Here is a 72,089-nt window from a genome sequence, read left to right on the forward strand (position 1 = left end):
AGACACTTGCACACACAAAGAAAGGTAAAGAAAGAAAATAAACAGGATTATATGAGTGAGATTCCTTAGGAAAGCAAGCTAACAGAAAAAAATAGCAGTCACATGATAATCACTCTAATTTAATTTTTTACCGACAGGTCATAAAAGCTCTCTAAAACCAGAAAAGTTGGGGGGGTTTTAGGGTGCATGTAAAAATAATAGTAAATATGATACTAATATATTGTATTTCCTTCAAATACATAGATCAAACTGTCTGCAGACATTGAATAACTTAAGCCTTGTCTGTGAGGCAAAAGAGTAACGACACTCATAAAATGGCGTATTCCAAAGGTTTAGAGTCTCGCACGAGATCAGAGAGAGAAAGAGTTGTGGGGCTGACAACAGTACGTGAGCTTTAATGCCTAAAACTACTACAGAGTAAAAATATATCTTTATTCTATTGCTCTTTCAATAACAGTGCAAGAAGAGAGATAACAACAGAGGTATCACTTTATCACATTTGACAAAACAGGAGAATGGCCAGCTATTTTATTAAATTTTAATGTATTATGGAAGATACAAGTGATTCCTCTACTTTTTTTATGTGGTATTTGCTAATAAAAGAATCATATGAAAGATCAAAATCTTGGGATATTTCTTCATGTTTCTCTCCAAACTGTAACAGTCCTTTCTGTCACTACTTGTTCTGAAGCATATTATAGAAAATATGGCTGGAAGCATCCTCAAAAATCAACCTAGTTCCTCCTTTCAACCCATATCCAGCCATACCTGAGAAATACCTGCTTGAAGCCATGGCAGTATAACTCAGTTCTAGAGTACCTTTTAGTATTTTTTCCCTTGATTTGGCCATGAATCTCCTTTACTGCAGTTTAGACCCATTATCTGTTGTCATGCATTGTGACTGCTCTAAGTACAAACTATTCCTTTCCAGCAACCACTTGCTTACCTAAGGAATATTTCTCCTGTCTTCCTTTGGAGTTCACTTTTTCAGGCTAAATAAATTCTACTGTTGTAGAGTTTTCCTTGCTGCTGACAGTTTCCAGCTAGTCTTAGTTAGTACATCCATTTGGCCAAGATATTTTTCGGAAGCATGGTGCCCAAAACATATGAAACAATCTGGCTGAGACTTCCATTCGTCCACATTTTGACATCTCCAGATGTTTTCTTTTGGTTTGATTTAGTCTTGTGCAAGCTCTGTCAGTGTGTAAGGACATGCATTTTTGGAAAAAACAACAAGAATAAAAACAAAGGCACCCAATTTAGAATTGAAGGGTTAAAACATAGTATGAGAGTTTGTGAGACACAAACTGTCAGAGGTGAAACATTTGCACTGACAAAAGGGGGTTTTATTAGGAATAACTGCAAGTTCACAAAGCAAACATATAACCTCATTTCCTCCTGACTAGTGTCCTACATTCCTGCAAGCATTATAGACGGCCATAAACTCCATTAGAATTAGACTTAGCAGGTATCTTCTCATAGCCTCGTATCCAGTTCCTTGCAGAAGACAATCCCAGCGTGACAATACTTGCAAATTCCCTTCAAGTGCAAGGTCCTCAGGTGAATCCGTGAAGTCTGTTTCTCAAACCTGGTTTGCAAAGCTCACTGGGCCCTGCAAACCAGTCCAGTGTGACCTTTTAAGGGGCAGAACAGTTATGAAAGTCCCATATAGTCATTTCAGCTGGATCAAGCAATAGATACTGGACAGTAAAGAGCTATCTCTGCAAATAAGAGGATTAAGACTGAATACCTTGATAGCATTTTCCCAAATGTAGTTTCAGTGAGTGTCTAAAAAATTGGGGGAAATTATTACTTCTTGACAAGGCAGTCATCTATTCTACTTCAGTACAAGCTGGGGATGTTCTAGATGAAATGTGTTACACAGTAAAGTCATGATTCCCGAAACTCCAGTTCACGTTACTCTGCAACCTAACTGAAAGTTACTGTTCGTGAACAATTGCAGACAAGGATTCTGACCAGCTACATAAAGTGGAGCTAAAAAGACAGGATTTTCTACTAGCAAGAACATTTTTTAAGGCACATTAAGCCATATCAGTGTATTCTGGGACGACCTGGTTGGTATAGTCACCACCGAATATGTACTAATCTTGTTTTAACACAAAATCTACATTGGCAGGCCACTTTCTATAGGCACTGGACAGCTATTGTGATTCACAGTTCTGTGACAAGGTCATCATACAGAATGTGCTCCAGCTTACAGACCCTGGAAGCCTACTCCAGCACTTCTAAAATCTAGATCTTAGCTCCATAATGGGTAAGTTTGCAGCTTTCAGAGCCTCCTCTGCCCCAGAGCTCTGAAGACCTACAGTGCTGGGAAACCTCAGGCTCTGCACATGCTTGGGAACCCAGTTTGTCAATCTGCCTTTTGGGTCTGTCCTGAAACACAGTTAGGAAATAGCTGCTTTGCCAGCAATCCAGCAGCTCAGACAGGAATTTTACAGGACACCTGTGTTATAAAGTAATGAAAAATACTTGTAAACTCCTCAGCCTCGACAAAAGCTTCATTGCTCAAAACCTAATTCATTGAGTAATTTCTGTCTGACTTTTAAATGGAACAAAAGAGTACATATACGGTTCCTTTTCAGAGGTGGTCTTTATCCACCAGCCAGGTGTTCTCTTTGCCTCATTTCAGTGCTGGAGGGATGCTGGGGTGGGAGGAGAATGACAGATATTCATAATTGCATTCTGCTAATGCATAGTGGCCCTAATTTTTGATGTTTTCAAACATTGCATAAAACATGATTTAATGAATGTTAATACATTTATGGCTATATTGAGCTTTCTCCCTATGTGATGTCCTTCTGTTCAAAGTAGTATAACCTCCATACATTGTCTATAGTGGTTTTGAGCCAAGATAAAACAAGCTATTGATCTTCCAATGTCTTGTGTAGCATGTCTCTCACTGTCTTCTAAAATCTCTGTCCCTGGCTCCAGATTTTTTCCCTGACTGAGGATTAGACCCCTTAACCATATTTGTATTAAATATAAAACAGCCTCTGGTGAGCTATAGCCCTAATTAGAAAGAAAATTAACAGGTATTAGATCAGCAGAGTCCCTGCCAGTAAAGAACATAGGGGATATCATTATAGACAGACTTTTGGTCTGTGCTTTATGTTCCTCTGAAGTTGATCCCCTTTTTAATTACTTCTGCCATTATGAGAAAGCTGGCTGGATTCTTTCACTGAAAAGACCAGGACAGAGCCACAGAGAGGTTCATAAATCATCATGGGTGACAGCCGGAGAGCAGGGGAGTTTTCTACCAAACACTTTCTCTTCTCCTGGAAGTGTTGTGCTGAAGCGGTTTGCATCCCTCCTGTGCTGTCCCCCACCTCCCAAATGGTCAGTGAAGGTAGTGCCATCACTGGCAGCACTGTCACTGTCCTCCTTACACATGGGCACGCAGTTTTCCCTGCTGTTAGAGCTTTCTGTGAAATGAGCTCACACCCAGCCTCAGCCCAGGTCTTTGGAGCTGAGTGCTGCTTTGTTTTTTAATCCTCCCCGTGGCAAATTCAGTTATGAAAATCAGTCTGATCCTTTACTGAATTTGATTTGAGGAACTGTAATGTTTCATGGCTTCTGGGCTCTCAGACTTTCCCCTCAAATGATTCTTGAAGAGCTTCAAGGCCCAAGTGGAGTGAGACACTGAATTCCACAGTTTGATTCCTGTAGACAGTATCTCTGTTTTTTTTTGTCCTTTTTTTTTCTCTCCATCTGATAAACAGAAGCCACAAAAGACAGCAAGTTGCACTGGGGAATTCATCAGCAAATGAAAAGGTTATTTCCTATACAGTACTTGCCATTTAAAGGCCTTTTAGGCTCTTTTGGCATTTTGCTGTGTGAAGCAGCTCCTCAAACTTCACTGCTATTTTATATGTACTCTCCAAAATACCTACTCAGAGCATCTTTTGATCCTGTTTTCACCAATACTACAAAAGCATATGTCCATGTATACATGATCTTCTAATCATGAGTTCCTGTCAGAGAACCAGCCTAGAAAGAGTCAGCACATCTAAATTATTAAGTTAAGCACACTGAAATATATATCACCTGGACCTACAAGCCCTTGACCTAGTGAAGTCATTACAGCCTTTATCATTGATTTTAAACTTGCTCTACTTATAAGTAACGAACGCTTACTTGTGCAAGGATAGTGTTCTCAAAGTGCTAAGGCTAAAATAATTCTCCAAGAAACTGAGAATCATCACAAATCTCATTACCTTCTTGTACAAGGCACTTTGAGTTTACCTTCAGTAACATGAACAGCAATATATATTTAAAACACAAAATATATTTGAACATCATAAACATTAAAAAAAAAGTTAAGGTAGGGGGGCTTACAAGGATGCTGGAGAGGGACTCTTCAACAAGGACTGTGGCAACAGGACAAGTGGTAATGGGTTCAAATTTAAACAGGGGAAGTTTAGATTGGATATAAGGAAGAAGTTCTTTACTGTAAGGGTGGTGAGACACTGGAATGGGTTGCCCAAGGAAGTTGTGAATGCTCCATCCCTGGTGGTGTTCAAGGCCAGGTTGGACAGAGCCATGGGTGGCATGGTTTAGTGTGAGGTGTCCCTGCCCATGGCAAGGGGGTTGGAACTTGATGATCTTAAGGTCCTCTCCAACCCAAACCATTCTATGATTGTATGAATCTATGAAGCCTTAGTAAAGACAATGGTAATACCAGATGGTACTACAGCAAACCTCTTAATTCAAAACCCAGTGTATAAAGGTCAACCTTTTATTTTGGAAAGGCTTTTCATCTTAAATAAAATTTATCTAGCAGAGACTTTACAGCTGACAAAGACTTTGAAGCAGCAAAACCCTGTTCCATGTGGAGCATGTGGAGGGACAAAATGGTGATGCAAAAGTAGCAGGATAAATATAACTAAATGCGCAGCGCGGAACACAGAAAGCTGGGGCAGGTGTTGTCGTAACTGTCAACATACATGTTCCTTATTTCTTCAGATTTTCCAAATCACATTTTGATTCTTCATTAAAAAACATGGAGTCCCAAATAAGGACCAAATATGAGATTTCGGGTTCAAATCCGTAATTCCAAGTCTTTTGAAAACCAGTCTAAAACTGCTGCATAGAGGTTTTAAAAAAAAAAAAAAGTTGTCTTGATTCCCTTTTCTACAGTTCAGAGCTTTGCTTCTGAGAGATGAGGAGAGACAAGGGTTTCTGGAGAAGACGATAACAGTCTTAAAATATGAAAGCCTCAGATAGAACACATAAAAATACAATTAAATATTTCATAGAAATGGATTTAAAACACTTCCCACTTGTAAACATGTAATCTAGAAGAAATTTTAGCACGAAAACACAGAGTTTGAACTTCATAGTGAATTCTCAGAGGCAAAACTATCCTATATTGTGTCATTTCTGTAAGGACTGAAATGAGAAAATCCTCACCATTGCAAAAATAGCCAGCACTGGCAAAGGACAGTCAACTGACCTCAGTAAATGAGAGAAACACTGGCAAGCATGTATCTTGACCTCTAGCAGTGATGTTCTCATTTCAAGACTTAGAGATCTACACATATAACCACCTATTTCTGTCAGAGTCTACTCTTGCTGCAATCCATCCCTGGGAAGGCAGCCAGTGCAAAATCTCTCCAGCACAGAAGCCCCACTTAAGCCATGGGTTTTATAGGAACATAAATGAAGGGACTGCTTGAAAATAACCTACCCTTACAAGGCAATCACATTTCAGGATTCCCAGGCTATAGGGAAAAGTCATCTGTAAACAGCAGTCTCTATGTTCTGCCTTTCCACACCACCTTCTCCTTGGAAAAGAAAACTGAGTAATTCCTGTGAAAGGAGCAGCCAAAACACAGGAAAGAGAACTTTCAGCATTGGGTTTTTTTCCCCTTAAACTGCCTCTCCGTGGCTATACTAACAGCAGCTGAGCAGTGGAGCACACTTTTTCCCAGTTCTGTACAATGCAAGAGCAGAGGAATGTGTGCTCCTGGAACCTGCTTGCAGATGGTAAGGTTTCTTTCTTTATGCCTTCGTCTTTTCTGCTAGCTCATAATCTGCCCACTAGCTTCCCTGGGGCCAAGGAGAAGAGGATGATCTTTATATAGCTCTCCTCGGGGACTGGGTGAATCAGAGAGTAACATCTAATCCCTCTTGTGCTCCGCAACTGTATAATATCCCAGCTGAATATCAAGCCACAGAAAATAAGTTGCAGTTTTAAATACAAAAATCAAGCAGAAAGATTACAAGCACAGTTAGAGCAGTTATCAGTTTCCACCAGAAAACTCAAACTAAAAAATTAAACAAAGAAAAGGTGAAAAGAGGAAACAACCAGAGAACAAGAAGGTGCAGAAAACCCCTAGAAAGGCCAAGATACCATGTTCTTTACTTTAGCACTCAATTTTTCTTAAGTTGTTGAACAATTATATTCAATGGTCATTGGGTGAATATATTTCATGATTTGTTATTTTTTTACTGGACAGGGCAAGGAGCCATGCTTTTTTAAATGCTTGGCCACCATGTTTGGTATCTGAGCTGTATCTCATGCACTGTTTGTCATTTCATGCCACTTAGAACAAATCCCAGCTGGCTGGAATCCTAGTCCTGAGGACTGTGAGTCATGGATATTAAATGACCATCATGTGAGCTCCTGCATGCTGCTGTGGTTAGTGTATGACACTGTAAAGTTGTACAGTATCTTATCACAGAAGATCATCAGTGTGAATACACAGTTTGAGTGGGAGCATTTTCATAACAACATGAAATAAATTACTTGTTTTAGCAAGCAGTAAGTAAAGGGTAGGCATGTGTGAAGCTGAAGCAAAGGTACAGTGTTCCCATGTTTGTCAGACGACCAGTAAACCACAGAATATCAGCTGCTGGTTCAGTTATAGTAGAACTGGGAGAAGAATGGAAAAATAGTACTACCTGTAATGGAAGGGTTTACAAGAAACTGAATTGCAAGGAAATCCTGTAGCAGTCTTTTTGATGGGTAATTATAATCCAGCCCAGTCCCTACCAGGACAAGGAACTGAACACAAGCATTGAGGAATCTGGCTGTTAGGAACCAAAATTAGTTTTGGGACTGACTAAAATACCTGTCCCATTTCAGAATTTTAATTGAGTAATGAGATCTTTTTCACTGGCATGATACAGACAATCCTTGAAGCGGATGGTTTTAGTCTAGCAGAAGCCCAAAGAGAAGCCCAACATCTACTGAACAATCCATTTCATGCTAATTAACATCATGCAGGAAATTTGTACTACAAATCAAATTGGAAAAAAACTTGGGGCAAGAAGGAACCATTGTTTTCAAAGAGTAATATTTCATACCTGGTTTAGGGAGTTTTATTCCATCCTGGTTACAAGCTGGGTAAGTTCTTGTCATCGATGATAAAATGAAAATCCATTTTAGACAAGATACAGAGAAATCCTTTAAGAGTCAGACGTGAAAGCCCATTTCCATCTTCATTAGTGTGGGTAAGTTACACCGGCTAGAAATTGTTATTATCCAGTCTGGACTGTTATCCAGTTATGTTCTGCAGGTTACTATGAAATCACATGATGCTGTCAAAGGTTCTTATGCGTCTATGTTTCAGTCTTCAGTCACGGCTCCAACAAAATGACTTCTCTAGCTGCCAGTTCCAGCTTAGAACCGTTTTTCTGACTTGTCTCTTTTTCTTCTTCATAAACAGCTACCAGCTTCTTCCTACTGCCCCAGCAGTTTCTGCTACCTTTGCTCATGTTTCCATCACATCATAGCAGTGTAGCAAGCCCTCCTTAGGTCAGCAGAGCCAGGCATTCATAGCTTGCACTTTCTAGCACTGAGGCATTCAAAATGCATTATATTTCTTGAGTGAAGCATCAAAAACTTTGCATCTGAAGTCTGTTTATGGAGCAACAGAGACAGGTATAACTCCTTACTGTTGTTTTTTTTAGCAGTCCAGCGTTTAAAAGAGATAAATACGACTTGAATCAGGTGGGAAAAATGTATTCAACTTGATCCAGAATTAATCAAAACCACCATTATAAAGACACCAGCCAGTCATATCAGAGGAAGACCGAAGCTGTTAATGCACTGTATTCAAGTTACCGTGACTGTCAGAGAAATGTCAAACACTATGTTGGGTAGCATTAATAAAACCAGCATGTTAAAAACACAACTATGTCACTACAGATAGCTGTAATCTTACATTTTATTTTGTTAAATATAGGGATAAATTTTTAAATTATATAGAATTTGAGAGCTTAAGAGAGACAATCTTCAACTACAGAGATGATTTCATGGAACAAAAAGACCAAGGGGAAGCAGGATTATCCACAGACGTATGAATAGACATTAGAGATAAATCAGTCTCATTAACCAATTGGGAAGACCAGGAAGTAATAAGATAAATATTAACATGAAAAAATGCTGATTAAAAATTAGGGAAATTTTCATAACTATGTGAAGGCAGAATAAAAGCAGCGGCAAATGCAGAAACAAAGTGCCAGGAAAAGCTGTGATATTTGCTTCACCAAGGATATTCAAGACACCTGTCTGTGGGGAGTCACTTCTGCATAGTAAAATCAGAGCTTCCAAGATGCAAAGACATGTAGTGGTGAATACACTCAATGCCTTCTAACCCAAATGATCAGAAATGGCTTTGGTTAGATAAATGTTGTCACAAGCTATCCCCATTTGTTACAACACAGTTTGCTTGAAATACATGGAACAGATCAACAAATAAGCTGGCAACAGCCTTGTAACCCGAATGTTACAGCAAGGCCAGGCAGATAGACTGGCACATCTGACTGGTATTTTCCAGGTCAAATCTTTCTTTTTAATTTATCCCACTTTAGTGAAAACATTTTAGAACTGTTTCTTGAAAACATACTGACATAAATCCTCAAAGGGCTTTTTATGAATAGATGTTCTTTGTTTCTAGCACAGATTAATGCTTTTGCATAAGGGTTGGAAAGCAGTTGTACAGTCAAAGGAAAACAGAAGTCACTGCTGATCCCTCAGAGAGAGCGCAGAGACCTGCCAGTCTGATTTGGGTGCTTGGGAATAGAAATATTTTCTTCTTTCTTTCTGCAACTGTGATAACAATCTGTAAGCCAAAGTACAACTAAAGTGTCTCCAAAAAGTACAGTGCTTGCAAGAAATGCATTTTAAAATTATTATAATAGTGTACTAAAGAGCTTGAAATTTCCATGCCCACAGGGCAACATAGCACTACATTTGTAATTTGATGTCACGAATATGTAGACTTTGTTAGTTTGATAAATACTATTCAAGGAAATATTTAATTTTTCTCTCTGGGGAAAACATTAAACCCTACCTCAGAAAACTCTACAGGAGAAAGGATTGCCATTTTGGCTTCCAGACACCAAAAATCAAATCCTCTCCCCCTATGTATTCCAGCTTCAGGTTCATAGCCCTACCTCTCTGAACTAAAATAATAAACCTAGGACATATTTTACCTTTTATGTTATCTATCTCCTTGCAACATTCCAGAGAGTTTTTCTTGTTGTCCAGGACTCTGGAGAGCCATGATTACTTTGGGTTTCTAAGGAAATGAAGTTACATGATCACAGTCTGTCCACCCATACATCTCTTTCTCTTTCCTCCATTCTTTAGAAAGAATGGAATAATTTTATTTGCACTTGGCATATGGATGAAGATGCCAAAGACAAAGCATTTCTACAAGTTTTGTGTAGAGGAAAAAGAACCAAGCTGGTGCTGCCAAAGGGAACCAGCCACTATGCATGGCCAGAGATGGCAGGCAGGTGGCCAGTTGGCATGTGTGTATTGGCAGGGCAACCAGTACCTCACATGGTTCTGCCCCTGCAACACCACGTGCTGCTGTTCACCCAGACAGTCAGGTAAAACCCCTATAACAAAGCCAGGATGTCAGAAATGATCCACAGAAAACCTACTTTTGTTTTTGGAGAGCTGTGTGGATTCCAGCCTCCGGAAGTACACAGCAGCACAAGACAAAACAAATCCCAGCACTGCCAAAGCCACGTAAGCGATGAGCCCTTAGGATTGCCAAAACAGAGGCAGATATCCATAATTACCTAATATTCAGCATCACTGAGGTTCTGCAACAAACACTCACTCACCCAGACCACATGCAGGGGTATGGCTTCAGATCTCTGTTTCTACGCCAGAATTCATCCTGGCGTGCTCAGTAAGGCACTGTTCAGCTTCAACTACAAGCTAAAGGTATTAGTACCCGCAGAAGCATCCTGCCCAGTGCTGGGAACTTCAGCACAGTTGGCAAACTACCTTGTGTACTGGGTAGCTGCGTTGACATACAGTCCAAACTGCAGCTTTGCTGCCATAGCTGTCATACGTTGTTTAAAGGTAGTTCAGTTATGAACTCCATCTGCTTCAAATGCATCTAGGTCATGATAGGAATCAACGCATACAGAAAAATTAGCTGTACTCCTTTCTCATCAACCTTGCTGGACAGGGGAAGGAAAGTCTTTAAGGAGCTGGGATCTAGAAAGCTTGAAACTAGTTGAGCAAATACAAACTGGAGAGAGAATTTACAGAACAGAATGTCAAAAATCTCAAACATACTATCTAGTTAATAGTCTAATTATACTAACATGGTATTTATCTTCACATTTTCCCTGTTAGGCTGCAAACCACTACAGTTCTCATGTTTTACACACACACCGCTGAAACAATATCTGTAGTGTAGACACCTATGCATAAACCCCTCATATATCTATCACCTTGACACCCTTCAAATTCAAAGGAGGAAAGTGGGCACTTAGAGGGCAAGAGCTACCAGAGCAATTGCAGCAGTCTGTTGTATAATGGGATCAAGTCCTTTCTGGGAAACTGGCAGCACGTTAATACTACGCAGTGGGTCCAGGGCTGGCCCTGGCATCAGCAGTGGAAGCACAGCCTCAGTCACAGGGATGAGAGCTGAGACTGACAGCTGTGTTACAGGGAGCTGAAGTGAGAAAGGCTAAGGATGAGGGTCAAATTGCTGCAGGAGGCAAATGCCACAGTGTCTGGTTTCAACCAAGAGCCAGAAATTATCTACCTGCACTTATGTCCTTTACACATTTATATACAGTATTTTGTTAACATACTGATTTCTATAAGATGTGAAGTCCATATAGCGATGCTTCACATGGAAAAATGCCTGAAAATCACCAGTCAGAGGGTAGGAATGAATTTTATCTCTCATTCAGCGGAGTTGTGAAGGAAATCATACTTAGCTTAACAGAGAGTAATTTTCAGATCCCAAGCAAGAGAAATAATAAATATTTAATTAAGAAGAGTGGCCAGGACAAAATCTGGAATGGGTCTGGGGGTGAAAGAAATAATTTACCAAGAACTTCTTCAAGAAACTTGCTCTAAAAGTTATCATGCTCCCCTAAGGTAGACACTATATGAAGGACTGAATGGGATAACCCTTCAGTGGGAACAGAAAGTTATATGGGCAAGGACTTGATGGACCTTTTGGACTTGATGTTCTTAATGGTCTTTTTCAACCTTGTTGATTCTAAGGGGAAGAAAGAGAAAGAGCAACCATTCTGATGTCATTTTCTTCCCCATGTCTTTTAAAAATTATTATGTGAATTATGTACATTGCTTATATAAATGTATGCCTCATGTAATCCTAACCTGATTTGATATTAGTGCATTATGATTTTACATTCCTAACCAACAAATGTGGCAGATCCCAAAGCAGGGCCACAAGGCACGTTATCATGCACACTCAATGCTCAACACACCTTCCAGGGTACCCAAAGAGCAGCAGAATGGATCATGTCATCAGCTAGTTCAGGTAGATAACATAGGAAACAGATCTAAGTGTATTCTACTGGCTGGCAACAACCAGGAAAACACTCTGACATGCAGCAGGATGCTAGGGAGCCACAGAAGAGCATTCATGTCATCAGAACATCCTTTCACTGCCTGTGTAGACTACTAAAAGCCAGTTGCAGGCCACTCAAAGACTATTTACAAATTTTCCACCTTTGTGATTCCTGAGGAGCTTGAATGAAAAAGTACCCTGTGGGGTCCAATTTAACACTGCAGCCTCAAATACCACATGGGAGATGGTGATAGAGTGAAGCCTGAACAGTCAAAATAAGCACACCAATTTGTTGGTGTTTCAATCTGCAGAACCTAGCTTGCAAAAAAATGGATTGTCCCCAGTGGAAGCTGTTGACGTATCAGCAGATTTCCAGTCACTGAGTTTCAGTGCAAAGGCAGAAGAGGAGCCTGAACTCAGAAAGATGTTGTACCACATACTCCTGAGGCCACCCCAGATAAATTAAAGGTAATCCAGCTTGAGATACCGAGCTGAATTTCAATTCACATATCAAGAGCAGTGAAAGGAGACCAAATGCACAGACGGCAAGAGAGCTCCTGGGGCACAATCTGATTGCAGGAGGGATTAAAACAACTAGCAATGAGGAGAAAGGAGGCCAACCACAATGGAAGGTAATACCAACACATCTGCCTTATATGTTTTATGAAAGATGTAATTCCATTAAGGCTTATGGCTCTTTTTAGCGCTCTAGAAATGTGTATCCGATGCAGGTGCCTGGCCACTGGCAGTGGAGGGCTACAGGGTGGCCTCTGTAAGGAGAGGCCAGGGCTGCCCCATGCCAGACACAGATACAAGTTCCAGATGGTAAAAAAGACCCGCCACAGGGCACAGCTAAGCCCTGTAGCCAAGGTGATGGCACCTTGGGGAAAAAGGATTTTTAAAACAGCAAACATTGTGCAGGAAGTGAGTAGTGAGAAAAAGAATGTGTGAGCAAGAGCCCTGTAAGAGTAAGGTAGAGGAGGTAGACCAGACACCCAAAGCAGAGGTCCCCCTGCAGGCTCTGGAGACACCATGATGGAGCAGGTATCCACACTGCAGCCCAGGAAAAACACAGGGCTGGAGCAGGCGCATGTTTCCTGAAGGAGCTGCATCCCATAGAGTCCATGAAGGAGCAGATTTATCCTGAAAGAACTGCATCCTGTGGAGGGACCCAACTGGAGCAGGAGTATAGTATGAAGAGAAAGGAGCAGCAGAGAGGAGCTGTTATGCACTGACCATAACATCTCATTTTCCTCATCTCCCTGTGCCACTCAGGGCAAAAGGAGGTAGTTATGAATGAAGAAGTGATGTTGAGTCTGGAAAAAAGGGATGGTGAGGGGATAGGTGCTTTATTTTTTGTTATTGTTTCTCACTATCTAACCCAAATTTTGCTGGCCAATTTCCCCAAGTCACCTCTATTATGTCCACAATGGTAACTGGTAATTTATCTCTCTGTATCTGTATTAATTCATGAGCTTTTTCATCTTATTTTCTTCCTTCTGCCTTGATGAGGAGGTGGAGTAAGAGAGATGGACATCTAGCAGCCAGCCAAGGTCAAATGCAGCAAAATGATATTAACATTGATTCATGAGACTGGAATGACTGTCAATAAATCATAAAGATGAGTACCTGTTCGATCAAATAATGGAAATGTGCAAAAGCAGGAGACAAGGAATTTCTGTCATAATGCATTTGTTTCATGATGTTTCATTAAACATCATGCATTTAAGTCTGCCAAGGCAAAAATGTTTTCATTGTGTCCGAGACGTAAGAATTGATGCGAGAACTATGAAGTACATGCTGGTGAAATTCAGATGTGTTTCATTCTGGACAGTTATTTCAGTTTCATATCAATATCTTTTCAGAATTGTATTTTTTAATATGTAAGGATATTGATTTTATTGATAATTCTTTGTTAAAGCAGACTTACTTAAAACAATAGGGGCATCTGTAATTAATTTCAAAGAAAGGCAGTGTATTAAAATGTGTCCACATACAAAAAAATTATCTTTAAATCTGGAGTTCTAGAATTTGAATAGGATCGGGACAAGTGGTAAGTTGTCAATTACCACTTGAGATGGTTAAATGATGTAAACACTAAGAAGTACTCTTTGTGTGGCTAGTCTATAGAAATCCCTTTGAAATGCATACACCTTATAGAAGGAATGGAGTACAGTAAGTGTCTGTCTTAATCCTAAGGACTGACCTTGTGAGATGATTGTAATATCAGTTATACACTATAGTAGCCTTTGAAGAAAAGAGAGAAATGGGCTGACATGTGAATTCAGGAGTCATATGAGTTCCTTTTGGCCACAAAAGCTCCCATGCATCAGGAGAAAGAAATGGTCCTGAGCAATCTAGCCAGGTAGGGAATTCCTTTCAAGGCCATGTGTGACCATCTCTAAGTCACACGTTCAGTGCAGACTAGCAAACTGCTAGAAACAAAGATAACCACACAGCTTTCCACAGAATATTTTATTTTATTCTTAATAGATTTTATGTAGTCTCAGGGTCAAACTGGGTATCATAACCTACCTGTTTTTCAAATTCCCTTTCATATTCCACACAGATATTGATGTTTGTGGCTTGGTAAAAGAACACATGGATCTAAGGATGATTCTTAAGGTAACTTAAGTAGCTTCTTACATCCAATTGCAGACATATTTTAGGCAAAATTTGAAACAGAACTACATAAAAATATTTCTGAGGTATAGGAAAGCTTTCAAACTGTAAGATATTTACTGCACTCAGGTGGGAAGTGAGACTTTTAAAACAGAGTAACTCATGGAGAATGCAACCCAGCTGTGACACATTGGTACAGAGGTGGGCACCAAACACAGTTGGGCTGCAAATAAAATTCCAGTTGTTGAGTTAGGATCACTTGAGCGAGTATCACCTGTGAGGCCCTCTTCCAAGCCAAACAACAGCATCTGAAAGACATTCTTTCCATTCTGTTGGAAAAGAAAGATCATCATATAGAGAATGAGAAGTTCCAAGAAGAATGGGAAGAGAATAAAATGGATTTGCAGTGATGAGCTGAAAAGTTGTGATAGGTAGAATACTATATAAATAGGTAAACATTTGTTCTTACTGTGTTAATTTGCTCCCCTGACTTCATGTATGTTTGGCACTGGATGTCTTGGGAATCATGCCATGGCCTCAGGCTTCATAGTGGTAGGCTGGATTTAAGAAGTATGGCTGATGGACAGCATTAGAAGAGGCAATAAATGTCTGCTGGTCTTCTACCAATGTAGTTGTTTAACTTAAAGGTGCAAATTTACCCAAATACAGTAAAATCAGTACTACCACAATTGTATCGGTTCTGCGTGGCATCAGCTGTTAGCCATATAATTACACCCTACAGGAATACCTGCACTGGCAGCAAGGATGTTGTTTGTCTTTGCTTCCTTTGATTTCTTATCTAACAAATTCAACATAACATAGTATAAAGAGGCACTAGGCTTAAGATAAAACAAATAGAACAGACGTAACAACTAACTACCCCGATGGTCATCATTGGTATTGTAAAAGTAATGACATCAAGCTAACGGAACCTTCAGCTGACCTGGTAGGAAAGGGAGGTGGCTCAATAGTCATTCAGGATCAGGAATATGACATCTTCCTGGTGCCTTCTGTGTCCTGAGATACTACAACTCATACTACTGCAAAGCAGAATCCTTTCTAACTGGCCAGCCCAAAGCCATGGCTCCACCCAGACTTAAGAGGTTTTCTGAGATTCTGGACTCAGGAACATCTAACAAGGTTGGGAATGAGGAAAGCAGTTAAATGTCAACGGATGAAGGAATTGAGGCAGAAAGAGACAGATGTTTCTCTGGCACATGGCTGAACTGTCTGGTGGAAGGCTTTGGCAAAAGCTTGTGATCTTTGTGTTCCTATTGCTGTTGAGAGGAACTGGGCTTTGTGTACAATTCTGTAAACACACAGATGATCTCAAAACTATCCCTGCTTCAAACCCATTTTTCATCCAGATGCACCTATTCTCCTGCAAAGCCTCGGTATTCAGTCTGCCATGAAACCAAAAGGGCAATGAGGCTATCATCCCCTGGTTCACATAGTGAAGTAGCCCAGCAACAAGCAATGCAAAACTGAACTACAAATTGCCCCATCCAACAAGCTGCACTCTTCCTTTTCCCTTTCAACAGTGATGAGCCACAGGGAAAACAAAGGGCTGCTGTCATCAGATTTTGGACTAAGCCTTTTCTCTTTTAATCACAAGAAAAAAATGATTGTAATCAATGGGATTTATATTTTCATATGATTTGGGAGATGCTTAAAAATGACATTTCTTGCAATATTTTAGCAGTTCCTGGGCACAGCACAGAAGAATGGAAAATGAAAATAACAATAATTGACTTAACATTTTAAATTGAAAGATATAATTCATTAGGAACCTGAAAGAAGCCCGGGACTGCTGGAGCCGTGTTTTATTTTACATAAACTGGAAAGGGTGGGAAATTCAAGCAGATTAAAAATCTTCTGCTAAAGTTTGCAAAAAACTGTCCTGCAGAAAGGGTTTACATAGGCAAACACATTTTCTTGATTTACTTTCCATCCAACAGTGCTCTAAGACTGTGGTGAATAACAGCAAAAGAGAGTGACTTGCAATAGAAATACTTAATGATCCTACAGGGTACGTGATAACTACGTAGTAGGAGCTTTCATGAGCTGCCTGACAAAAAATGTGATGCTCTGCTACATTAATCTAATTGAACCTTTTCCTTGCAGCTTCAATTGACAGTTTGGAAACCTGTAAACTTCTCTAAACATAGACAGCTTTCCATTTGCTGCAGTTCAAGAGAGGACCCTCTTCTTGAACTCCTCCCTTGAACTGTTTCCATGGAATGCTGTCCATATTCAGAAAAATGTACAGGTTGCCAAACTGTCAACTAAAGCTGTAATGAATGGCTCTAATTACATTCAAGTAGGAGAGAGCATTGCCATTTTAATCAAATCTGAGCCTTGTGAGATATTTGGCAGAAATACAAGAGAAAGCCTGAGGAAAACACTGCCAAAATGTTAGTAACCTTTTATTCTAAATTCTGCCTGTCAGAGAACTGAATACCAACTGCTTAGCAAAGGTTTTTGTTTTGTGGGGCTTTTTTATTGTAGCCTATATGGTTTCATCATGAATTATTATGCCGTTCTCTAACAACAAAGCAAAACAAAACTGAAAACACAGCCCCACAATTTCAAGGCTAAAAATGATGAACAGCAATTTCACTAATCAGTCAGTTACAGTCACACTGTCAGTCACAGAGGAAAGAGGGACCTGATAACATCCTTTCACTGACAGAGTTTCTGCCAGTGCTTAGCTTCGTGTCATGTACAGCAAGAGACATACAAGCAAACTGCTTTGTCAGATACCCCATCAGACGCTGCCCCAGCTCCTTTCCAAACAGCATAATTTTATGTTCCTCATTGCTTTCTTACCCTAATAGTGTGAAAGAGTTATTCTTACCAGTGTTTGGTAATACCGATATTCCAACCCTCTTTACCTGTCAAAAATTTGAAACTAACCCAAGAATTATAGCTAGCTATTCATTTATTTACCACAGCTTCAAGACCTCACTGTGATTTAAATGTAAAGTATGAAAATTACCCAGTGACAGGAAAGAAAAAGAGAGTAAGTTATCCACTGATCCTGTAAGTTTAATGGATAACATGAATAACAAAATATCCAGAATTTTACAAAATCTGTTCTGGAGAGTGGAGGAAGGCAACAAAGGAATTCCTTCTCCTTCCAAAGGAATTAATTTGGTAACAAGACTTTCAATGACATTTTAACCACCTGTTATGAAAGCATCTGCACCAAGAGCATTACAGGTGAAACAAGACAAAAGAGAAAGGATTCACCTCCCAGATATTTCAGGTGCAGCACAATAGATCTCCATCCACCACCTCTCTTCAGTTTCATGAGATGGATTTCATTTATTTCAGTAGGCATTGTGCTAGTCTTATCCTGCCAGCTGTCGTGCAGAAGTCCTGCTGCTTCATGTCCCAGCAGAAGGCCAAATGCCAACCAAGTCTTACTGCTCACTATTGCATTATTGGAGTGCTGTTTCTCCAGCTCCATTCCCAGCAACAAAAGCCCTCAGTAGAAGTGCTCTTCCAAAGTTCCAAAAAGTTTCCTTATTCATATTTTTTCAATTACATGTTCTAAGTTCGCTCTATATGTTTTAAATTGTACAAAACCTAAAAGAGGGGCAACACAGACCCTTTGCAACCATCTGTTTAAAAACCAGTTTTGAAGTTGCCTTCACTACATCATTACTTCGCTTCCTGAATAGTGTCAGGGGTTGTAGAGAAGCATTGCCTACCTATAGACAGCCCTTCCATGGTCCCCCTCAGTGACAAACCTTAGAAGCCCTCAAGAAATAGCCTCTCGATTTTAAATCCTAAGCTCTTTACCTCACACAGAACTGCATGATTAGAGTAGCAGTCTAAACCATTGCATTTTCTTTCCATTTTGGTGAGGCTGTTTCCAAAGAAGGTTTCTCTATTTTTCTTGAAGCTTTTTTTATTCTTTTTTCCCCCTTGGTAAGACTTTTGCAGACTACTGATGGGTTCTTTGGGCTAAAGATAATCTTGCCATTACATTTTTCTGGAATCCGCATGTTTTGAAGCCCCTGGTGAATTTGCTTTTTGGTACAGTGGTGGTCAGCATGGGATATGTCACTGGCAACTTCACCTTTGATGCAACTAAAATATCTGATTACCTAATAGAAAAAGGGTGGTTTTTTTTTAATTCTAGTTGCATTCTCCATTCCTTAAGTGTATTCTTTAAATACATGCATAGGTCTTTCTGGCTTCAGCTAATAACAGATGTTTTATACATGATGTAAAAGCTCCACACAGAAGGATATTTCTCTCCTATCAACTTCAGTTTCAAACATGAAATATAATTATCCTTATATCATTATCTTAGCCTGCATAGTTCAAAGAAATAAGACACAATCTGGAAGTGTTTCTGTGCCAAAAAATGTGCTAGCCTTTTCTTTTTCTAAAATTTGAGTAGCAGTTTGGAGGGAGAGAATCCTTTTTCTTTTATACTGGGTTAGTAAAAATTGAGTTTTTTCTTCACTTTACATTCCGACACAAAGCCCAGTATCACAAGCACCCTTCTTCTGGGTAAGGCCTGAGATAAGAGCATTCAAAATGCATGGAAGACACCTAAGTTGAAATAGTTTGCTTTTCAGGCATGCTTAGTGCTTTCTGCAGATGATGCACCACTGGTGCCTAAGGAAAGCACAGCCTTGGGCAACGAGAACTGAGGTCTATTTTAATGGGAGAAGTAATGTGCCCTGTTCCAACCCGGGTGCCCAAGTGCCTTAATGCATCTTTCATGTTACTCCAATGAAGAATAGTAAGGGCAGCTGTGTGAGAAGCAAAACAGGTTAGAAGCAGAAACGCCAAAGAAAATAACAGCTCTTTTACATAAATCTTTGCAATCTATAAGTTTCCTCTATGACCTTGATAAATTAAGTGCAGTCAGCTACCCCATGGACTAGGAACACCATTTGCCTGATGGTTGAAATGTACAATGCGGACATTTAGACAGGAGCTAATCACCATAAATTGTTCTTAGAATCAATGGGCATCTAGTCAGTTTAATTAACACAAACTATGGAGCTACTTACCTGCCTTAAGCAGATTTTTAAGATAGGTCAAGGGAATCCCATGCTAATGGTTCTCTTTGCTTTCCACTGCCCTTGAAGGCAGTGTGGATGACAAAGGCATCTGTAGTGAGGTGAGAGGAACCTGATTCCAGGTAATAAAATGTAAAATGTAACAGATCTTCAACTTCCCCTTGAGAAGTGAAACCTTGGGTCACTGCTAATGGGACCTTGCTAATGGGATCTTGCTACTTTACACCAGGTAAGAAATCAACTCACTTCTGTTTGCTTTGTTACTGATGAGACTCAAAAGAGCTAGTAGTGTTTCCACATACTAACCCAATTATTTCAGCTACAACTTAGGATATTAAACTTCATGTTACCAGACTTCATACAATACAATATTATGTGTAGTGTCTGTAACATCAGTCACCTTCAGCTGTCTTGCAGTCCCTGAAGTGAAACAGTCCTCTGCAAATGAGGGTTCACCGACCTACCTCATACACAACATATTTTAGGATTAGATGGCTCACTTTCCAGGAGTGCTTTTTTCTCTTCATCAGGAGTACAGCAACTAGATACCCAACACAAGCATGGACATCTGATTTTGGTGAACATAAGGGCAGGGCAGGCTGACTTCACCCACACTCTCACTTGCCCAAGATTTGTGGTGACCATTCCAGACCTGACTCAGCATAGTGTTTTCATAGAATCATTGAAGAGTTTGGGTTGGAAGGAATCTTTAAAGGGCATGTAGTCCAACCCATCTGCAGATAGATCATGTTACTCATTTTACTTGAAGTACTTAGTCTCAGACAGTATCTAGGTTATACTCTTCCCCTCTGTACTCTTCTATTTTCTTGTTGTCTTTGTTGTGAGAACAGATTTTAGTAACGGAAAAGACATTCTTGATTACCTGTGATGTTACTTTCCCAAGGACAGCAAGAATTACATACTGAAGCTGAGATAAATTTCTGAGTGTTGTGGAGATGAGAGATTTAATGATAAGAAATTTACTGCACTGGACATAATTTCTTGCACCAAAGAATCATTCCACAGATGAAACCAGTCACATTTGTGTATTTTTTTTCTGTTTGGAGGAAGGGGAGTATTGTTTTTAATGAAAATTAAATCCTGGGAAATTGTAAGAAGTAGATTAGTAATCCTTTCTTTGGTTATAAAGAATTTCTGCTACTCAAGATCTCTTAAGGAGACGAACCACTCCTTGGGAAAGACAGTGACAGTCAGGAAGAAAGAGAAGAAACAAAAAGCTTGTGTGTAGATTAAGCAATAGAGCATAATGCAAAGATCCAAATGCTACAGAAGTTTATTTACTCTAACAGGCCACTGCTTTCCCATAGTTTTATTGCTAGAAGATCTGAGCTAGTGTATCTTAAAGGTTGTCATGCAATGTAGTGATACCAGCACACTTCATTGCATAGCATATGCATACTTCATGACAGCTCAAATTAGAACTGCTACAGTGCCTGGACAAAATGGGGATGAGTCCATGGTGAAGCAACCCAAGTGCTGTGGAATGGCTGTGGAGATTTAAGGGTCCAAAGGGTTTGCTGAAAGGATTGGTAGTGAAGCCGTGTTTCTCACTATCTTTCCTGGAAGTCATTGCAAATGACTACTCCCAGAAACAAAAGCCAAGAAGGCATAAATCCTGTTCCATGTCAGGTCATTTTTAAATTGAAGGTGGAGATGGAGCATATTTAATGTGCCACCATTCTCAGGTCAGTGCCAGGTTTTATTTCTTTTTGTTTGTTTGTTTCGTTTTGTTTTACCAATGTTTGGAGGCAATACAGCCTGCCACTCCAGATTTTCCAACATATTTGAACATCCAAGGAGAGATAAAAGGGTATACAGTACTCACTGCAAAGCCTTTCAGATATGTATTTCTACCTTTTGGTACCTTAACATAACTAACTATGATACCTAGCAGAAGCACCGTGTCTCTGGAGCAGCAAGTTGTCTTGAACCAGCATCAGGGTATATGTGACTCAGCTGTCAAAAGATGATACTAAGTTTAGAATCATAGAATCATAGAATGGTTTGGGTTGGAAAGGACTTTAAGATCATGAAGTTTCAACCCCCCTGCCATGGGCAGGGACAACTCATACTAAACCATGCCACCCAAGGCTTCGTCCAACCTGGCCTTGAACACTGCCAGGGATGGAGCATTCACAACTTCCCTGGGCAACACATTCCAGTGCCTCACCACCCTTACAGTTCTTCCTTAGATCCAATCTAAACTTCCCCTGTTTAAGTTTTCGCCCATTACCCCTTGTCCTTTCACTACAGTCCCTAATGAAGAGTCCATCCCCAGCATCCCCATAGGGCCCCTTCAGACACTGGAAGGCTGCTATGAGGTCTCCACGCAGCCTCCTCTTCTCCAGGCTGAACAGCCCCAACTTTCTCAGCCTATCTTCATATGGGAGGTGCTCCAGTCCCTGATCATCCTCCTGTCCCTCCTCTGGACTTGTTCCAACAGTTCCATGTCCTTTTTATGTTGAGGACACCAGAACTGTACACAATACTCCAAGTGAGGTCTCCAGAGAGCAGAATAAAAGGGCAGGATCACCTCCTTTTGATGCAGCCCAGGATACAGTTGGCTTTTGGGCTGCGAGTGCACACTGAAACTGGCTCATGTTCAGTTTCTCCTCAACCAACACCCCCAAGTCCTTCTCCACAGGGCTGCTCTGAATCTCTTCTCTGCCCAACCTGTAGCTGTGCCTGGGACCTTGCACTTGGCATGGTTAAACTTCATGAGGTTGGCATCAGCCCACCTCACAAGCGTGTCAAGGTCCCTCTGGATGGCATTCCTTCCCTCCAGCGTATCAACCAAACCACACAGCTTGGTATCATCAGCAAACTTGCTGAGGGCGCACTCAATCCCACTGTCCATGTCAGTGACGAAGATGTTGAACAAGACCAGTCCCAACACTGATCCCTGAGAGACACCACTCATTACAGGTCTCCAGCTGGACATTGAGCCATTGACCACAACTCTTTGTGTGTGGCCATCCAGCCAGTTCTTTATCCACCGAGTGGTCCATCGATCAAATTGATGTCTCTCCAATTTAGAGACAAGGATGTCGTGTGGGACAGTGTCGAACGCTTTGCACAAGTTCAGGTAGATGACATCAACTGCTCTACCCCGTCCATCAGTTCCATAGCCCCATCATAGAAGGCCACCAAATTGGTCAGGCAGGATTTCCCCTTAGTGAAGCCATGCTGGCTGTCACCAAGCACCTTGTTGTTTTTCATGTGCCTTAGCATGCCTTCCAGGAGAATCTGCTCCAAGATTTTGCCAGGCACAGAGGTGAGACTGACTGGTCTGTAATTCCCCGGGTCATCCATTTTCCCCTTCTTGAAAATGGGGGTTATATTTCCCTTTTTCCAGCCATTGGGAACTTCACCTGACTGCCATGATTTTTCAAATATGATGGCCAGTGGCTTAGCAACTTCATTTGCCAGCTCCTTCAGGACCCGTGGATGGATTTCGTCAGGTCCCATGGTTTCATGTAGAGCTTATCACCACGTTGCTGCCCACTGCTGTATGAAGATCATGGGACTGTATTATACTTTGAATTCCATATGGCGTAGGCTGGGATTCCCATCAGATTTCAAGCAGCAGATTTTACCTGAATATTTCAGGAGTGAACTGTAGCTTGAGGATAATTATCACAGCTTCCTCAGTTAACCGCAAGTCTTGATAAGTTTGATGAACCACCTTCTCTTATCTTTCTCGTAACACACTAAATGGTTATGACAATAAAGGTATAGGATAGTTCATTTTTACTTGATACAGTGTTTTAATGTGTGTTTAGTCGGCATACAAAAGGACACAAATCTCCTGGCTAGGATGAAATTTTTTAGTTAAACCACTCAAATGATGGCAAGAGCCCGATGATCACCAGTCAACCATGGTATACAGGAAATGAAATACTTACAGGTGTGGCACAGTCCTTACTGCTGAAGAAGTGAAAGTAATAGCAAGGTACCAGCTACAGGCAGGTTTTCTGTATCATTTCATAATCTGTTATTTCATTTTGGAGCCCAACTAAGCAATCAGGACAAATCATGCTGCAACACTGTGAACATAAGAAATTATAGGCAAAACTAGGAAATACAAGATCTTTTACATGAAGATTCTCCTATGTTAAAAACTGATATTTTTGGAGATATCTGAAATTCTGACCTAAAGGTTTGTTTTTAAGAAATTATGGGGAGAGAGCCTATAGCTGTCTACAGATTAAACCAGCAAAGAACCTTGCAGGCTGATACATGGAAAGTAGTCTGAGTCAGCAGGATTTAGACTGGCTATTCCTGCAGATATTCAGTCCTGATTGCATTAAGATGTCTTTTGCAAACTGGTCTAGTCTGAGATTTGTTTGCCTTATCTTAACATATCCTAACATATCTTACATAAATTCAAGTAGAAGTCAGTGTTTTCACATGAAGATTTATGGTCACAAAGTCCTGGGAACCAGGACCACAGGCAACAACGAACAATTGAAAAAATTCAAATGTTACAAAGGAGATGACTTGTTTCCACATTGCATGATAACCAGCGATCCACTTACATACATTCAAAGCTTTCTCAAAAGTATTTGTTCCCTTTTGACTGCCCCACACAACTCACCAAAAACTGTACAAAATGAGCTTTTTGTTGCTTGTCACTTCACTTCCTGAAGTTGAAAGATCCCCAGAAAAGAGACAGAGAAAGTGACTGCTTCATGCACTGACAGGCCTTAGTGCCTTAGTCTTAATTAAGGCCTTCATCATACAAATCAATGATATGATGCAGAGGCTAGTCAAGTGATTAAATCAGTAATTCCCCCTTGAAGAAACCTAGGAAGACCAGTTTCTATAGCCTGAGCTGTTCTTATATCAAAGTTATTCTGAAAGGCACCACAGACAGCTCATCAGTTGCTGTAGGGAAGTCTCCAGCCGCAGGCTCTCCTTTGGTCCCCAGGATGATTACAGTTCTTACTAAGTAACTCTGTCAATCATGTGCTTTACCATTGTAGCTACCATGTGAAATGCTGGCCTCATCTGTGCACAGAGCCCTCTTGTCACAGCACTTAGAATACAAACTACCTGGATGGACCTTCACTTTGCCTTAGCCCAATCACATCAAGTGTGAGGCTGAGCTAAAGGACGTACCTGCATGCCATGCAACTGACAAGAAACAACAGCCTTCGGTATGTTTGAGGAGGGCTTCTTGATTTACTCGAGTGATGACATGGAATGATAACTCTGCCTGTTGCTCTAGCTGCTACTGGTGCTGATACTCGTGCAATTGCTATCAGGAGCAGGAACTTCTGGCTATATAAATAACAAAAATATGTGGGGCCTGAGTCTCCTCTGGCTTTCACCAAAGGCACTGCCATTACTGTCATGCATTATTTCAGATTGACAAAAAGCTTTAGGAGGAGAATTAGATCTAAAAGCAGAGAGTGTGATAAATGCATCAAAAATTTTCAGGCACTTAATCTTTTAGTAAATACCGCTAAGAAAATATACAGCCCTTAGAATGTCAAAGAGTCAGAGAATAAAGCAAAAGTTTGCAGTCAGGCAAGGCATTTGGAAGTACCATGAAGAAAGCGTAACTAGGGTAAATTTGCACAGTCTCTAGGAAGGGGGCTTTAGCTGTTTATGCTAGAAGAGAACTGGACCCAGTATCTGGGTCTGTGTTCAGCTCAAGCTAATCAAACTTTCACAATCCCAGTTTTGCTGCTTCAAGAGATTCCCTTTAAAAAAAACCTGATAATTCTTAACATCAATCTTTCATTGAGGGCAGGGGGAGGAAATTTGTCTTTTCCTTCAGTCGTCTCCCCCAGTTGCACATTTTGGCTCTTTGCCCTGGAAAAACAAACTTCATGAGGAATTTTACAGAGAATCCTGCTAGTTAGAAGATAACACAATTCATTTTATTAGCAGCAACTATGAGCAACTAACATAATTTCCTACAAAAAGCTAGCAATGGACATCCCACAAGCAACAGTCTTTCTCAGGGAGCGATACAGATAAAAGATCTGTCTTACTAGACTTATTCTTTGCCTGATTGTAAAATGGACAAAGAAAAGTAAACCAAGGGAAAGAACATCAGTTTTGACAAGTACTATGATCAAATTGGCAGTTTTCAGAGAGAAAGACTGTAATGCTGCTTCACAAAATTCTGACTGATGTGACAATTTGTAATTCCCATGACATATCAAGAGGCTGCTTAGGCATTTGTATATATATAACCCTTTAGTCAGTTACAAATCACATTAGAGCCTTGATACATTAGAGAAAACATTAAAGCAATGGCATTCTGTCACTGTAGCACAATTGCGGAATCAGAATCAAGCTAAAGTGAGTTTTACTTTAATAGGCTTCTCAAAGTTGTCTTATGTGATAGTCTCACAAGCAAGCTTGGAAAACATGTCTACAGAGCAAGTAATTTGGCACAACAGTAGCAGGCACAACTAGAGCCCTGTGTTCAAAGACACCTAAAAAACCAACCACTAGTTTGGGCCCTGTTATTCTGCTGGGAATTGCAGAGTTTTCAGTATATACCTGGAGATAAAATTCAGTATGAGCTTCATCTCCAAGGTGTCTAGGTCACACACTCCAAAACCTCCATAAAACCGAACCACACATAAACAGGCCAAAGATACACTGATTCTCCAAAGCAGATCATGAGTGTAGACACAGCCAGAGACTAGATGCAATTACTGTAGAGTAAGCAAAAAAAGTGGCCCAAAATGTTTGCACAGAGTAGTTAATAATGGTTCACTATCAGCCTGAAGGATCTATTGAATGGAGATCCATGAAAGTCTGTTCTGATATAATGCTGTTTGATATTTTCATTACCAGCTTTTATGAAGAAACAGAGAGGACGCTTATTTAACTAGCTAAAGACGCAAAAGAGAAGAGGTATACAAGTATGCTAGATGTCCACAAACTGAAAAATTTGCCTGCAATTCCTAAAGAACACCTAATTGAAATCATTATCTACAGAAATATAGGATGTGGACCCACTGGCTTAGTAGTTCTGGAAAAAAGTATTAGGCAGCTTTATCACAGGCTGAACATAGTTTTTCTTTAAAAAGCCATCTGTGATAAACAATTAAAAGTCATGTCAGGATGTATAGATAGGAATACAGTGCAAGAGCATGTGAGGCTGGCAAGGCTTCAGACGGAAGGAATACTGCGTGCACCAGGTCTGGAACAGAAATGCCCATCCATCTTCCATCCATGCATGTCTCTTTACACACCATCCTCTGTTTTCCTTGTGATAAGCAGGTACTCTTAAGATGCCTAACAAATGTCAGTAGTAGCAATAATAAGAAACAACAAAAGTAGCAAAACTGACTCACACAAACCAGCAACGGCAGTAATTGCTGACTGCATTGCTACTTTAAGCAATTCATTTCTGCAAAGCTACTAAACATTAGGGTTTAGTGAGAAGGGCAGTGAGAAAATGGCCTTTCTTGTCACAGTGTCGATCAACTTCCCTTCTATCAAACACTCATCAGCTGGTTGTGGTAGGACCCACAGTAATGCCTGTCTCTTTCAACTTATTGTCTCCTTTCTAATCTTACTCATTATGTAAATGATTGTTGGCACCATTTTTCCTAAAGGAAATTTAAGCTTTAGCATCCAAGAACCCCCAACGCCCTTCTTACATCTTGTCTTTTCTTAGGCTATACATTTCTGGGAGACACTTTGTGACTTGAAGCAAATGACAGAAACTCTGCAAATGATTTCTTATAGTATGACTTCCTATTTTAGAGAATAGAAGAGGTATGGAATCTATATGCTTCCCCTCTTCCCCCTTCTTCCCCCCAAAAAGTCCAAAGATTCTGTGTATGCCTTCCTGTATCATTTTCTTCCTCACTCTACTCCTTCAGATTGAGTCCATCCTGGAGACAGTACAGAGTCCCCCTTTGCATAGCCTGGCCTTCTGATTTAAACTTTCTCTGAAAGGGACAGTGAAAGACTTTTTAATTAGGCTTCAAATTCTCTTTATCAGGAGACGTGTCTCTCTCAGCCCCTCTTGCACACTCCCATCCAATATCTATCCACAATCTAGCTCTGTGGCACGTCACTATGAAGTAGTCTGTTCATTAACACGCAACTGAATTTCAGATCTGAAAACATCAAAACTCTCTTTCTTTTATTAGTAGTCTTTCCTTTGACCTAATGGAAACAAGGAAATCCTTTAACACATTTCTAGTTTCTCTAGAAGCCTTCTGAGCATTCTGGCCTAGCATAGACACCACAGACACAGGGGAAGGCCCAGACTGGAATGTAGACAGCACCCTTGTAAAAAATAAATTAACTTTGTAGATAGGTGTAGATAAAACAAGCTCGAAACCACAACTTGTATTTCTGTGCTGCACACTGTGGCTATGTACAACTACTGATTAGCAAACATTTTCTTTAATGGATTAAAATGGCCTGTGTATTCACCATCCATAAGACATCTGTTGTGCTTTTATCACTCACTTGAGCAAGATATCCCCATCTTTCTGATCCCCAAACTTCGGTTTTTATCAGACAAAACAAATCCTGCTCAATTAACCTTAGTTTGTGTGAATGAGGCACAAAATGTTATGAAAGGCCAGATACAAAAACAATAACAGAAGATGTTACATTAACAGAGGTGTGGGAAGACAGTGTGTCAGAAGTTTGCCAGTTTTGGTGAGAGATATAAACATAGAGCTTTCAGAAGATCTGATACCATTTATTTTGTTTGGCCTTTATCTGTGCTAATCTACTTCAGGGGTTGTGCGGGGCCACAAAATGTATGAAGAATTGATGCATAAAATTCCTTACATGTCTGAAGCAAAGCCATTAACCATAAAAATGCAGGTGAAATGGCATTTATTAATATCTAGCATACACATTCAAGTTCTAATGTGACAGTACAGATTCATAAGCTGTGTTCCCATTTAAGGAAACAAGTGCAGGAAGAAATTGTTTTTAAAAGTCAGTTTCTTTCTGTTTAAACAGCAGCTTCTTTTGTGAATTTAAGTGTTTTAGTGAGAAATAACATAGAATTCCAGCATTTTAATTTTTTTTAGCAGGAGATATGAGTGAACTTTTATACAAAGAGTGCCAACTTTTTTGTACGTAATAAACATTTTTATTTTGCTCCATGCACTAGCAGATGGCTTTGGTAATGGGTCCTACAGAGAATGAATTCAGATGAACCAAGAGCACTGCAAGCTTTACATAGCAAAATATATCACCAAACTGCCAAAATTTCTCCTTCTGACTTACTTAAAATGTACACTTCAGCCTTTCGAAATGTCTCATTTAGCCATGTAATTTTTGAATCCCTAAATTAGGACGGGTTAATTCCACCTAATCCTCCTGTTTACCAAATCTGTACTATGCTATAATTGCAAACATGCAATCTGTAGTTAATACTGCAAACAAAATACAACAGACCCCTACTCCATGCACTGGGAACAATCAGCATCCAGCAACCACTTTTGGAATCACCTTTTCATGCCTCCCAGAGTGGCACTGGCCCACAGACCACATGTTGAGCAATACTGGCCTCAATGAGTCTAGAGGCAAACTGCTGCACAAGTGCAGGTCTGTGTGGACTAGGGGCAATCCAGCCACCACAGTGCAGGCTTTCGTGCATGCTGCTCACTGAAGTAAGCTGCCTTCTGCCTGGGGGTTTGGCAATCTAGGATCAAGGCCAGTTGAGGCAGGTGCTGAGCCTTGAGGAGAGCTCTTTGAGGCTGCTAGGAAGTCTCAGCAGCCACTCTCTCTTTTTCTCTCTGGAGCAGCTTTCAGTCTGTAGGTCTCACCCTTGGTCAGCACCACTGCAATGTAGCTGTGACCAGTCCTGGCCAATGTACCCTTGCAATCTGCACCTCAGCCATCACCGGAATTGTCTCCCCAGCTTGACCATATACCAGCCTCATCACTATGACCACCGACTGTGTCCGATCCTGCCACTGACTTGCTGACCTGCTGCTGGCCTGACTTGATTACTTGACCTCAGACTTGCTATGCCCCCATGGCCTTGTCTGGCAGTCTGGACTTTGGGCTGAAAACTGCTCTGCTTGCAGTGTCCAGGTGCTACAGGATGGCACTCTTGGTGAGGCCACCCCCTTTCTCTGCTCCCCTTCCTGCTGAAACCTGTGATGCTGTGTTTTCCTTGATACAGTGACTGAAACCACCACATCTCTGGGCAGTCTCAGAGAAGCATGATGAAATGCTCATCATTCGCGAGTTGTGTATGGAGAACATGTACAATAAAGCATATGATCAACGCAAAAAATGCCAAATCTGGTAAAAACAGAGGGTAACTTTTGCATGTAAAAGTTCAAGTCTTCAAACATCAACTTCAGGGGAGCATGAACACAATTTGAAATAGTCTCTTCTTTGGAAGCTATATTTAATGTGACCCAGAATTATGATAGATATGACTACAGGTGAGTAGCTCATAATTTTTCTTCAAGGTTCACTTCTCTCACAAGCCCCTCTGATGCATGGCAGAAGGACTGCAATTTTGTAAAAATGACATTTTTGATAAATAGGTTCCATATGTACTGTAAATTGCCACTCATTTACACTGTCGATTTCTCAGCTGTGGTCTGGAAATCACCAACCCTGGGAGCTCTCCTAACACTACACAGAGTGGAAGATACTTGGTTAAGCCGTGAAAGGGATGGTGTTTGAAGGAAAATTGTGCGTCCCTGTATGTATTTTCCTCTCTGTGTAAAGTGGTTGAGCAGAGCAGAATGCAAGTAAGTCAATAGCTATAGGTTTATAGCATTCCTGTAACTACATTTTCTTTGAACAATGAAAGTGGCATTATCTCTCTATACATAGTAAATAAAAATAAAACCTCACAATTCCCTGTCCCTGTCAGTGTTAACAGGTTTATCACATCTCCTAATTCCCTGTACACTAATGACGGGTAAGTATGCATTCAACATATCATTGCATGGTTTCTACTTAGCTAGTAGCTTCTAGGCTTCTTTGAACTGAAACTTCTGAAAGATTTCCTGTTTGACGGTGAATGAATGAGAAGGTATGAATCACTTTTTGTTCCGCTTTCTGACTTTTCAGATGATTTCTAATGTGCCTCTTCCCCAAGTTTTACTCATTCAGGCACTTTAATGCATAGAGAATTACAAAGAAAACCCAGAGAGGCTGATCTTTCATTTTGTAACTCCCAAGTTACAGCCATCTCCAAACTGCCATCTATTCTGACAAACATCTAAACCAGATTTTTATTAAACCATCTTATTTTAAAGGTAAAATTGAAGGTGATATAGGCAAACACTTGTGAAAAAGCACTTCTGTCTTATCTGAATTAAGATCTCAAAATACATAAACAGATCTGACTATGCCAGTCTTTTGTGTTCTGCCAGCAACCTACATCAGACAGAAGAGAAAGCAGATGTGACAAGTAACTGGATTTCCCCAAACTGTTAATGAGGCAATATCTGTTCACTACACTTTCATTTCTATTTCCTGGGGTTATTAATGTATTGCAGTTAACTTCTAAGTAGATCTAAGAACAAACATTACTCAGGATGGCATGTAAGTGTTAATATTTAACAGGTATAATTACTGTTGATAAATCATTATTAAAACAGCAGAAGCATCCACAATAGAGCTGATCCCTCTTTTTCCTCTGTAGTTAGCACTGAAAGATGAGTCTTCTCATGATTTACTGCAGGAATCTGACCATATTGTCCTTTATAGATCAATCAAATTCAGGTTTAATCTACAGCCAGACTCCAGCCCTGCCTTTCTCTGCTGACTACAGAAGAGCTAAAGAAGGCTACCTTCACTAAGGGATAGCCATTAAGAATATCCTTCTATCATGCCTGATTATAACTACTGAAGCTTAGACAGTCTGAAGATTCTCTAGAAAGTCAAAAGAACTCAGTACATCACCACCCTGACAGGAAAGAATTTCTTCCTTCTGTCCAATCTAAACTTCCCCTGTTTAAGTTTTAACCCATTACCCCTTGTCCTATCACTACAGTCCCTAATGAAGAGTCCCTCCCCAGCATCCCTATAGGCCCCCTTCAGATACTGGAAGGCTGCTATGAGGTCTCCACGCAGCCTCCTCTTCTCCAGGCTGAACAGCCCCAACTTTCTCAGCCTATCTTCATACGGGAGGTGCTCCAGTCCCCCAGTCATTTTTGTGGCCCTTCTCTGGACTTGTTCCAACAGTTCCATGTCCTTTTTATGTTGAGGACACCAGAACTGCACACAATACTCCAGGTGAGGTCTCCAGAGGGCAGAATAAAGGGTCAGGATCACCTCCTTCGACCTGCTGGTCACACTCCTTTTGATGCAGCCCAGGATACGGTTGGCTTTCTGGGCTGCATGAGCACACTGCTGGCTCATGTTCATTTTCTCATCAACCAGCACCCCCAAGTCCTTCTCCACAGGGCTGCTCTGAATCCAGTTGGCTAAAACTTGGAAAAGTTCTCTTGTTCTGTCTGCATTAGCAAATAAAGAATGTGATGCTTCTCCTCCATTATTAATTGGGAGCAATGGCAGGTTTGGTTTAACTGAATTTGCAAAGGAAAGAAATAGGTCAAGGAGGAAATTGATGCAGAATTTTTACTCTTTATAGAAATGATCTAGTTAGTAGCGTAGATCAACCCTCTGTCTCTCACAACCCACTTCTGAAGGAAGCAGCTGAAAAAAGATTTCATAAGATGGTCTGTAGGGAGCAGAGAGGCACATGTTTCAGATGCCTAAAGAATGTCTAAAGACAAATATAGGTCATACTGTGGAGTTTAGACACTTCTATGAGTTGGTAGCCAGTAAACAGTGGGTTTTGGATTGCAGTTTTATATTTAGGCACTCACTTCTTTTTCTGGTTTAAATTCCAAGACATCAAAAGTGATCAAGGAGACAGACTCCTTCAGACCTCCCAGTCTGAATAGAAGAATTACAGTGCAGGTGAGAGGATATTTATTTTGATTTATTTAACTTCCACACATTTTGGACAGTCTCCAGTTCTCAAGTCAGGATCTTCCATTTAATGGTGGTAGGCAGCTACAGCCAACAAGAATAACCCAAGACAAATCCTAAGCAAAAGGACACAAACAGTCCTTCTACGCCAAATTAAAATCACAGGATTTTTCTCTCTTCCCTGCCCCCTCTAAAGTTTTTTATTTATTGCCCTGTATTTCCAAGCAAAGCATTTCATTCAAAACCAAGCAGTAAAATTGACATTGAATTAATGATTTGTGTAGGAGAACTCACATACAGAAATTATGGCAAAATGCAGAGTACAGGGCAAAAGGAGCAAGTAATAAGTTTCTAAGAGGAAGCTTCATTAAATTTGAAAAGTTAGGAAAAAAAAACCTTTTTAATCAAACATTTCTGCTCTATTAGTTTAGAATTTCTCCAGATTTTACTACTATGAAATATATCATTCTTCTTAAATCATAGAAGATCACACTTTCAAAATGGATGGCTTACTTATTGCTAGAAAGCACGTTTAGCTAGAGCTCCATCCTGAGACACGCCAGTGGTGCCTTCATGTATCAGTGTTTGCCCAGGCAAAACTCATATTTGTTCATGTAAATGCCCAGCTAGGACATACAAATATTGATTTGTTTATGTAAGAGAGATATTTTTGCTGGCAAAAGTTTTTGCAAGTGTGCCCTAACATTTACTTCCGGACTATTTAATGGTCTTTAAAAACAGAGTATTAGCAGGCAAACTTTTTTTAAGTTTGTCAAAGAATAACAAATTTGAAAAATACGTGTTCAGATTTTCATGTTTGACCATTCTGAATCTTGAGTACAGCATTTCAGAAAGAATAAGGTTTCACAGAAGGAAAAATGGTCTCTATTTAAAGCAGGAGCCTGGGAAAATGAAGACGTATGTTCAGTTCCTGTTAGTGCAACAAACTTTTCTGACACTGGCCAAGTATCCTAATCACTCAGTCCCTTAGTACCCAGCTGGAAAAAGAGGGAACACTAGTGCTTATTTTTCCTATCTTGCTTCATTGAAGGTCTTTGGAAACAGGAATGTCCCTGATTATGTATGGTTAGTGTTTGCAGGAAAAAGAGCCAGACCTCAACTGGAAGCTGCAGGAGCTACAAGGAGCAGGAGTAGAGAGTGTGCAGTTAAAAGGGTGAAAACTTTCTTAACACATTTCCTCAAGTGCTCTTTAGAAAAGGGGGAGGGAAAGTTCTAACTTTCTTTTATGTAAGTTTCAATTAATCAAGCTATTTATTATTTCTTTTGAAGACTGAAAAATACAGACAAAACAATACTGTAAGTGTATTGTAAGTACATTCCAGGTATTTTAAAATTTTGCTAGTACTTTGGCTATTTTACAAAAATAAGCTAAGTTAGCCCTGAGAACCATGTCAGCAAGACCACACTCTGCAGCTACTCTTCAAACTAGTGGCATTGAAAATCCCCTTTTTTCACATGAAGCTCTGGAAGGATATGTTAACTGGGGGAAGTGGATACAGACACTTTTCTCTTTTTCAAAGATTTGCTTGTGAAACCAGGACAGCACAGCATGATGTAAGATAAAAATTGTGTTGCTTCTGCCAAAGAAGATAGCCATTCTTTTACAGCCAGGACTGAAGATTAATCACTTTTACAGGTGCACATAGTCTTCCACAGCAAACCAGCAATATTGTGTCACAGGTAAAACTGCGACTTTTCTTAACATTTGCAAGCTTTAATTCCTGTCATTCAGCATCTTTTTCATGACTAAAACAACAACAAAAAAAAACCAAACAAACAAAAAAAAAAGCAAACACCACAGTCTGAGGCCACAGACAGTGTTTGCCTTTTAGGTAAAACCGAGAATGAGAAAAAGCACATAAATCATGCAAATTGTTTTGAATCTTCACAGAACTGAAAGGCAGTTATAACTAGGGTGGCACAAACAATTGACATAATGTTGGCTGACCATCAGCTATCGGCTATTTTTTTCTACAGTGGAATAAAAAGGGAAAAGGATGTTCCATTTCAGATCAAATGAAATTGTTAACATTGAGTGAGGGTTGTTTTTAATTTTTTCCCCATTTCACTATTAAATGTAACTTTGTTACAACAACTTAAGCATTAAGTTGATAACTTTTCATTTAAAACAACCTGTGGTCACAAACATTTTTATTTACTCTGTGTACAAAGCAATCAAAAATGTTTCGCTTAACTCCATTTTGCAACACTAGACATCTCTTAATTTACGATACTAGCATAGAAAAATGTCAGCCTCTGAAAGCTCATGAGATTTGTTTCAAACAATCAATATCAATATTTGTGGCAAACTTACAACTGTTTGAAATCAAAGGAAGTCTGACCATACTCTTTGTGAGGCTGATAATATAATTTCAAAGTGACTGAGCCTTACTAAGTTTGAGGATGTATCTGGGCCAGCAACAACATAGACTCACCTACATGGAGCTTTTCAAAGCTGCAAGCTTCAGACTCAAAGATGGTTAAGAATTTGGTGATGAACACTTTAAGATCACTGTAGCCACATAGCTTTCACTGCACTTGTCACCATGTCATAAAGACCAGCAACCAGAGGGAAGCGAAGACCCTCAGTCTACCAGATACGTCACCTCCTCAGGAGCAAAAGGAAGCAGTAAGTTAGCATCTCACATCCATTGCTGCCAAGCCCACCAATAAATCATGTCTCTAAGCACCACATCTACAAGTCTTTTAAATACTTCCAGGGATGGTGACTCCATCAGGTCTCTGCGGAGTCTGTTCCAAGACTTCACAATCCTTTTTCTGAATAATTTTTTTCCTAATATAAAATCTAAACCTCCCCTGGGGCAACTTGAGGTCATTTCCTCATGTCCTGTTGCTTGTTACCTGGGACAAGAGACCAACCCTCACCTCACTACAACCTTGCTTGAGGCAGTGGTAGAGACCAAGTATTATCACTTCATATCAAATTAAGCAGAAATGTCATTCTCTCAGCACATTCTGAAAAGGCAAATTTTAATACTTCCCTTAAGAATAAAAAATTTTGTGTGACCCCAGTAATGTCTTGAGCTATACCATCACGTATCTTCTTGTAAAATCATATATTCTTATTATATTCTCATCTTTTCTCAAGCAATGACAGACTGAAAATGTTTGAGCCATGAGGGACATATCTTTCTGTAATTCCTTCAGTTTTCTTAGTAAATCCTCTATGTAACTGATAAGCATGTAGAAAACTGTTAAAAGTTAGATGGGATCTTGGGAGGTGAGAAGTTCCTGCACTAGTCTTGTATTTTGTCCATCAGAAAAACTAGGGATTTCAATCCCACTTTGCACTTACTTTGGTGCTGGTTCTTTTTTATTTCAACATTCATGACATAAGAAATACATCTGTAGATCTTCGACTTCACTTACACCTTCCTAAGTTTTAATAGTTCCTCTTCACTCATGAAGCCAAGCCATCAATAGTTCATCAGAAATTTTGTTGTTCCTTTATGCTCTGGTTGCTCCCTTATGCTCTTTAAAAACATAATGCTTTCACAAGCAGTTTAGTAAATGTCTCTGTCTCTTTGTCTTTATAGGCTTCAGCACCTAGGCATTAAAATAAAATAGAATTGCATAGAATCATAGAATGCCTTATAACAGAGGCTACAGTATCAATGCACTCTGTACACTTCAATCAACAGTTTTCTAAAGCCAGCTCATCCCTGTGTGATTCTCACCTATTCACTGGATTCTCTGCTTTAGCTTTGTCTCATCTCTTATTTTGATTTCTTTAAAGGAGCATTTTTCTCTCTTACACGATAGTGGCTTGAATCATGAGTACCTCACCTTAGGCTGAATATTAGTCTGTTGTCTTATGTCAGTTTATGGTTGATCAAGTAGATAAGAACTCCACCTCTGAATATTAATGTATTCTTGCAAATGCCATTGTGAGTACAACAAGACGGTCCTTAGAACCTCAAAGATGATTAACCTGACCCTGCTGTAAGCAGCTGTGTCACAGGTATAGATCCTTCTTCTTTTCCTACCTTAATACCTTAGTGTAAGGATCATTTTAATGTAAAGAATGGGAGCAGGCTCCCTCAGGTTTTCTCTAGACTTCATTTACTGTTTCTTCAGTGAGATCACACATGCTGATGTCAACTTTCCTTGCAGCTTGTTTCAAAGACAGTAAGAGCAGCAGCGGATTTTTGTACTCAAAGGTTCCATTTCTCTTCCATTCTGCTGAGATCAGGATGTGCTTTTGAGGTATTTGCTCCACCACATTTGGCTGGGATTTCTGCCTTCGGTGATGTCCAGATGTTCCACGTTACCAGCTCTTAGTCTGTTTTCCATACCTGGGTAATTTATCTGTATTCTTGTTTATCTCTAATATTTATTTGGCTTTATAGCAAAAGAAGAATAGCATTCAGCCTTTGCCCAAAGGCCAAGCTGAAGACCAGATCATGTCTCTGGCCAATTGCCTCTAGCCTGTCCTGTTTGGCAGGCTCTTCTTACAGCAGAACAGGTTTGACATAGTTCCCAGGACCATGGAAACACACAAGAGCTGCCACCATGACTGAGACTAACAGAGTAACAAATAGATTCAAGGAAGACCAAAGCAATGCACAAACAAGCGGCAGTCAGAGGCAGAGCTAAATTTATCAAGAAACACATTCTGTCCACTCTGCTCATTCATCTCTAATGACTCTGATTGGGAGCATAATTGTATTTTTCTGCAGTGGTTGGTTGAGCACATTTTACAAGCGCATCATACAGCAACATTCTAACACCCCCAAAACAAAGCTTGTTTAGTTGCTTGACTCATTAAATTCCAGATAAAAGATCTGGCTTCTCCAAAACCAGCACAGAAGATCCTTTCCAATATTCACAAAAAAGTACTAAAAACTAGATTTTTCCTAAGTTACAACATGCATAAAATAATTCTTAATATAATTTGCTGATTTATTTTTTGATAGTAAAACGAATTTCAAACCAAATTTAAGATATCTAAAACTGATAACTTTCTGTAGCAGAAAATAAACAGGACACTTGACTAGTTTGAAAAGCAGAACAATATTCATTTATTTCTGTACTCTAAATTACTCTTAAGCCAGTCATTATTCCAAAAACAAGAATAATGCTTTGCTAGATGTACTGCAAACCACCTTTTAAAATAAGCTGTATTATTAGAAATGAGTATTTATGGAAGCTAGTAAGAATAGCTCAGAAAGCCTGACAAACATGTAACTGTTAACTTCATAAAAAGAGAAATTGGATACATCTGAATGAAAGCTGAAGTTTTAAGTGGCAAATGAGGTGTGGTAAGTAGGAAATGAGTGATGTCCTGCTTAGTTTACTTTGGCTGTAGAAACTATGCAACATCTTCTATATTTACCACAATTAAAAAAAAACAATCATAAATTACTCAAAGAAATGTTCTTAGACAGTCTATGGTCACACACTTAGAATCTTATGCACAATTAAAACTTCTCACAGTTTGTTCCAGACTATTCCCAAAAATCCGGTGGCCCTGAGGAATTTGGGGGGCCTGGGGGATGTTCACAGCCTCTGAATATTGTGTCCCCTATTACACCACAATATAATACATTTAAACTTGAGAATGAACCCCAGAATATTTATTACAGAATAAAATCAGAAGAAAATTAATCAGCAGCGTATACAGTCAACTACCAACTTTTACTCTGCTCTTAAAGGAATAAAGTCCTCTGAGATTCTGGCATGTTTGGTGGTGCAAGGCAATATATACCAAGCTCTTTCTGAAAAATGATGTCTGTTTTTGAAAACCTTTTGTGTGAACCTCTTCTAGGCTTTGCCTGATCTACCGCATCTTGTGGTATCTAGAAGAATGTTTTTCCCTTCTAGGCCTCAGCACTCCTTGGGCTGCCTTGGTGCTCAGCACCAACAAAACTATCAATTCATGACCTTAAATAAATGGGAATTTACTGAGAGCCAGGCAAACACTAAAAACTAGCTCTTAGCTCACAACAACCAGCAGGTGCAGAACATGCAGTGAAGTAAAATGCATGCATTTAGAGACTGGGTTACGATTGTAGATATTTGAGATAATAAGAAAACACACATATCAGATATTAGTCTTTTGACTTGAAGGTATACACCACGCAATGATGAGAGAGGAATATTATCTTCAACACACTGTCCACACCATCCTTGAAGTAAATGGCCACAGTCTAGGGGTCATAAAAAAGGCCGAGCTGTATCAAGAACTACATGATGACTTCCACATTTTCTTCTACAGGCTTCTCATTGCAAAGCAATTAACGAAAGAAAGGGGACATCATAAAGTGGTTGGAAAAAACATCAAAAATTAGCCAATAATTAAATGCATTACAAGAAGCTATCAATTCACCAAGAAAACAACTTACAGGATTAAATAGTGAAGCAGCGATACCGTTAAATCATAGCCCTCAGAAAGTATTAAAAATTAAAATACACTTTTAAATACTTTTTAATACACTTTTTAATTCAGATGCAAAACTATACCTGCAATGATACAGTTACGTGCCAAGATTATGTTGCTGGATGATCAGCATCCACCAGAATTTGGACATTAACTCATGTATACCACATGTTTTTGCAGATTCTGAGTTCATTGTTGCTTGCGTGTCCACTCACTTGCCCGTTGTTCAGACCTGCAGCCTTTGACAACAACAGATATCTAACTCAAGAAAAAATCCTTGAAGGCCAGTAGAAGACTAAGAGGCAAGACAAATTCTTTCCTGTTAGGGTAGTGAGGCACTGGAATAGGTTGCCCAAGGAGGTTGTGAATGCTTCATCCCTGGCAGTGTTCAAGGCCAGGTTGGACGAGGCCTTGGGTAATATGGTTTAGAGCAAGGTGTCCCTGCCCATGGCAGGGGGGTTGGAACTTGATGATCTTAAGGTCCTTTCCAACCCTAACTATTCTATGATTCTATAAGACATACGAGCAGCAAATTCAAACTGGCCTCAAGAACAGTGCTTAAGTGCTAACATTTAGGTCTACCAGAAGACATTGTTTCTGTATCATGAACCTCTCTTCATGTGGCAGAACCACAAAACCCGTCACAATAATATCTGGTTTTAATACAAGCCACATAGAAATCTGGAAAAGTAAGAATAAGCAGAAGGAAGTGAAAGAAAGAGAGCAAAACAAAGAAAAATCACTTTCTCCAAAATACCTCCAGGAAGGACAAGAACAGATAAAAATTCTGTATTTAACAAAGGACAGAAAGCAGTGAAAAATGGCACAAGAGACAAAATGAAGAATTTATACAGTACTTTAAAGCATATTGAAGTAGCTGCTGCTAGAGTAATAGTGAAGCTTTATCAGTTTAACAGGAGCTCAGCAGGCATGTTTAGGGCCACCCTAGGGTGAGCAAAAAGGATTTCTCAAATAGACAAGAAATAAAGCAAGTAATATGTAAACAGTTTCAAGAGCAGCTAAACAAATGCACACCATTAAAAGATATTTTAAAATACTTTATCAGGAAAGGAAGTATAACACATCACAACTCAAAGCAGCAAGAAAGTCACTGAAATAGATTATATCTAAAACCAGGACATCTCAAGAAATTTGTGACAAAGGACCATCGTGCTTGTGATAGATCGGAAGCCGCACTGTGGAGACATTGGGAAAAATGTGGAAATCCACCACAGGTACACATTCTTTAAAGTAAAATGCTTTAGAAAAATGCTGATATTGTACGGGTTGTATTTCTAATAAGGGCTAAAATTTCACAGAGTTCAGCTATTTGTTTCCTTTAATGTTATCTGTACAAAAAAAAATATAAATGGTCCAATGTCAAAGAAAATGCTGAAATGGAAACCAGTTGGTGGGACACAAAACCAGAGCTAAGCTAAAGCGTATCTCTGTAAAACAGCATTGAAGGGGAGTTTATGGCCTTTACAGCAAGGGAGGTGCCAGAAGCAACACAGCACACACAGGTGTAACAGAGCTATCTTTGCACCCCTGGCAATGTAATGGCAGTATGGAACATTTCAATTCCATTTTCTGCATGCTAGAACTTTCACCTGGCATGCAGATGAAACCTGTGTGACTTTTTGTGTCATGACAGCATCTCTCCACACAAAAAATAAATGAGCCTTCCTTCCTAACTTCTGCATCTGTTTTGCAGTGTATGAGACAATGACACAAACAACGCACTGTTGAAAAAGCTATCATATTGGATCTGAAATGTGGTGTATTCCTGGAGACTGAAATCAAACTCTTGAGAACAGGAGGGAGTGGAATCAATCCTGTTCTTACAAAGCAGATTCAGCCTTAGCTCAGTGTATCACTTTTACTTTTTTTCAGATGCAAAGGTCCAATACTAAGTCACCCTGATGGATTGGATTTGTTACAAATAGAATATTCATTTCAGTGTCTTCCTATATTATGTACTTTACACTTGAGATTTAGCAATTTTACCTCTTATCAGAATGCACATGTGCAATGGCTGCTCCACTTTATATGTAACTGAAATTTTGTATATTAATGAAGCACTGTGTGTATGCGTTAGCAAAACGGGCCAGACCACAGTGTTTAAGCACATACTTTATTTTCACATCCATGACATCATTAAAGTTGACCGGTTTACTTAAATGTTACTGTGTCCCGAATACCCTATTGAACTGGAGTCATAAAGAGGCTGTACCTGATGAACAAAAATGTTACAAGAGGTAGGCGGAATTCTCATTCTCTGTGGAATATATGATTCTGTGGGTCAGGAGAGCAAAAGAAAACTGAAAGTTTCTGGAGTTTGTGTCAATAAATCACTTCCGCTCACTTCCCTGTTTGCTTGATTTAACACATTAGATCTTTAAATTGTAAATTGTTTTCTACTTCTACTTGAAAGAAAAATTGCTTACAAACTTCTATTCATGCTAAAGTTGATGGAAACAACATTCTGCATACACATGGGCACAACTTTATGCCAACAGTACTTTACATGCACATTGAAGAAACTGATGGTGATCCACAATAAATACAGTTTTCTAGGAGGGAAATGGCCACATGTTATTTCAGGATGCAACCTAAAAATCATGACAGTACTAGTTGTCATTGTTAATGAGTGTAATCAAGGTAAGGAAAAAAGAGACAGTCACTACACATAATACAGTTTAAATTCCTGCACATAAATCTTTATGAAATTGTTTGTGTTGTGCTATAAAACACCAAAGATCTTCATTAAGAGGATTTTTTAGAAGTAATGTCAGAATTAAAATCGCCATGTAACTTTAACCAAGTTCCATTGTGCTTTCATATAACACTGAAGAAGGAAACTAATTAATCCTGTCCCAGTTTTTCATCAGGATTTCTACCTCAGTTCAAAAGTCAAACGGCAGGCATTCCGTCAGCCACTGAGGGAATCTACAACATTTTGAAAGGAATTTCCCATAATCTCAGTAATGGTATTCATCACTGCAGCTTCTGAGTGAAAGTTAATGCTTGAAAATGTCAACTAATTTAAATTTGTAGCATTTCTGTGAGGACAGAGAGTTGACTATCCCCAGTTTACAGTGGGACAGCAGAATCAAAGGGCAATTAAAGACAAAAACATTCAGGAAAGATGGATGTCTATTTTGAGATGCCTCATACTTGGATCTTGAAGAGCACTTACTGATATACATGTAGCATTTTATGTATCCAACATTAGGATTCTATCAATTGCATCCCATCCCCAGGCAAGAGTATAAAGCAGTAGCAGAAGAACTTTGAAGTGTTCATGCATAAAACACTTGGTTTAAGGAATTCTTGCATGTCTACAACAAATAGAATTCAATTATCTGAACAGCATCCAACTTTCTTAGAGGAACCTTTGTTTTCCACCCTCCCACAGTTGCCTTGTGCATCTTCCAATTCCCGCAGCTAACGAAGGAAGCCTACAGAGAGCAGACTCCTTGGCTGTGCAAGCCTTCTCCACTATGAAAGCACAGTCCACCATGTGTAAAAAGGGAGAGAGCAGCAAAGAATGGGCACACCATAAAATTGAGGTGATTGGGCTTAGAATTCTGCGATTGTAGAGCTTTGAGACTTGGAACAATACAATATGTTCATTTACCTTTGTTGGACAAGCTCAAGTTGTTAAATTCTATTTTAATGACAACAACATGTTAATTGTATTAATGTATCAAACACATTTCAGAAATGTATCAGCAGATATAAGATATGGCCTTGTCATGAATAACCTGTAAAATAAATAATGTGGACCATCTTTGATATTTGCTGCAGGCTAAGGACTAGCTTACGTCCTTCTACTTGTTCCTAAATTCCTAAAGAGAAAATGTATGTCTTTGTAACCCTTTGAGTAGACCATAGGAGTTGCTGCTGCCTTCTGGAAGGAAAGAGACTGCTAGAATATACCTTATTAGAAAAGTTTCTCTTTGATACTCCAATATAGTCTATGATATATACATACGTATATATTATAAAACATTTAAGAGCCATTCTTGGGTTGTACAACAATCATACAACTTCATGTATCAAAAAATGTGATCTGGGATGGCAAGAGAGGATTTCACAAACATTTTTATTTTTTTTTAACATATGTCATATACATATTTTGGCTGGTGGGAGCGATAATTTGGCGTACATATTGGAGGCCAAAAATACACACATTTATAAAATCTTTATATCAGATTTGCTGACTTTTTTCTAAAGATGATAAAGGCAGGGTATGTACTCATAACATATAGAGAATTATACACCCACGGTAGCTATGTAACAGGGCTCTGGGAACAGATGCTTTCTGAAGCCACCCATAACGCTAACTCCAGCAGAGAATACTGTTTCCTGTGGGAACACGGCTGCAGAAACCATACTTTTAAGAGGGGAAGAAGTCAGATACAGGCATGCTGTTGGGGCTGAGTATGCCAGTCTAGCAAATACAGAGGACAATTAATTACCCAGACACTATAGCTAATTCTTGCAAATCCAAGTTTGAGGATAGATTCAAGCACATTTTAACTTGTTTATTTTACTTACACTAGTAGCAGGTGCATGCTTCCTAGAGTGATATGTACTTCTAGAAAGTGACTTTACTCAACACTAAACCAGGGCTACTCTATTTTAGATGTGTTCTGTCTCCCTTCCTACCTGTTCCCTCCAAGTTAACAGGTATGCCACAATTTTGTTGTGAGCTTCTCCATGCTGAATCTCCTCTTATGATTTCCCACCTGCATTTCTCAGCCTTATACTATCTTTGATGGACAGAAAGCCCAACTAGCTGACTGTATTAAAAAGCAGAACACACAGTAGAATCAGTAGTAAGCTCCTTGATTTTAATTCATTTCCCTCATTATAGGACAACATTGTGGTTCCTTCATGGTACACTCCCGAGGACCTTCTTCCTGAGATACAGTTGAGGTCTGTATCTTAGAATGAAGATTTCTTTGTTATTCACAATCTCCCTTCCTCAAACTGTATAACAATTACCCACAAAACCATTGCTCATGGCAGCTTTTCATACTATTAGGCTCAAGCTGTGATTTTTAGGAGACAAGAAATCAGCTTCTCTCCAAGGCAACATTTGAAGAGGATGCTTCAGTTGTGTCCCCTCCATTGCTCAGGTTGATCAGAGTTGCTAAGGGTATAGAAAAATGAGCCCCAGAGGATGAAAAAAAGCAAGATCCAGTGAGAAATTGCTTCCATTTCCCTTCTGCCTCACCAACAGATATGTTTTCTGATTACTTAGAATTGTCTACAGTTCAGGCTGCAAAGGTATCATGGGGAGAAAAGTATCATGACAATGCCTAATAAGCCAAAAACTCAGACTGCCTCAAGAGAATAAGGTTAAGTTTGTGGACTGATGTAAAGAAGCATCTTTTAACTGAAAAGACAAAACAATCTCATAGAGGGATCCTTGAGAGATCACAAACATGGAGGTCCTGGATGTCCTTCTCACATACCCACGTTAAAGATTAGTACTGCACTTTAATGAATAAAGTTTGAATGTTTGCTACCCAGCATATGTCCCTATATTTAAAATTCCCCCATGGGTAAGAGAACTCCATGGGTTTGAGTACCAGATGAGTTGATCCAGGATATTTCATTATTCTGATCTTGCCTGGCAATCTCTAGAGAAGATAATTCTATTTTCAGCTTATTTTCTTCTTCTTTAATTTTACCACAAGTACTTAAATAAAAATTGCCATCAAATTATGTCTCACTGTTACTGGGCACATATCTGGCTTTTGATAGCCTTTTATGTCTACAGTTTTATCCAGGTATTTCTTTGCTCTTCTGGTCCTGCATGTTTACAAGTTTTCACATGAGCATGAATTTTCTACAACTTCAAGGCAGTTCATAATGTTTCCTATCACTGACAAAAACATCAGCCTCACCCTGATTTGCTGTTCAGAACAAACATGCAGGCGAAAGTACTAAAGGAAGCAACAAACTCTTCATTACTTGTCTCCATCAGAAATAAAATGCCCTTGTTGTTCTAGGGCTACACAAGTTACTTAACTCCTGACAGAACAGTTACACAATAGGATCTTGCTAAAGTCAGTTTTACTATTGTAATTCTTGATGCCCAACCAGGGAGGCAAACCAGGTCAAATGCAGGCTGGGTCATGAAGACCTACAGGTCCAACATACTTCCTGATCTGGATAACAGCAGGAAGTTTGAGGCAGCTTATTTCAGTAGCTCACATATCCAAACTCACAACTCATCAGACTGTTTCTAAGATGTTCAGTCTCCTAACAGTCCCAGACAGAGAAACAGCCATGATCAGAAGTGGCAAGAAAAAGCTTTCAGAATTGTAATTTACCTCTGCCACCAAAGCAAGGGAACTCTTTGCATTTTAAAGAGGAAAGAAAGAAGTCCTGCATCTCTGGATTTCTCTTGTTTGCAATAGAAATAAGCTCTAAATGTACCTCAAAAAGAGAAGTAGGATGAATAAAGACACTTACAGGGTCCTGTGCGAGTATTCTGTTGCTTAATCTCTCCACTGCTTTGAGCAGGAGCCCACAGCAATAGCTGTGTATATGCCAAGGAACTCCAGAGCATTGCTTGTGCATCAGGTAAGGGAATTAATAAATATGGGAATACAAAGTGTCCATTCATCTCAAAAGGGAATATATGAAAGCAAAGGAGATATGAAAGAAAGCAACAATCAATCCTTTCTCTGAAGAAACCCAGTGTCATTTCAAGGACAAGAAGGAAGATCTGGGCAACTGCAGGCTGTTCAGCCTCACATCAGTCCCTGTGAAGGTGATGGAACAACTAAATCTGGAAACAATTTCCAAACACATGAAGGACAAGAAGGTGATTGGAAGTAGTTAGCATGGGTTTGACTAGTGAAAGCCATGCTTAACCAACCAGATAGCCTCCTACAAAGAAGTTACTACCTTGCCATATTATGGGAAGAGTAATGAATGTTGTTTATCTCAACTTTATTGAGGCCTGTGACACAGTATTCTATGACAACCTTACAAACAAACTGATATAGCATGGGTTAGGTAAGTGGACAGTGAGGTTGATTGAAAGTGGCTGAACAGCCAAACCTAGAGGGTTCTGGTCAATGGCACAAAGTCCAGTTGGAGGCAAATCACTACTGGTGTACCCAGAGGTCAATACTGGGGCCCATATTGCTTAATCTGTTCATTAAGGACCTAGACATTAGGGTAGAATAAACCCTCAGCAAATTCAGAGATGATACAAAATTGGGACAACTGGGCAGAGTGGAACCTGATGAAGTTCAACAAAGGGTAATGTAAAGTCCTGTCCATGCGAAGGAATAAACCCATGCACCAGTCACACTGGGGGTTGACTTTCTGGAAAAAGGCTCTGGAGAGAAATACCTTGGGGTCCTGGGGGATGGCAAGTTGAATGCAAGCCACCAATACACTATAGCAGCAAAGGCAGTCAACAGCATTTAGGGCTGAATCAGGAGAGCATTGTCAGCAGGTTGAAGGAAGTAATCCTTTCTTTCTACTCCACACTGATGAGGCCATATTTGAAATACTGTGTCCAGTTCTGGACACCCCAGTACAAGAGAGAGATTAATTTAGTGGAACAAGTCCAGTGAAGGGTTGTGGAGATGATAAAGGGACTGGAGCATCTCATATGAGGAGAGCTATGACTCTTCCACCTGGAGCAGAGAAGGTTTAGGAGGGAATCTCATCAACATGTGTAGACACCTGATGGTAGGGAAAGAAGAAGCACACAACTGCTCTCAGTGGTTCTCAGTGACAAGACTCCAACATTCAAATATTGATTTGGATATTTGGAAAATTGTTTTAAATAACTTAATAAATTATCCAATCTTTTCTAATCTGTCAAAATTAAGATGAGTGCAAATTATTTTTTAAAAAACAATTTTCACTCATTTAGAGATATGTTTAATTTGTTTTGAAAACTGTAAAGCTTTCATTTTTAAACAATTGATGGACTTCTGTCAGATACTTTTCATGAAAGTAAAATTTTTGTTTCCTGGAAAATTCTAACAAACATCTTAACAGTTCCTCCCTTCTAAATTGAAGCAAACTGAATGCTTCCCCTAGGACCTTAATTTTTTTTTCATTCACTTAATATGAACTTATATGAAAAGTTTTGATTCTGACTTCTTTTTTTGCTTAATTTATAATATTAAATGCAATCCCAAATGAAATGTTGTTCCAAAATGAAACATTCATATATTCTGTCATGACAAGATTATAAAAAAGTTATCAAAAATCTTTGTTTTGATTGAAAGCAAAACAAACAAAGTGTAGTCAATCCTGACACATTCCCACAGAACATTTTCAACTGAATTAATTGGCATTTTCTGAGAAACCTTCTGCTCAAAATTTCTGAGCCCCTCCACTGACAAGTGCATAGAATCATTGCTCTGTCCCAGGCAACCCACCATACATGCATGCATCCTGTTGAGCTGACATGATACCTATCAAAAATGCTGACCTTTTTAAAGTGGAATCATATCACTATACCCCTATCACAAAGGTAGAATAGAAGGAAAAGCAGAGAAATAGGGGGAACAGGGGGATGTCTCAGACAAATAGTTTCTCGCTGTGCTTCCCCTGAGACAACATTTTTATCTATTCTTTTTCCTCCAGACCATACCTAGAAGTAGCATCGAGTCCCATTATAGGTCATTGAATATTATTGCATGGTTACATGGAAGATTTGGATGTTCATCACCTAATAAAACTAACGTGGGGAGAAAAAACATAATGCACCTCATCGGGTGCTTTTAAACCATTATCTCTATAAATGTTCAAACACAGTCTCAAAGCATGCTACCAGAGTGATATGAATTAACTGTGAAAGGTTGCTAATGCACACCAGGCATCAGTTAACCATGTTAAAGCATCACGTATGTTTTACCATGATTTACACAACTTGCTGCTATTGATTTTTATATTTACATCAGTATTTGAAAGGTGATCTACTTTTGAAACTTATTAGAGTGTTTGTATTTTAATCATTTTAGTTTAATAAAGATTAAAAAATAGACAAGGAAGTATTGCAACACATTCCTATCCACCCAGCTCACCATATAATTTATAAGGGCTTTTTTTTTCCCACCTCCTTTTGTAGGATGACTTGCTGTAAAGATCTCTGCCCTTCCTCTAGACGCAAGGGTTCCTTCAGCACACTATTGAAAACTGAATGGTGAATGTTTACAGGAAATGTCTTTAGCAGATCCACTCCACACTTGTCTAGGTCTTAAATGCTTTCTTACCAGTACATTTTAGATTATTGTACAACCGTATCAGAAAGGAGGGTCCCACAGGAGCTGTAAGACTGTAGACACATTGTATGGTATATATCATTTGCACATACCAAACTGTAACTGGCATGAGTAGAAGACTTTAGTCACAAATGAACCCAAACAGGAAACTAAAGCAAAACATGTGTTGTTTCCGCTCAGTTACATACAATTTTACATCATGTACACCATATTATTCAAGCTTTCAGAAGAGCCTCTACAGATAAAATAGCTCAACAGATACAACGGGAAGAACTGAATATACAGTGGTGACCCCTTTGCATAAATATTCTGAATACAGCAAACACACAGTTTTATCTGAAATAGAGGCTTCAGAGAGTGCATAGGTAATAGGCATGCAATCTTGTCTCCTATTAGATGGAAACTTATGACTTAATATTGACTTTATAATAGCAAGTAGAAAGATAGAAAACAAGATTATTGACAGAACAGTTTTTATTTTCCCCTGATGTCATCTGGTCATGTCACTCATCACGGTTAAATCCAATCTCTAATTGCGACAAGTATTATGAACAGCATTCATGAATTTATTACGTGGTGCTCTGCCAACCCTGCATTTGAACGCATGCTCTAGCCATTTGTACTTCTACGAGTATCTATAACTCAAGTCCTCTTCACCTCAAAAGGGCTGAGTTTGATGACGAAGTGTGTGTGTGTATTTAATGTGTGATATCATAAAAAACATAAGCCCTCACTTTTTTTTCTATATACATTCCCTTACCTTCACATTTTCCTACTTACTTTCTGATCCTATTGTATTTTGCAATTTCATCTCTGGGAGGGATTGAAGTTTGAAAACACAGGAATCTTGCACCTGTTGCTCTATTTACACATGTGGAAGATAATTGCAAAATGCAAGCAAACCACAGTACTATCAATATGAAAATGTTTCACAGCCACATTACATGAGCAGAGGCAAGCATAGGAAATAACAGTCAATGAACTAGTCTTCTGTTTTGCATCATTCGCATACTGGGCACTAAAAGTCTTTATGAAGTCATGAAGACTGCCACATCTATGAAAACCCCTGCCAAATCTGCAGCCACTTTCAAGGCTCTTTTACACAAACAGAAATTCAGAAAGGAACAAACATATAAAGGAGACTCAGCCCTTAATATTTTAGTGCTAAATAGTAAGACTGGATGAAATATTGCATATCCGAGACCAAAAATGTCTACCATTTATATGAGATACAGCTTTATTATGATTGTATGTCAGAATATTGTTCCAGAACATAAAAACACAGGCTACCAGATGCTGAAGTGCACATGACTTTCTAATGTGCTGCTCTAATGTTGGCAAACTAAAAACTGAAGAAGTGAATTTTTATATTTAGCAACAGTTGTATCAGTCTAGTTTAGGAAATTCAGTTCTAGATCTTTTTTCCTCCATTTGCTCACATTCTTATAGCAAAATCCCCAATTAAAATAGACTTTATTGATCTTTGTCCAGGAGGGGGAAGACAATAACTTCAATCTCAAGGCCCACATGCATAATTTGCAATCACAAAAGTTGGAAAAAATTGATTTTAGACACTAAAATGATCTCTGATTTCCCATTCTTCTAACTCAGTTTTTGGGTTAGTCATTCAGAATGTGCAAGACTGCAACATATAGTAACACCAGCTATTAGAACTAAAAATCAGTTTTAAAAGCTTCCTTGCTGGTGGGAATCTCAATAGAACTCTTTGCAGCAGGAGTATGGAGGGCATGCTCACAAATGATGTTACAGGTTATGAAGTATCAAGAAAATAAGATATATTGGAATGCACAAGAACTCTAAAAAGTTCAAATTAAAAGCTTAACTTAAATCTGTTAGAAAAATAAGTCTTCACAGAAAATCTTTTACAACATGTAACAAGTTATAACACAAAGTGATTTCTACAAGACATAACCTTTGGTGGGGTTTTGCTGCCTATCCTCAGACTCATACAGTCAGACATGTAGCAGTTCTGCTGAGGGCAAAAAAGCACGCATCTGGAAAATTATGTGCTTATGTACATGAAAAGTTACAAAGTCTTTCAAAAGAGCAAGGCCTTTTCTTTCTCTTTTTCAAAATATGAGAGCTAAACAGTCTTAACTTCTTTGTATTGTCTTCACAATGGATAACCTAAAGTGTTCTTGTTTTGTCTAACATTGTCTCTTAAACCCCTATTCTGCAATGCCAACACTACATGTCAGTATTAGGATAGAAAAATGAAGAAAAAACAACATTTATAAACTTGGGAGAGGGAGTTAAAATAAAGAGGTTGAAATGACAATGTCAGAAACTTCTCTAGCTCTTAGTAATATTTTCCTCCTCTGGAAAAGAAATCATACACACCATAGACAACAAATATATACAGTCCACACATATTTAGTGCCTGGACTGCAGACTCTTTTCCTTAAGTTGTTATTTCTGATTTTATTTTTCCTTGTTCAGTTAATGATTCCAGAATAGGGGGGGAAAAAAAAAGAAAAAAATAAACTATTTCACTAGGGCTTCATTATTTGACCAACTAATAATAAAATAAATAAGTGCTGACAGATTTGAGCAGGCACATTTTTCAGATGATATCTTCTTTATCATTCCTACTAAGCAGCTTTTTAATTTTACCCTATACATGTGAAACAAGGATGCAACCAATACTCTCAGGAATATTTTTCAGTGCTGCTCCCATTAAGCTGTATCTCAGCATGAATTTTTAAGGGGTTTCTTATGATTTTAAACCCTACCCCTCCTATTCAGCTTCAAAGGGATGCCTACATTGCCAGAAGTTAGTATTTTCATAAATGTTTCTCATAAACATTCACTGCCTTGCTTTCAACTCAGCATTTCTGGGATCATTTGAAATTATTTCTTCCTCATGCCTACTGTGATCTTGAAAGCTGTTAACAGACTAACTGTGGGCAGAAAGAAAGATCATCTTTGTAAGTACAGGGTGAATTCTCCACTGTCTTTCCTGGCACAGTTCCATTCAACAGCTCCTTTGGCACTGCAGTACTCTGCCTCTTTACACTGGAGCTCGGCCTACAGCTTAGCTGCCCTTTCTCTCATACCACATACATCCATTTTACTTTCTTCATATTTTATACATGTAATTTCTTAATACTTTAATAAATAGGCATTAACTGAGTGAAGGAACTGAGTTAATAGGCATTAACTTTCAAGCATGCATCCCAATCAAGTGTATGAGTGAGTGTATTCACATGAAAACTTCCACAAAAATCAGAAACTTATGCACATTTGCACTCAAGGCTGTTCAGCTGCTGAAATATCTTAGAAAAACAAAGCTGAATGAACTAAAAAGACCTTAGACCTCCCTTCACTTCAACCCTCAGTTCTGTGCTTCTTTCTTGACAGTCTTCGCCCTCCCCATGTTAAATCTGTTGAGTCTTTAAACCTACAAACAAGCTACTTCCCTGCTTTTCCACTTCATTCCTGTCATTAATGCTTCACTTCCAATAAGAAAAACACTATTTAGTTTCTTTAATTGCATCTAATGCTAATCACTTCCCCTACACATGCAAGTTGCAACTGCTGGTATCCCCTCCTTTTCCTGCGGCAGTGTTTTAGTTTTTTCAGAAAGGTATGATGCAGCAGGCAGAATTCATTAACACAATTCCTCTTTCCTTTAAAAAGCCTTCAGTTTTCCTCATCAACAGCTCCTACGTACACTTCAGATACCTCAGCCCTCCTCCCATTCATGCTGTAGGTTGCAGTATTTCTTCAGCGACCTCTTTTCCTTGTTACCCTAGGGATGGTTACCCAGGCTTTTCCAAACAGGGAGATAATCATGTTCAGCTGGTTTTTGTTTTTCTTTGTTTAAGACATATTCTCCCTCAAGTTAAAAAGTACCCATGAACATTAAACCAGCTCAGGCCTGACTTATCCAGCCAACACCAGCAGAATACAAAGGCTTTAAGATGGCAAAAAGGCACTGCTATATCAGTCTGAAGGGATGTGTGCAGGTACAGAAGCAAAGGGAGTAAGTTCCTCTAGTGCTGTAACACATGAGGCTACTCAGTGCCTCTGCAGTCCAGTAGATGCTGGGGCCAGCTGGACAATGCTGTCAGGTCACAATGAGGACAGGAGGTGCCAGCACAGGGCCATAAGTTCACAGTAGTGCCAAAGCAAAAGAGAGGTGGTGGGGAGCGGGGAAGAAACATGGAATCCTACCAGTCCATACATCTCACATGGCATGTGAAGAACCACGTGGTGAAAACAGAAGGAATCAGCTACTGACAACAGCACACAACACAGGCAGCAGAACAGTACTGTCCCTGTGTTGGCACCTGCTCATTGCCTCCTTCCAACCCAGGTATGCCACATTACCCTTTGGAAAAGAGCTGTTCCTCCAGAACAGAAATGCTATGCCCAGTTTCTTGCCCTGAGAGAGGTGGTGCATCTGTCAGCAGATAGTCTACACATAAAGTTTAGAATGAGGTCCCGTTATGGTAAAATTACCCAATATGTTCACCCTAACTCTACCCATTTTAGTACTTCAGTAATGGAGCAGGTGCAGTGCATGCCCTGCAGGCCAGGCAAGTTGTTCAAGTGCCATGATTTGTGCAAGAATACAATTTGATTGTGAGTGATTTCTTACGCAAACACAAAACCATACAAAACATTTTGGCCACTCCACTGGTAGGGCCCAGTGAGTGCAACGGCTTCTTCACAACCTGACGCACATGTGAAAAACTGCAGACACACAATCCCAAAACATGAGTCACAAAACAGGTGGATTTCCCACCTCCAAAAAGCTGCAGTGATCATTGTTGCAGTGTTAAGCCTGTAGGGACTTCCCAGTGGCAAAGAGCGGGGCAAATAGGAGCAGTTTACCTCCTGAGTGCGCTTGTACAGAAAGCCTTTTTTACAGGGCCTTTTAGAGGCTGTATAATTATAGTAAGTTAAGGAATGTTATCTGTGCCACATCGTATGTTTTGTTCTTGTGGTCAAAGAATAAAAAGCCTGAATTAAAGCTGCACTGTTCCATTTGGTGGACACATAACTAATCAAACCATACAATTAATCAGTCATGGCTTTATTTTTAGACCTTTATTTCAGGTAGTCCTGCAACTATTCGCTCTGGCAAGACAATGCACAGCTAGTGAAGTCAGACCTCCAAAAATAGTAAGCATTCCACATTTTTAGTGGGAGAGCACATTGGAGAGCACTCATACTATTACACCCTACCCTACATGATCCTGCCTCTCTTGCTGCTCCAAAAATATGGGATCAACTTTGATGCAACAGCAACTCATAACTAGCAGAGGACAGTTAAAACAGCTATTGAATTATCAATGCACAGAAGAAACCCTTATTAGCTCTTCTACAAATCTATTTTTTCTCATCCTCTGTAAATAGACCTGGATCTAACAAATTGCTTCTGGATGACTGCTATCCTCAATATTTCACTGCCTGCTTTTGGGTAACTAGAGAGATCATCTTTGGCCTAGGGTGTCCAAAACACCTTTAATAATGGCACCTCTGTTACTTGTGAAATCAGTGACATTTCTGGCTTCATTCAAATATCTTCCTGGGAAAAATAAATTGCCTTTCTACCAGCTCTGGAAAAGAACAATGTATGATGTATGTCTTGTCATACCCTCTGTGTAAGATTACCACAATATATGGCAATTTTCACGTCTGCAGTTCCAATTATCCATTTTAAAATAAACACATTTTCAGGTAATTCCCAAACCCATGTTTTCTCCAGTCAGAATTTTTGCTCTGGAAAGACAAGGAAGCACATGCCAAACCAAAGCATATAAGTAGCCCCACTGCTTTTTGTAGAGATCTTTACATATGTAGGAGCTGGTATCTTGGTAACTGGAACTCAAGGGCCAAATTGTCTGCTAGTGTCATCCTGTAAGACCATCTCCTTCAATTCAGCTTCACTGATTTATAAGACCAAACTGTATAATGAAATTTAGCCAACTGGAAAGTAGAATATAAAAGCATTATCATGCTGTCAGCTTTACAGTAGAAAGCCTTGTAGCTAGCATTTGTTTGGAAAAATAACAAGCCCTAAAGATGTTGGCTGGATTTCCGTAATAAGTCATCTTATTAATGACATTCCTCTGTATGGAGAACACAGTGCTAATCCTAGGAGCTTAAACAGAACCAAAAATTACATGAAAATTTTTTATTTGTAAAGGTCTTCTGAATAAAATGAAGCCCGTGGTGACAAGCCCAGCAAGTAGGTGCATGGTTCCCTCACAACCTGCAGTTCTCCACTGTATTTCCCTGTTCTTACAAAGACCAGGATGAAGGATGTAAAACTGCAATTCCTGACTAGTTGAAAAAGAAACTACTACAACCGTGCCCAGGTAATAGTTTCAAGAAACATTATTTAGAAGTTCAAAACAATAACTGTCTTAAAAGACTTACAGTGCTGAAGTCAGTCACTGGCTTGCTTTCTGCTTGTTTCATTCAGCTGAGGTTTCTGTTTGTTTCCTTTGGCTCCGTTTCTTGCTTGTTTGTTTCCTGTTGTATAACTTCTGTCCAGCAAAGCTTCAGACTGACTACAGCTCTGCAACGTCCACAGGAAGGTGAAAGGGCAATGTACTGTGAGGTTTGGGCTACTGTATAGAACGGTATTTTTGCCTGCAGTTCCCTGCAGTCTAGGTACAAACGTATATGGGTTGTCTTGTTCGTAAAACCATTCAGTTATCACATGTTTTCCTGTATCACAGGTGACTCCAATGTTTAATATAACTCTAACGTAAAGAGTAGCACAGCTATTTAAACAGAGATGAGTACCACTCCAAAACAAAATCTGTTTATATTTATATTTAACAACAGGAGGTGTATCCTCTAACAGATATTCCAGTCTGCCTGGAAAGCGTGTATGCTCTATTAAGGGCAGCTTACAAAGGCTTTGACGATTCCTATGGTAACCCAGTAGAAAGGCTGTTACCATGGGGACTAGCCAAGCCTATATAAACCTTCTGTCTTCATTAGAGTATCTCTGAGAGTGGATGCTTTTAACAGTTACCGTTCTGGAATAGTTAACAACAATCTCTGCTTGGGGAAAGAATTAATTACTTCTTTCCAGTAGAAGTCCAGTTATTTTGTCAGCTTTCAGTAACAGTCAGCAGTCTGCATACCTGTCAACAATACAGTGAACAGAATAAACAGCAGTATACACTTTAAAAAGCACCATCACAGTATTACAGCATACATACAGCATATGTACATTATGTACTTGAAACTGCAGCTAATTTAAGCATAAGGACAGAATAAATCATTCTTCTTAAGCTTAAATTGAGGAACTTGCATGCACCAAATACCTTATATCTGTGCCCATGTGTAGTTAGTTATCTGTGAAGGTGGCAATCTGCTTCTCATTCAGATTCCCCTTCCCAACTTCTAAAACTTTCTAACAAAATAAAACAAATTATTTATTGTAAATGTAAACGTTTCATGCTTGGTCCCAGCCATACTTGCTTTGTTCCTTTCCTTTTTCCTATTTCCTTTTTCCTTTTTTTTTTTTTTTATTTTGCTATAAACTCATCAGTTTTTGAGTTATGCAAGTAGAAATAAAAGCTTCATTTCTTCCATCTGTTCTACACAAAATGTTTGTACATTCACAACTCTAAAATGCCTGAAGGAAGAAACTTCAGACTTCACCTCAGCAATTTCTGAATCATCATTAATTTTATCACCTCTTTGCTATACATTAATGAGACTAATTTCTCTTTTTTATGCCCTTTTCCTTTGATATAAGAGCCTTTCTGAGCACTCTCCCTCCCATACCCTTGGGATATTATTCTGCACATAAAGATGTGCTGTCTAAGCTACAGTATGCAGATCTCAGAGTAAATAAATCAAAGAAACAAACAAATTAAAATCTCTGGATAATTCTTAGAGTTTAAAAATGTGTCCCAAATTACGTTTGTCTCCAGTTGCAACGCCGCATGTGCTAATGCAGTATTTCTTGATTTGAGTGTTAGTATTACCTGAGAATAGACTAAAATCATTTTTCTCTACCTTAAAAGAAAACAAAACCCACAACTGTGCAGGTGCCCTTTATGATAATATTTGAAATCTTTCCTAAAAGCAGTTGTAGTTAGTGTAGGCATTTTTCAGCATTTTTCAGCAAAAAAAATCCCAAAACAAATAGGACTTGTTTGTGATATAGCTTTCTTCCATGCTTGCAGATCTAAAACCAGCAGATATTATCACAACACCCTTCCGTTTGGGATGGATGATAACAAGGATGATGATTGATACACCCACCTAGAACCACTGTATCTCTGCTCCCTTCATGAGCTGTTGCTAAGAAGTACCCTCCAGTATGGGATGTTTAGAAAACTCAAGGCTTTCATGCATCTAGCTGAGTCCAATACCTGCCCAGCCTACTAGCAGTTGTGCAGGCTTAGGTTCTTCAGATAAGACACTGCTTGGAGTAATCCATCATTTATGCAGTATGCGTGACAAAGCAAAAGTGCCATCACACTTCACAACTTTGCTTTCTATACAGACGCCTTGTTCTCCCACTTGATGTGCAGTATATCATAAAGAGAGAAATTAAAAGTTGTTCTATCATCTCTTGTGTATACACCTCTTCTCCTTGCACTAGCATGTTCGGAACAGCATCACACACACACCACCTGGAAGACACATATCTCGGCATTTGATCTTAACTGCTTATTTTTCGATATGCATTTAGACACACAGCCCAAGACAGTATCTGAATGATACACTTGATTCCAAGTAGCACTTGGTTACAGATTACAGGGTTTAAATGCACTTTCTAGCATAGTATAATCTGATGCAACTCCTGAATCAGTCAGACCACTTTGTATCATAATAATTTTCTTCTTCAGAATAATACTGAGTTCCAAACTCATCATTAGCTACCCAAAAGAGCAAAGCTTCACATACTCACTTCATGTCAGTGCAGCAAACAGGAGGATAAAGAAAGCTTACCTATTTAACAACTTTCTGATTGTGGATGCCCAGTGCCTTTTCAAAATAAATGGTACCTCGTTAAGGAAAAAATAAATTTGAAAGAGAGAAAAGTGGGTAGCATAGGCAGTAATGCTTGTGTATGCCTCAGTTCTTGTGAGGATCCAAGTTTTCAGGCTAGACTGGTTTTCAGAACTGCAATATTAAAATCCAATTTTGAGTGAGTGCACTATTCACTCTAGGCACACAGGCCCGAATTACACATGTATTCCATCCCTTAAGTTTACATTTTATTACAGTTGTGCACACACTCATGGCAACTGCATATGCCAACTGGAAGTACAAATGCTTACCCTGTCCTGAAAAATCTGGGTCTTAACATGTTGTGAAACAAGACAGAATACTGGTTCACAGTGCACTGCTGGGCAAGCGGTCTCTGTATTGCGTTGAAGCATTGTCTATCCGTATCTCCCTGTCACCATACTCCACGACTTCACAAGCATTCACAGTAAAATGAAATGGTACCCAAAAGGCATTGTAACAGAACCCCTGTGAATCTGAACAATTCAAGCAATTCTTTTGAGGATGAGTTCTACTAAGGAGACACAACATTTTACACAGCTCTTAAAATACCAGTGTTTGCATGCTGCCATACCATTTCTGTATTGGACAATGATTATGCTATGAATTCTGCAAGGTGCATGAGATGGCATTACTTCCCAAATTCTCCTTGTATATTCTGAAACTATGTGTGCTTAGTTTAAAGTGTATTTTAAGCTTTTCCATTCGTCTTCTCTACTTAGTTTTCTTTTGGGCACTGAAATAATGATATCTCAGCTAACTCAAAGAGTAACATTTAGACACCACTACCAACACCCCTTTAAGCAAAGCCCAGTGAATGCCTTTGAATCAGCAGTGTACATGCCAGCTGAACAGAATAAGGTCATTTCTCTCCCTCGCATCTCTTTCACAACAAGTAATTGCTCAAAGGAGCAAGCTTCTTTCAGTGTTCTTGTAGTCAAGAAATCATTGCCAATTATTACAGTTATGAATGATCCCTGACCAGACCAGAGAATGCTCCTTAAACCAGCCCCACAACCATGTATCAGGCACAGTGTATAGATGTTATAATACAAATGCCCTAAGACTGTCATAAAGGGAGAAGACTGGGTGATGAGTGATACGTTCATTCCTTCTGCGTGGTGAGACAGTTTGAGATGATTCAGTTAGGGAGTATGTCAGCAGAGAGTTTTTAATCTTGTTAAAGAAAGCAGTCTTCCTTCCTATTGGATAACTACTGGAAGTCTCTTGAGAGATGAATTCTTCCCAGTGTTGCACAGGATCCCACTGCTTGCTGTGCTGGAAGGAATGTGTCAGAACTAATCTTACAATAACAAGTTGCACTAACTGCTGACATGAATCTTGGCACTGACGTAAGCCTGAGTTGTTTAATTAGTATTTATGAAAAATGAGGAGATACCATTCTTCAAAAAATTGTAACATTCTGGTAATCTCTTATCATAAACTTATATAAAGATTTCAGCCAAACTAAGATCATCTATGGTTTAATAAGAGAAGAGATTTGGAGAGCACAGCATTATGCAGAAGTAAATACATAAGCTTTGGCTTCATGGTATTTATTTCCCATTTAGTTTCTCATTAAAAGCAATTTAATGTTGAGAGAAAAATTCAGCTCATTATTATGAATGTGTTCTGAAAAATAGGTAAGCACCACTGCAATATTCCAGCAGTGATATATTCATTGACCACATTGGCAAAATGGGGATCAGTATTTAATATCTCCTTAATTAAAAAAGAAACTCTTCCATGAGTCATAGACCAATATTTTAAATGCAGAACTTCATTTTCATAGGCAGTAGAAACCAACAAAAATACACCCAATTAGTCTTGATAGATTTTTTAAGTGGATAATTACTGCTAAATTCTCATAGATTAATAATAACATACATATACACAGACACTGTACATTAGTTCACCTTCCAAAGAAAAAATCATTTAAAAATTATTATTAAAAGACTCCTGGGGACATTTTCAGGTGTTGTTCTACTGTGATAGCATTAGCTCATAATAAATTCTGCTCATAGCTTCACAATGTTTAATTTCCCACAGTCAGATGCTTTCTTCCATTGAAAATCCCATGGGAAATGGTTTGAATAAAGGGATAGTAACAACATTCCTCTTCTGCTGTGTTTTTGAAGTCAATTTGTGCATATCTCTAGGGAACGACCAGGGACATAGGGCTACCCACAAGGGTGGGAAAACACTTGAGCATAAGTATTTAGCACAGTGATGTTCTGTGTGAGGTTTTCTGTGAATCTACATGGGATGAAGCAGACAGCTCCCAAATGTAGGACTTGCTCTTTCTTCAAACCTCATTCCCATATACCTGTTTGTGTACAAGAGGGCTGCTGGAGGCCTTGCAGGAGGTTTGATATTATCAAGTCAAGTAAGTGACCTTCTTTCCATGCCTCTCCTTTTTCTTCCATACAGAAAGGGGAAAATGTGTGTTTGTCAGATACTTTCCTCATGTCTCCATTACCTGGATCAGTCTCAGTTCTCTGCATTAAAGCTTCTGCACAGCTTGTAAAATCCATCTCTCTCTTGTTACTACATTCCACCTCCAGAGTCACCATTTTCCACACATTTGGTGCAATTTAACCACGTGTTGAATTTTGTCTCTAGGTAAAGACTTTAAATTCACTCAGAGACAGCCTTTGCTCTAATATGTGCCCACAGTACATACATACGCAGCACTTCTTTGATCCTCTCTTATCCTAACTACCTATCACAGTGTAAAGGTCACATCTCTGTCCTCTGAAAGTCCCCTGCCTCCCCAAGTCTGTTTCTCCCTCTTACTGTTTCCCGGTGAAAGCCATTATCTGCTCTCTACTTTTCCTAGGTGGGCTGGAAACCACAATGCTTTCCTAATTCATCTATTCTCCATCTTTCAGCCAAGGTGCTCCACTTTCATATACTGCCGTAAACTTGCATCTATTCTGTCCATGTCATACATTTAGCCTCTTCATGCTGCTCCCTAGCCTACTCACCTAGTCAAGCACAGTTCATTTTCATCTCTATCGATGACTTCAAAACATCTCACAGTCATACACATACACACATATATATGTCTTACACATGATAGCGAGGTGAAGACTTCATGCATGAGAGCACAATACTACACGGAGTGCAGTGGCCTCTTTATCTAACTTGAGTTCTACTTAATCAACTTTCACCTGATGTGATGTTCAGGTATGAACAACTCTGGCTTTAGGTATGAAGTCTCTGGCTATGGAGAGAACACCAAAGAACCTATGTCACAATAGTGATGTGACATGCTTCTCTGCCCCCTCACTGTTATTCTGATACTAGGGTAAGTGGGGCCAGCATTGATTTTTATCATCTCATCCAGATTTTTATCCCTTAAAGGGTAGACAGTATTTAAGATAAATGCACAGAGTAAAAACCTAGTTCTCACTGATCAGCGAAAGAAAACTATTGGCTGCAGTAGCATTAGTAGGCCTAGAAACAAAGTAATCTGTTATTTCTGCCCTGCACTACTTCAGACACTTGCCCATTTCAGATTCTCAGGGTAAAAAACTATCAGCACCCTGAAAACTAAATTATTTTCTGGCATCTTGGGGTTTTAGCTGCAACATCTCAACTAATCCCAAAAGACAAAGGAAAGCCTCTAGGGAGACGGGACAATGGACCTGGCCCCTCTAGCTGTGGGGTTAAGACCACATTTCATCTAAGAGCCTTCCACACCAAGACTCAGAGCGTCAAAAGCCTCTCAAAGTCCTCCTCGGTCGGTACAGCTTTATGCCACCCCCAAACAGGCGGGTGGTTGTCAGGCACAATCTGGCCTGGACTATTTTTCATTGTATAAAGTTGCTATGGTATCACCAATTAAAAATTCTAAAAAATAATCTGCATCTGTACAGCATGCTAAAATAACCCACCAAATGACACGTCCTTTCGTAGAAAGCGAGTCTACTAATTGCTGAGGGGCAGATTCCTCCACCCTTCCTCTTGCTGAACAGTGTCTTCAAGCTGCAAATACTCCCACTGCTTTCAGCATTTGCCAAGCCAAAGCTTTCCACAGAAACCATGAGTCAGGCTCCAAAAATCAGGAGACAGGCTTAAGAAATCATGAGATTTAACTACAGCAGGTGAAGTATTTTGCCTTGACAACCAGATTTGCTAGAGCAGTCATTCAGTCTAGGAGTCAATATCACAGCTAAAAAGCAGGTGATCAGCAGAATCAGTAGACAGTGATCCCAGGCATGTCTGAAAATATGTGGTCTAACACTTCAGAAGCTTTTTGTTGGTGTCTAGCAGAGGCAAACGAGATCCTAGTTTCCCTGATCTTTCCATTACTATCTTTCTTTTTTCTTCTTTTTCCTATCCCTCCACCTAAACTTCCAAAAGCGTTTCAATAGATTGGCCATTGCAGGGACAACATGAAAGTCAAGACTTAGATAACAAGATGGTTCTGGTAGCCAGGAGTATGACAAAGCCACGTGAAAACCAGCACTAGCCTGTGAAGATTTTCTCAGTCTCTTGGCAGAAAAGGTTTTGCTGACCAGAAAGAAGCAGAGGCTGATTGTATCTGATTTCACAAAGCTTTGTTTCCCCCTCAATCACCCACTGGCTTAATATCAAGCATTCAAGGTCAAATGATTTAATAACTGAACTTAGTCAACAGTTTCTGAGATCACAAACTATTCAGTCTCACAGGCTACTCATCTGCAGTCAAGGGCTGAAACTCATGGCCTCAGCTGAGCACTGCACACAGGTGCTGGGGCCCTGGGCACACTAGCAGGACTTACTGGCCTTCACTGGTCTCCATTGGTCCTCCTATTATGGTTGGGGGTCTCCATGTACACACAGCACTTTGCTGGGGCCTCAAGCTATGTCTCTGTGTGGGCCTGTGCTTGTCTGCCCTCCCTGATCCTGACCTGCTGACTGGTCCTGGACTGGCATAGACCTGACCTGTTACCCTACTTTTGCCCAGTGATTACTTGACTATTGATAGAACCAAGCTGCCCTGCTTCAGAATGTCCTTTCTCAGTGATGTTATTGTTCCTACCTTTAAACTGCACAATTCCAGGTCAATTGTGTGACAGAAAGGCTTGTGCCATAACATGGAGCAATTTGAAATAAACCCTGGGCTGGCCATGTGTCCAAAGGAGGCTGTATGGGAGCCATGGACAGCAGAGCTGAGGACCATCACTTCTTCTGTGATAACAGGCACAAACATGAGTGTGAGTACTACATGTTGAACATGCAGACAAATCAGAGGATAGATTTAGTCCTGGTCAGACCTGATGGAATGAGAACCTTTCTTCGCTTACTTCCTCCTCCTGTAGTGAGTCTTTTCACCCCATATTTATAGAATCATAGAATAATTACAGTTGAAAGCAAACTTAAAGCTCATCCAGTTCCAACCCCACTGCCATGGGCAGGGACAACTTCCACTAGGCCAGATCGCTCAAAGACCTGTCCAACCTGGCCTTGAACACTGTCAGGGATGGGGCAGCCATAGCTTTTCTGGGCAACCTGTGCCAGGGCCTCAGCACCCTCATAGTGAAGATTTTTTTCCTAATATCTAACCTAAATCTACCAGCAATCTTCTATGCCTTCCACCAGAACAGTGAGCTATAAGGTCGTAGTGCACAGAAAATAAGATCTCAACATATTCTCTCTTCAACACAAAGTTTTCTTCTACCCCACATGGAAAAAGACTGAAAGCTCTGCAGCATCAGCTTGTCAGTGTGTGACAACGTAGCTTCAACAAATTATCAGCATTGATTAACCTCATGAAGTTTGAAAGCAAAGCCCAGGAACAAGGTTTATCACACGAGTTTTACAAGGTTCTATTAATTCAAGATTCAAGAATTTATATACATTCATGTTATTTGTCTAATTAAATGCATATTTTATTTCATAGGAGTTTATCAGACTTTGGCCACAATTGTAGTCATAGGAGCATATACTTTTTGTACAAACAAACAGGCACCTGGATTTTGGCAAGGAAAACATGGATTTGTAACATCATAAGATGAAAAAGCTGTTATGTATGATGAAAAAGAAAGACTCTGGTCATTTTCAAAAAGGAAATATAAGTTTGGGATTTTTTTAAATGGGATTTGTGAAGAGCAAAGTGAAGAATAACTGTCTGGGTGCTGCAAGTGGGAACATGTCTAGATGCTATAAATTTAGAGATGAATAATCTTGCTTTATAACAAGTATAAGAAAAGTACAGAAAAGATGCTCCACTTCGAGAAAAGTCCATATAAGCGGAATCAGCTTCCCTATGAGGAAATAATTACTGCACGCTGCAAAAATAGAAATAAAATCTCTGACGAATGGCTGGTGTATGAATTCCTGTTACAGTTTATTTATGCAGACAATATAGTGTCTGGGATGAAACAGCTCTGTTGGCAGAACAAGCATGAGCCACTGTATGTGGGCTCTCAGAGCACTGCATGGGAGTGTTTACTTCAGCTCTCCTGAACCATGCAGAAGTGACGTTATCATGCTAGAGCCTGAAATAAGCAGTGAAATCGCCAGCACCAAGAGAAAGCTGAGCGTGTGGTTGAGATTTTCGTCATCTGAGAGGAAAAAAGAAAGAAACAAACTAAGAGGAAAAAGTATGCAAAATTTCTTTCTAAGCAGAGCTCACTGAACTCACTGGGTCCAGTCATTCCCCTTTTGCCACCATGATCATTTACCTATAATGTTTTCTGCAGGACAGGGTAAACCACATCTATTTTACTTTTTGTCTGTATGTTCATATTGCCTTATTCTTATAAATAAGAGCTCAAATTGTGCTGGATATTATCAAAACCTTCAATACTCCCCAATAAGAACAAAATACTTTTCTTTGACAGAGATAAAAACAAATATGGATTTTATGCAAAGGTTATAAATAGCTTCTTTTTCTTATATAATGGGTGAGCCTGAAATTAAAATGCATTGATGAAATATGCCCACTTTCACATCTGGAAGATATGCTGATCTATTCTGTTAAAAGATACCATCAGTAGGCCTTTCTATAGCCTTTTTGCTCAGAAGAGTCACAAATGAAAAAGAAGAGAAAATATATGTGCACAAGAAATAGTGAAGCTGTGGCACACAACCACAAAACAGAAGACCCTGGAGAGGCCATTAGCACAGCGTGCTCTGCTTTGTCATGCATCACCAATCCACAACACCATCACTGGTAGATGGAGTTCAGCCTTCCTGGCCTGCCTGGTGTTGCATTTTCCCCCTGAGCTCTGCATGTTCTCACTACACCCACAGAGGTGTGCACAGGTTCACCATATGCAGAGCACAAGGTTGGCCTTGGAAGAGAGTGTGGACACCCACCACAGGGAGACCGTGCCACGGCTCACAAGAGATAGAGCTGTGAGATCGCAAATGAGCAACGCTGCACTGCCCTTCCACCAGAGAAACTCTCTATCAGTCATCATATAACCCTTACAAACCAGTGGATCCGGCCAAGGGCTGAACTTCAACTCATAACTCACCTGTTTGGTCCTGCACCCCCTGAAGTAAATGACAGAAGATGCTTTGGTGTCAGGGACAGAGCATCATACCCTGACAAGAGGAATCACACACAGCTGTTTCCTCAGACACTAGGTTTCCATGAAACCACAATTTTCTTTTGCCCCAGTGTTCAGCTGTTGGAAGATTTTTCCATGTGTCCCCCAGTAACATATTTCTGAAGTGCCTGATGTAAAACCTACCAGCTACCCCTGGGCACGTAAGGCAGAGTGGTGCATCCAGGGATGGGCTCAGCAGTGATGCAGCTGAAGGGAGAGCTATCTAGATTATTTAAATCTTAGAATTTGCAGGAGTGGTGTTTCGTTCCACTGAAGTCAATTGGAGTCTTCTCATTGATTGCGTAACAAGAGAGCTGGCCGCTGGGTACTGGATTTGAGGGGTGTGGAGGGCAGTTGGTACCCCCAGTCTCACCAAAACCAGGCAGTGATTATTATTTTTCTATTTTCTATTTTCTGAATTTCAAATTTTGTCCCTCTTCTCTTGCCAGGCATTCTGGTACTTACTTGCTCCATTAAATGCTCAGATTCAGGTATTCAGGTATTCAGGTATTCAGGTACTTACTTGCTCCATTAAATGCTCAGAACAATTGCGTCAGGACCTATGTTAAATTCTGACAGACATATCTAGAGGGAAAAATTCCATTGTTCGTGGACAACTTCTTCCAGAATGGAAAAAAAAGATTATATGTTTAACCCTACAAAAGATATTAATGTATCTCAAAATAAATGGCCAGTTAAGAGGTATTCTAAGGGCAGGTGACTGAAACGGACACACCTGAGTGGAGCAAATCACACCCACTCATAAATATGATAAAATTGTCAGTAATGGGCAGTACAACGGAAAATTATCAAAAACTCCTGCATCGTGTTGAGGAGTAAGACAGAAGAAGACATGCAAACATCCTGATAAGGAACGTGTTTTTTCTGTTCCAGATTCTGTCAGGCAAAAAAAGGGTATGCAAGTGGAGATGTCTCCTTTTACAGAAGGAAAAAACAAAACAAAACAACAACAATGAAATACACATGGGGAGAGATTATTTCATATCTTTTCAAATTCTAATATTTTATGGTCCTGTGTTAGAATCTCTCTGAGTTCTCCAAGCACTGCTTTTGCATTACGTGAATCTCTGGTTTTGTCAATATGTGCACTGAACATTATCATTTTTAAAATAACTCTGATTTGCCTTTGTTCAAAACTGGAAGGAAATAATATTAATTATTCTCATCTTTACTTTTTATAGCCTTATAAAAAGAGGAAAACATGCAGAACAGAACTTCTACTCTGTGGCAGGAAAATCTAAGTTGCTGTGTTCTCACAAAATGTATCTATATTTTTAAATAGTGTCTTCTCTAGTAAAGGAAGAAAGTCTGTGGAGCTAGATATGTGCATGCTGAAACAGATGTCAGTAACTTTTAAAAGCCTTTTTCTACCTCTTAGAGATCCAAAACAGAGCTATTTTCTGAAGAGTGAAGGATCTTTATAGTATCTATAGCAGCCGTAAAAGCAGTGGCATCTGATAGCGCTAGCCAAAGCAGATATAATCGATGAATGTTAAATAATAACTCACAGTAATTTACAATAAATTAAATGCAACGGCAGCCTAAAACCTATATGAAGGAAAGAAATAGGTCACTTCTCATAATAATACATGTACATATGTACTTAATTCCATGCATAGACATCTAATTATGTGCATACAAATAGACACCAGTTTTAACATATTGGACTTATTTCAGGATATGATGTGAAGATCCTTTTCAGGCACTTAACTATAATTTCTATTTCTCCAAGTCCTCCTACTGAACATTATTACTACTAAAACTTCTTAGGGAGTTTTTACAAGTTCCCGAGTTTATATATTCATGAAGCATGGGATTTTGAATATATCCAGTTTTGAGCCTTTTAATCATGCACTTATTATCTGAATACAGTTAGACATTATGCATTAAAGAAAAAAATCTTTTCTGCATTATTCTAAATAGATATCAACTATTCAGCTGAATCTTCAATACTGCATTTCCTGTTTCTTTCATGACATTACAGATGTGTAGTGTTAATTTGTTTGTTTGCTTATTTTTAACGATTTTTAGTAACAGAAAAGGATGTATCATAACGAGCACATGAAGTGCTCTATCTAGCATAAGATATAGTTATTCTCAAAATGAGTAGGATATTCCCCTGGTAGTATTAATACCAAAACCTTTACACAAGGAAGTCTGGATTGATGCCTTCTTTTTACTTTCATGCTCACCATAAGAAACAGAGGGATGAAACAGGTGAGGGATGAAACAGCAGGTGATAAGGTGCCCTGGGAGCTGCAGATCCAACCTTGAATGCGGCAGTTCAGAACATTGGTCACTCGAGATTAACTCAGGAGATGACAGTCTTTTTCGGAAACATCCTGAATGACCAAGCAGCCTTTTTTCCAACCAGATTTGCTTATCCCACGTTGCCCTTAGTCATCATGCTTGTAGTAAGCATGGGTAAAGCCCTTCCCAAATCTTCATTCGTGAAGCCAAGCCAACATCATCATCACCCCAAGCTAGTTTGAATTTTCTAAGACTATTGTTACTGTCCACATCAGTCATTTTTCCTAACACAGATGACACAAATGACATTCTGAAGGCTATAGTTTAAACATCATTCTGGTCTTCCTTAGGCTAGGATACAATCAGATGGTCTTCATCCCTGATCTGATCTTAAACAAGCACAGTCTTGATGGCAGTGTCTGTATTAGACATCCATAGATGAAAAGAAGGCAATCCGTTGTGCATATTGCTGGCTTTTGTTTTCCTGCTGTTGGTGCACCTGATATCTGTATGTAGACATTTGGTGGAACCAGTGAGAGAAATTACTGTGGTGAGTCTCAACTGGTAAGAGGTAATAATGGTAATAATGAGGTAAGCTTTCCACTTTTCCATAAAACCTCTTTGGAAGCCCATCAGGAAGGTCTTCAACGGCTTTAGAGAATTTTAGGGAATATGAAAAGACCTCATTTAATAAGAAGAATGTCAGCATGCCCTTAGCTGACAAAATGGGATTGCTGACACTGTTCCCATCACTTTTCGCAATGAGTGATCCCAAAACACAGACGTATTGCTTCTTGGAAATATAGTGTGATCATGCTATTCCTAAAAGCTGAGATTGTGTTGCTGTGAGCTGTCACATGGGCTGAATAGGAAGCAAGTCAACGCCTGGAGAGAACAGTAAAGGAATCATAAGCCAGGGGTTGTTCCAGCTTTCATTTTTAAATGACAGTGTAGTAAGAGGTATAAATGGTGAAATGCTGCAGGATGTAGCCAGGAGCTACAGCCACACACTAAAACAATGGGGTCATATAGAGGAATTGAGAAATTAAAGTATCCCTTGGAGAGGTAATTTAAACCAATGATCTTATGCAATAGATGGAAAGAGAGTGGGTGGTGTAGTCATATAAGAAAAGAATCTAGCCCCCTATCAAAAAATATGTACATTTTTTGTTTTTAAAGGACTTTTCATGTTTTAGGCATAACAATTAAGATCAGAATAGAGCAATTTGTAGATGATGCTAGTTACCCACTGTGAAGTGAGATGTTGTTTTAAGGGGTATAAGGAAGACTTAAAAGGATCTGAGAGAGTTTGTCCTTATGCAGTGGCCCAAACCACTGGGCGGACCATAGCAAAAATTAGAACAGAGATGACTTTGTGTACTCTTCGTAAATGCTTCATGCTTTCCTGCTAGCTGCATGTCCTGCAAGATGCCTTGCCATTAGTGCCTTGTTCTTTCCATTCACTTAGATTTTCACGGAGTCCAGTTCAGTCAGTTGAAATCAGAGGTGTCCACATTAAAGGGGTATAAGCTCTAGAGGCTTAGATATGAGCATAGATTAGCTGTGGGCAACAATTCTGAGAACTAAAAAAGGGAGCACTGCATCACCGGATGAGCTCTGAATGGAACAAAAGGATTAGCTTAAACTCATGCTCAAAATAGAAAATAATTTTAGCAATGTTGTTACACTAGGAGTCTTGGGTTTTTTTTCTTAGAACTGATCTGCAAAAGGAAAAGTGTTGCAAAGCAACTTCTCTTCCATTGAGCTCTCAGGGCTTAATTCTTTCTCAGTACAAATTCTACAAACTAATTTAAGTCTCTCAAGCAATGAACCGGATGATTCAATATGGTCGTGTTACCGTGAGCATTGTGAATGTTGCCTTTTTAGTTGGAAAGTTTGACAGTTTACCTAAGATTCACATGCTCCCTAGCATCCTGGCTGCCTCTCAAGCAATAACTAAGTCTTTTGGCAAACTTTAGGACTTGGAAAAGTGGAAGGATAGTTTAACGTTGTATATACATTTCCTCTTTAGAAAGCACGCTGCAATGAGAACTGGAAAGGTCACATCCACTCCCTAGTTATTTGCTAGTGCTGATCTGGGCAAGAAGACAGTCAGTCATGTTCATGGGAAAACTACAGTCTGACGTGATATGTGCAGCAGTTCAGAGCCCAGGATCAAAAAGGTTGCCACTGGGAGACTGGACTGACCATATTTCTGCCTTAGGATGCTGCTTCATGGTTCTGCTTCAGAAAAAGCCCCAGGCACATGCAGCTAGGCAGGGCTTACTGGAGCTACTGTGTTTATCCAAAGCCCTACAGGACACCAGTCACTGGCTGCCAAAAATACGTACTGAATTCAACATCTGCTCATAGCTTATATAACAGAAGGAGGTTAGGGAATAAGATTTAATAGACAAAAAAAGGTCTGTTTCTCTCACACCCATTTTACCTTATTGTCTGTTTCCAGGCAATGGGCACATCTTCACAGCCTTACACCTCGCTTCATGTAAACTATTTATAAAGTCATTTTCCCTTTCTGGACTTCCAATAGCTGTCCAAATATGGTTAAAAACTCTTTAATTAAGCCCATTAAATTCCACAAGAGTATACCTAGCAGCAGATGTGCATGTTTGTTACCAGCACTTAAAGTACCTGGCAGTTCAGTCAGCTTTTAGAAAGCAGAGAGCACTAGTTACTTTCAGTACCTGAGTACAACTTTGTTGATAGCTTTTAAGTTGACAGCAGCTTTTACTGGACTAATGGAGAAATCCAATTCTCCTGCAAAAGCCCAGAGTATATAGGGCTAATGTTTAATGATTAGAGACTAGACTTCACAGATACTGAATGGCGGTGAGTTTTTAAAAAATCTGAGAATTTTGGCATTTTCTTGCAATCTTTGCTTGCAATTACTCTCTTAATCCAGTTTGGTTTGAAAGCCTAACAGGTGACACACAAGGTCCCATTCAAATATTTTAGTTCAGAGAGCTCTCTGATCTAGGAAAGTAAGTTCATCCTTTCCATTTCTTCCAAGTAAAAGTCAGTCCACCATCCCTTCTGGTTTAGATACAGTTTCCTCATTTTCTTTTATTCTTTGTAACAGCAGGGAACATTTTAAAGCTGAGCCATTTATAGCCATAACCCATTGAATTACTTTCTGGTGAAGTGGTTGAGAAAATCTTCCTTTGGAAGAACTAGTGACAGTGTGTACGTATTCCAAATCATAATGCATGCACCAATAAGTTGCTGGGTTTAAAAATGCCTTCCTTTACTTATGTGTAGCACAAATGAAGTCAGTGGGGTTTCAAATTAAATAAACTTGGCACTTCTTCCCAAAAAGCCATATTTTGTTTTGCTAGATCTGCATAACTCAAGATTGCCTTAGTGAAAGTTTCTTGCACATAAGAGAGATGAATTTAGCTTAAAAAAGAAATTCTGTCTCAATTTAAATCCCTAAGGCAAACAGGTGTTAGTCTGTGCAGAGTTTGGCCCCCTGGGTCCTTTTATTCTACCTCTACATTTATGTTCTCTCTAAAGCAATAAGGCAATTTTATCATCCATTCAAAGATGAGATACGACCCATTACTCTGAGACCCAGGCATGGATCTCCCAGCTCTGAACAATGCCAGTCCAGATAAAGGAAAGAAACAGAGAACAAATGCAATGACAAAAAAGAAAACCTAAAACCCAAACCACTTGAGAAAGTCCTAGTCTCTTATTTTAAGATTTCAGTTTTGCCTAAGATAGGAAGAAATCCATGGAAGTATTGCAGATTTTGTTCTAATCACTGTTCAAGTATGCCCAGAAAAAAACAGTACAGATGAAACCCCCTATGCCTTCTATCATCCCAAGATTGTTATTTTCTGACTTCTGAGGCCTCAAGCAAGAGCCACTAATGTTTGTAATTACAGGATCTATTCTAGAAGTTGAAAATAAATGCTTTGATTTGCATTTACCTTAATATGATGAGTTAAGAGTAATTACAAGTTAGGTAGGTAAAGACAACACATTTATCACTGAAGTGTACAGAACAGAAGTTGTAGTACACAGATATTCCAGCTTTCCTGCAGTTTTAACAGAGTATTAAAGCAAAATAATTTGGGCTGTTTTGAAATTAATAGCTTTCCTCTGAAAGAACCAAGCAGGGATCTTAGTTCCAAGTCTGTAGATGCGTAAGTGTCTTCTGGTGGGCAGCAGTAACCAAGGAGGATCTCTGGCTGACTCTTAGAGAAGATAGTGGGGAGCAGATGCAGAAACTCAAGGGTCCCCAGGGAGTTTGCACCAGCCATCAATTATTATATTTGAAGAAGTGGACCAAAAGTAAATCTTACTTCTTTTCTGTCCTTTGTTTCAAGATCAAAGCAAAGGGAAGTATGGTTTAGATGAACAGCCAATCCCCTAAAACTGCAACAACAAAAACATTCACCTCCTTTTCACTGCTACATCATTAAAACACCATGTAGATATGAAGGTAGAGAAGGTATTGCTTGGGGAATACTTCATCTTCATTGTGAATTCCAGGTAATACCTACAAGCACGTTCTTGAAACAGAGGCGAATGTGGTGGATCTGGTGGTAACTGACATGCCCAAAAACTGACTATGCTTCTGCTAGCGGCCAGCAGGAGACAATGTTGTAGTGTTAACAAGCCATGCTCAATTCCAATGCTTGAGTAACAGTGAACTCTGCTAGTTACCTAGCTATTCTCGATGGCCAGTAAAGAAATACAACATTTTTAAGTCTTTATGATGTGGTTTAACCCCAGCCAGCAGCTAAGTACCATACAGCTGCTTGCTCAGTCTTCCCCTCCATACAGTGGAATGGGGAGGACAATCGGGGGGGAGGGGGGAGGAATGTCAAAACCTGTGGGTTGAGATGAAAACAGCTTCATAATTTAAATAAAGTATAATAATAGCAGCCATAATAATAATAGAAGCTACAATAATAATACAATTATGATTACAATGATGATGAAAAGAGCACTAAAACTAAAGGAAAATAATGCTGCACAACACACCACCCGCTGCCAAATGCCCATCCCATCCCTAAGCAGCAATCAGCACCTCCCAGCCATTTTCCACCCCCGGGTTCATATACTGGGTATGACTTGCTGTAGTATGGAATATTCCTTTGTCC

At 39.5% G+C, this 72,089-nt stretch overlaps 1 long non-coding RNA gene across 2 annotated transcripts; it reads right to left on the reverse strand.

Moving 5' to 3' along the window:
• Positions 1-17,266: 17,266 nt before the first annotated feature.
• LOC133218368 (uncharacterized) lies at positions 17,267-55,277 on the reverse strand. 2 transcript variants are annotated; one of them, XR_009727115.1, is made up of 3 exons: positions 54,536-55,276; positions 24,635-24,796; positions 17,267-18,562 (listed from the first exon to the last, which is right to left on the reverse strand). It is a non-coding gene; the product is annotated as an uncharacterized LOC133218368 (long non-coding RNA). The 2 variants fall into 2 exon arrangements; XR_009727116.1 differs by lacking the exon at positions 17,267-18,562 and adding an exon at positions 18,693-19,219 and having other exon boundaries at positions 54,536-55,277.
• Positions 55,278-72,089: the final 16,812 nt, after the last annotated feature.

The sequence above is a fragment of the Neopsephotus bourkii genome, unplaced genomic scaffold (genome assembly GCF_033783945.1).
Source record: "Neopsephotus bourkii isolate Nb327-2 ecotype Australia unplaced genomic scaffold, CSIRO-AGI_Nbou_v1 NB_1248, whole genome shotgun sequence".
In the NCBI taxonomy this organism is placed as follows: domain Eukaryota; kingdom Metazoa; phylum Chordata; class Aves; order Psittaciformes; family Psittacidae; genus Neopsephotus; species Neopsephotus bourkii.